This window comes from Pan troglodytes, chromosome 5, assembly GCF_028858775.2.
Source record: "Pan troglodytes isolate AG18354 chromosome 5, NHGRI_mPanTro3-v2.0_pri, whole genome shotgun sequence".
Lineage (NCBI taxonomy): Eukaryota > Metazoa > Chordata > Mammalia > Primates > Hominidae > Pan > Pan troglodytes.
The window spans coordinates 34,186,903-34,257,222 of NC_072403.2; the positions used below are offsets into that span (position 1 = coordinate 34,186,903).

Genomic DNA, 70,320 nt, shown 5'->3' on the forward strand with positions numbered 1-70,320 from the left:
AAGAGGGACACAGATGACGTCTTAGCACTTGGTCGGCCCAAGATAACTAAAAGGTAAGAAACAAGATGGTAAGTGTTACAGAATGTGTTCAAAATTCATAATAATCATTTTGATCTAACTCAATAAGTTGATTTTTATTTACCTGAATGTGAAAGATTCCCCCTAAAGAGTAGCAAAATTAATGTGAACTAACATAATTAACATTGACCAAACAGTGGAGTTCTATGGATGGAGCAATCTCACAATGTCTTAATGATAAAGAAGCTGTTTAAGGCATTCTTCTCATCTCTACTATCATGGTAGAGAAATATGGATTCCCTCACCCCAATTCTGAAAACAGTATGTACGTGGCAACAAATACACTAGATTGGCCCAGAATCTAGAACCTCAGAGAATAATACATAAATTCAAATGGCATAAGTTAGAAATTTCTCAGAAATATAAACAACATCAAATTTTTGGTACAAAGGCCATTTTACTGGTACATTTAATAAATGTTTATTAGCACCTATCATACAAGGCACAAAGAAGAGTAAAAGACCTCATGGATCTGACCAATTTGTGAAAGATTCATTAGAGGCAAAATGAATGGTCAGAGCAGCAGCCCCCCACATCAGAGCCATCCAACCAGATGTCCTAAAGTGCTGGCTGAGGGCAATTAACAAGTCCAGAAGGCCATTTAAATACACTGGGTGAGAACAAACTATTTTAGGTCCTATAACTTCCAGACCACTCTCCCATGGCCTCCTATCAAATGACTTCTTCCAATCACTTTCTAGAATGTAGAAGATAACTCATCATCTCAGCCAGACTACATTTTCTAATACCCGATGATGTATAGTGGTAAATAAAGCCCTGGTCCACAATTTCTGTAACCATTAAGGGCTCCAGGGTGGCTTCAGTTCAGTGACAAATGAGCACCAATATTGGCATGAATACCATGGGTCACTGTGAAAGAGTTTTTTTCCCTACATGGCTTCTCTGATGTTGAACAAGGTATGAAGTTCGAGTGAAACCTTTTCCACATGTGTCACACTGATAGGGTTTCTCACCAGTGTGGATTTTTTGATGTTCAATAAGACTTCTATTCCGTGTGAAACTTCTCTCACACTCATTACATTTATAAGACACGGGAGCCTCAGTATTTTCCCACTGGCTTTCCGTCCTACCCTGACTTTCCCAGGACTCCCCGTGCTCAGGATTCTGAACATTTTTATCACCATGAATCCTCTGATGTCTCAGGAGATGTGAATTCCGCCTAAAGGCTTTGCCACACATATTGCACTGGTATGGCTTCTCCCCAGTATGAATTTTGTGATGTTCAAGGAGGCTGCAGCTCTGGCTGAAGGTCTTCCCACAGTCATCACACTCATAGGGCTTCTCCCCAGTGTGGGTTCTCTGGTGTTTGATAAGGTTTGAGCTGTGACTGAAGACCTTACCACATTCTTCACACTCATATGGCTTCTCACCAGTGTGGACTCTCTGATGAATGACAAGGGCAGAGCTCCCAATGAAGGTCTTTCCACAGTCTTCACATTCATAGGGTTTCTCACCAGTGTGGATTCTCCTGTGTTTAGTCAGGCCTGAACTTTGAGCAAAACTCTTTCCACATTCATGGCAATAATGTCGCCTACTCCCTATGGCATTTTTCTGCTTTCTTTGTAACCTGCCCTCCTGTTCACCAGCTTCTTCATGTGTAGGAATCTGGGCAATGTCTTCCCTCAGGTGGCATGATATCTTCCCATGCTCCTTTTCTGGAAGCTTCTTGACTGGAGGCAAGTCCCTGCTCTTAGTCTGTATTTCACCACCTGAAACAACAAATGGCCGGCAACTGTGGGTTATGCCCTGCCATGGGAGGAAAGCTCTGTGATGAGTACTAGGGAGGCAAGAATTACAGAAGTCTATATATGCCCAGGATGAGGATTTAAGTGCTAGAATAAGAATGGGAATAAAAGGGGAGAACAGGGGTGCTGGGGAGGAAGAAGGCCTGAGAATGAGAATGGGGCCATTGGAAGGGTACAAACTGGGAGTGGAGGGAAAATGGTGAGGACCCAGGACTATGCAGGGGACATATGTGGTGGTTCTAAGCTCTAAGAATAGTAAGCAGGGCCATGCACCTAGGATTAGATTTTGAAAGGGGTGAGTAGAGGGTGACAGTAACAGGGCAAGTGGAAGGATTTCTGAAGCACCTGCAAGAAATGGCAAAAGCAAAGAAATTGGTGATGGATCAATGACATGGACCGTCATCTCTAACTGTGCCCAGGCAGAGGCAAAGTTCTCAAACAGAACTGGCATTGGCGCTAGGAGTTCTGAGGTAGAGCCCCCACTGTGCCACAAATAAGCTATGAGATTTCAAACAAGTGAGGTAATCTACGCCTCTGCACCCTCACCCCTAAGGTCAGGGTCTGTAGTTGATGTCTAAGGTTGCTTCTGGCTCTCACGTTCTGAATCCATGGCCCATTTCCTGAAGAGGCCCCCCCCCCCCCGCCACCCGCAGCTTTCCTCTTCAGTCAGGGATAGGAACAAGAGGACATCAACATTTACTGAGCATCTCCTATAAGCCAGACCTGTACAAGGAGTTGTGTCAATTTCACCCCACTTATCCTAACTAGAACACTGGCATGACAGAGGAGAAAGCAAGGTCAGAAGGAGTAAGGAGCTAGTAGTCAGTAACAGGCTTTCAGGAATGGTGATTCTGAATCCAAACATAATGGGGGCTTAACAGCTTCTAACAGCCCAATAGGTTCTAATACGCAAAGAATGCCAAGAAATCTTAAGACAAATTAGTGTCTCAGTCTTACCAAGGGAGACCAGGCTGCTATGGCTCTCCTGCTTTTCATCTCTGTAGAGGTTCACCTGAGATGAATCCAGCTGTGTCCACCCAGGAGTGAGGGTCAGGGCCACATCTTCCATTTTCAGCAACCCCTAAAACAATAGGTAGTCCTAACTAGCTCCTCTTGCCCAAAATTACCCCCAAAGCAAAGAATGAACATCCCCTTTAAAGAGGCTCTTTAAAAAGGAGCAAGTGTGGCACACCTACACCAATTTAGCTTTATCTCTAATAACATCTTAATCAAGAAAACCTGCCAAATGAAAGAAATATTACACACATTTTAGGATAAGTACTTTCATATAAATATCTAAACAGTCCAGAAAGTAAAAAGGTTTAGAAGACAAGGGTCAATGCAGCAAAAGGAATGGAACTATGTCCAAAATTTTCAAAAGATTTGCAGTATGCTTTGGCAAAGTGAGCGTAGGGGTTCATTTACATTAATAGCTTCAAAAATACAATGAAATCTAGAACTGAAGTGAGAAAAATTAGGGGAAAAAAAGGATACTACACAGCCTCAAACACTGAGATCTTCAAGCAGGACAGGAAAGGCTGAGTAGTAAATTGAAATCTAGGTTGAGAAAAGATTGTTCATATTGTAATATAAATAACTTCAAGATAACTATGCCTTATCTGACCTTTCAAGTATAAGTTCTTTGAGGGCAAGGGCCAGGCCTGTATATCCCTCACCAACAGCACAGCTTATTGTATCTTAAAAAGCAAAACAGAATGACCATCCCAACAAAACCTTCAGTTTGCTTTTGCGGAACTGCCCTTGTTGAAGGAGAAAAATCACATTGAGGAAGAGGCTGACCGAAGAAATGTAGGAGGAAAGATCTGAGAAGTACAAAGAAAACTCCAAGGTTGTTGTGAAACAGGAAAGTCCTCTTAGGTGGGCACCAAAATGAAGGTGGACAATTATATGCAACTTTGGGATAGATGAGAAAACTCAAATTCATGTAGATCTAGGATAGGGGTGGGGTAGGACTGGGGAGGGAGGAACTTAATGTGGAGCCCAACAGTAGTGAAAGGTATGGGGTGCTGGGGAGGGAGAGGAGCTCCAGCTCACCTGGGACCCTGGAGTGAGCCTGGAAGCTACCATTGCATCTTCTCTGCAGCACCCTCCCTGGGCAAGCCCAGGAACCTGGAGAACTAAGAAAGAAAGAAGCTCTGGATGAGAACTACCCTAGTATTCAGCCTCCCCACCTTGCAAAATCCAAGTTCAAAAACTGGGGCAGTAAGTTCTTGCCAATAAATTTATACAGAATGTGTTCCTTTCAAAAATGCCTGATTCCCACCAGCTCCAGCCCTAGGGCCGAAAGAAGTCCGGTGCACTCTGCAGATATACAAAAACCACGTGCAGAATCGTTGGTAGGAGTGGTGAAATGAATGCAACATAACAAAGCTTTCCATTTGAAGACCTTTGGGTTTTGAATTTTGCTAGGAGATGGGGAGTAAAAAGGGTTTTTTGTTTTTGTTTTGTTTTGGTTAAAATGTCTTTAGTAGATATTAGGATGCTTTCCACTTCAGGTATGAAAAACTAGGAGGAGGCCAGGCACAGTGGCTCATCCCTGTAATCGCAGCACTTTGGAAGGCTGAGACAGGTGGGTTGCCTGAGTTCCGGAATTCGAGACCATCCTGGGCAACCTGGAGAAACCTGTCTGAACCAAAATTACAAAAAATTAGCAGGTGTAGTGGCATGGGCCTGTGGTCCCAGCTACTCAGGAGGCTGAGGTGGGAGGATTGCTTGAGCCTGGGAGACAGGTTGCAGTGAGACAAGGTCTCACCACTGCACTCCAGCCTGGATAACAGAGTGAGACCCCCATCTCAAAAAAAAAAAAAAAGAAAAAGAAAAGAAAAAAGAAAAAGAAAAACTAGGAGGAGTCAAATAAGGCTGGGTCCAGAAAGGAGGCAATGGAAGATGGAAGACTGCTTAAATAGAACTTGCTCAGACTCAGAAGCAGAAGAAACCTTAGGTTTCCCTACAATAAGTCAATTTGCAAGGGGCAGAAAATAAGTTGGTTTAGGCCAGAAACTCTGCTGAGAAATAAAGATTGCATGTTGGATGGCACGTCCAAGTGTTGTATGTCTTAGGAATCGGCCCAGATGTTCACAGCAGATGAGGAACAGCATGGAACACACAGCTGCTTCCTATTAAGTGATTTTCACTCTTCCAGTCACAGGCTTTACAGGGTTTAGATTTACACTCTTCTATTTGCAGCAGTCCTACTATCCCTGGAATGTTCTGGCTGGCTTTACAAATTCTGCCTTATTTTCTTCATAGCACTTAACAATATCTAAAATTATATTATTAATTTATTTGCTATCCTCCCTGCTAGAATGTAAGCTCCATCAAAGCAAGAATTCTATCTTATTGGTGGCTCTCTCCCCAGTGCCTACAACACTGGCTACCATAGATGAAGGCTCCCTAAATATATCTAATGAATGGAGATCACCATGTTGTTTAAAAAACCGATTCTTTCTAGACATCAATTTTAATAAAATCAGATTTACTATGTCCTAGTTTGGTTAGGAAAGTTTTTCACCATTGTTTGAAATTTCTCTTAGTCTCAGTCTTAAAATACAGTCTCTCTGTGATGAGTATATAAAGTAACTGTAAATGGATCTTTTAGGTGATCCTTAAATGAAATTGGATGAAGTCTATAGAATTCATACAACCCAGAAGAGAATACTCACCTCTGTCTTGTAAGGGCTGGGATCCCAGAGATTCATGCTTGAACAGAGCCTTCATTGGCTGGCACTGGCTACTTTGAGACCCTTGAGTTTGTGTCAATAGTGCCATCTTGCAACAGAGCAGTTCTTGCCCCTGGTCACCAACGGGAACCTAGAAGTCACGATTTTTAGTTATCTACCCAACATTTCTATGTTTTCCATGTGCAAGTGATTTCTATTTTCTAGGCACTGTTTCTACAAGCCTTATATTAACACAATTAATATAGATAACAACCCTATGAGCTATTATTTTGGATTTTTATGATAAGTTGCTGAAAACGGAGATGTGGCCCTGATCCTCTCTCCTGAGTGGACAGCATTTTTGTTGTTGTTGTTGGTTTTTTTGTTTTTTTTTTTTTGAGATGGAATTTCACTCTTGTTGCCCAGGCTGGAATGCAATGGCATGATCTCACCTCACCGCAACTTCCGCCTCCGGGGTTCAAGCAATTCTCCTGCCTCAGCCTCCCTAATAGCTGGGATTACAGCCATGTGCCACCACGCCCGGCTAATGTTTTGTACTTTTAGTAGAGACTGGGTTTCTCCATGTTGGTCAGGCTGGTCTTGAACTCCCGACCTCAGGTGATCCGCCCGCCTCAGCCTCCCAAAGTGCTGGAATGCAATGGCATGATCTCACCTCCCCGCAACTTCCGCCTCCGGGGTTCAAGCAATTCTCCTGCCTCAGCCTCCCTAGTAGCTGGGATTACAGCCATGTGCCACCACGCCCGGCTAATGTTTTGTACTTTTAGTAGAGACTGGGTTTCTCCATGTTGGTCAGGCTGGTCTCGAACTCCCGACCTCAGGTGATCCGCCCGCCTCAGCCTCCCAAAGTGCTGGGATTACAGGCGTGAGCCACTGCACCCAGCCAAGGGTGGACAGTGTTTAAGCAGTTTGCCCATGTCACCCAGCTAATAAGTGGCAATGCTAGAATGGGAGCTCAGACAGAATGACTCCAGATCCCGTGTTCTTACCATTACTCTAGGCTCCCTCATTATATACATCTGTGTGTTTACGAAAACCCTTTGGACACTGGTGCTAAATTCTCAAAGAATACTAATATATTTTCTAATCTGAAAAATGAGGATAATAATTTCTACTTTATGAGGTTTTGGAGACCAGTAAATAAGATCACAGTATGTGACATCACCTAACACAGGGCCTGGCACATAGTTATGTCCTCATTAAAAGCAGGTTTCCTTCCAGACATTGATAGTTAAATTACAGTTTTCAAGTTACTGTCTCACGTGCAGCTCAGAATTTCCCACATATTTTATGAAGAATGAAGCTAAGAGATTTGCAATGACTTCCCACTGCTACAGGGCTTGCGTGCAATAGACCTAAGTCAAGAACCTTGGTATCCAGCTCACCAGTTAGAAGATTTGGCCACACAGGTCCTCTGAAGTTGTGTGCACAGGGACACAGGACGATGCAAAGAGGAAACAGTCCCTCATAAAACAGGGAAGAACATGGAGGTAAAAATAGGCCCACTTTCTACCAGAGGTTCATAACCAGTGGTCCATGGACTTTCTCCCAAGTGGTCCATGAACTTAGAAAGGACAAAAACTAATCTTATTTTTACTGGTCTTTAAGAGAGAGTTAACATTTCCTTCAATTATGAATGGAAGCAACAAATCAAGGTAGCATAAGCAGTACCCAGGACTTTGTCACCAACAAAACCTGCACGTTTTCACACCACATTACAACCAGGCAAATAGATGCTTATCACCATTTTGAAATTGCCAATTATAAGCCCTGTCCCTAGGTCTTATTATTTAGTGCAGTAATAAAAATCCACATATATGACTTTAATACAAATTTAATTCTTTGCTAACTGTATGTCAATATAGTTGTGTTCTTTTGTAATCCTTTATAGTTTCTTTATATATTTAAAAATATAATTCTGAGAAGGAGTCCAGGGACTTCACCTTACTGCCAAGGAGGTTCACAGTACAAAAAGAGATGAAGAACTCCTGGATGTTAAAGGAATGCCCCTCACTCCGATCTGGGATTTCAGGAGGAAACAGACCACAGCGCTCAGATACAAAACCTGTTCTTTCTACCTGCGGCGCCGGCTCATCCAGCTGCCTCTCCAAATACTCCAATAGCACCACCACCTCCTCCCCGCTCTCTGGATGCTGCTCCCGCACCCAGCTCTGCAGATTCCCCGGCAGGATGGTCAGGAACTGCTCCAGCACCAACAGCTCCAGGATCTGCTCCTTGCTGTGCATCTCAGGCTGCAGCCATTGTCCGCAGAGTTCTCGGAGCCGGCTCAACGCCTCGCGGGGGCCCGCAGCCTCCGGGTAGCGGAAGCCTCGGAAGCGCTGGCGGGAGCGTTCGGGGCCCCGAGCAGGGCTGCAGGGTGCGCTCACCTCCGCCGTCAAGGCGGAGGCTTCCTCCTTCTCCACCTTCACGGTCAGGAGCCCCGTCTGGTCTTCTGCAGACTGGGCGTCCAGGGCTGCGTTTTTTCTCGGTTCTCTAGCCATTCTGACCCAAGGCAGTACTCGGGTCTCACTCTAGTTGCGACCTGTATATCTTCAGAGGATTCTGGAAAGGTGGTAAATTTTCCAGTAGAACTGCAAGTGGTCCCCCTCCTGTCATGCCCAGGGGCCCAGGACACCCCCTGAGGCGCAGCTGCACAGATCTCTCTTATAGTCCGTGCCTTTGCAGGGTCGTCCTCTGCACCCCACTCTGAATCCCACAGTAAGTATCACCAAAGGATGTCTTTGGGAGTGAAAGTGATCACTCTCCAGACGTAGGAGGGAAGTTGAGGCTGGGGCACAGGAAGCCTCGATGGGAACTAAGGCCACTTCCTGGGCTCTCTAGGAAGCTTCTCTCGGTGGTTGTCTCCGAATTAACCCATTAGCTACCCTGTCCTTACCTCCACGCAAGGGAAGGCAGTTAAGGGATAGAGAAGGAAAGGATGACAGACCTTGGATCATAAGAAATAGGACTGAGCCTTTAAATCCTGGAAGGATGCCGCTGTGGCTCATATTTCTTTCCTATGTAAAGCTTGCTTAAGCAGCTGGCATAAAATTGACACTAAAATTGAGCTGGAAAGCAGGGGTTCCCCAGAGCCCCAAGAACCCTGGCAGGGGGACCTTTAGTCTCTCTCAGAAACATCAAAGCAGCAGAACACATCACCAGGCACTTGCCTGGAGCGAGCAGTGGCTGCCCTTGGTCCTTCCCCACTCACCCCCTTAATCTGTCACTTTTTTTCCTCCTCCTTAAGGCCAGACTACTCCTCCCCACCCTGACTGTAGCCCTCACCTCCCACTAATCCTCAACACACTGTCCCACTCCCCCACACACCACTTTGCACATTCCATGGCTGCTTCTCTGGCAATCAGGCTTATGCTGCTCTCCACCTCCAGAAACTCTCTAGTCTCTGGCTTCAGGGACCCCATTCTCTTCTGCTTTCTTCCTTCCTGTTTCTTCCCAGCCCCCAATCACAGTCAAGCACAGTGGCTAGATACGCAGGTAGCCAGGTTACCTGTGTAATCCTGGCTTACCCTCCCTGTGCCCGACTTTTCCAATCTGTAAATAGGGAAAGTAATAGTAGATATGTAGGCATTACTAGGGATTAGATAATGTTGCGAGCACTCTTGTGTAAAGTGCTTAGAACAGTGCCTGGCATGTGACAAACTAGGCCTATCCTATAATAGAAGAAAGCCCTGAGAATTCTTTGAACTAGATGGGACTCGATTTTAAGCCATAATTGACTGTAAGTTATTTGACTGGACACTTCGGTAAGCCCCTTTCTGCCCAGTGGAATGGAGAAGCTACAAAATGCAAGTTCAGTAGTTTATGAGGGGAAAAAATATCATGTCAGTACTTTCCTGAGTTTTTCTTTCTTTGCCTATGCCTCTACATTCCAAGGATTAAGAAATAACATAACTTAAGAAAATGAGAAGTCCCAAAGACTGTTGCAAATGAAAAATACTACAAAATATCTTTCTCTTGATGAGCTACCACAGAAGGTAGAGGGCACTGCCCATGAAGTATCCTTATAAGTGAACTTGAATCTAAGTACTTTTCTAGATCCAAATATTTACAGAAATAAGTTAGCAGTTTTCACACTCTGTGTCACACAGAATCACTGGGGAGCTTTTAAAACATCCTGATACCTAGGCTGCAACCAAGATCAATTAAATCAGAATGTCACAGGATGGGACTCAGGCATTAATAACATTTTTTGGTTGTTTTTGTTTGTTTTGCGACAGAGTCTTGCTGTGTCACCCAGGGCTGGAGTGCAGTGGCGCAATCTTGGCTCACTGAAACCTCCACTTCCTGGGTTCAAGTGACTCTAGTGCCTCAGCCACCCGAGTAGCTGGGATTACAGACATGCATCACCATGCTGGTCTCAAACTCCTGGCCTCAAGTGATCTGCCCACCTCAGCCTCCCAAAGTGCTGGGATTACAGGTGTGAGCCACCACGCCTGGCCAACTTTCCTAGGTGATTCCAACATGCAGGTGAGTTTGAGAGTTAAGGAATTAAATGACACTTTAAAAAATCAATCAGCCAAATCCAGCATGTGGGACATTCTATAGAACAGAATGATGCAGGACAAGTGAGCCCCAAAATTAGGGCTTAGCTCAAAAGGATGCTTTGCTTTGCCCAGGGATGAGTTCAAGGGCAAGCCAGTGGTATTAGGCAGCAACTTTTATTGAAGTGTCAGTGTACAGCAGCAGCAGAGGTACTGCTCCTTACAGAGCAGGGCTACCCCCTAGGCAGTGTGCTCAGACTAGCAGCTCAAAAGCAGTTCTGCAGTCACATTTATACCTACATTTAATTATATGCAAATTAAGCACCAGATTATGCAGAAATTTCTAGAAAAGGGGTATTAACTTCTGAGTCACTTGGTCATGGCCATGGAAAGGGGTGGCAACTTCCCTGTGTTGCCATGGCAATGGTAAACTGACATTGCACACTGGTGGGTATGTCTGGTGGAGAGGTGATACTGCCTCTTCCCTCTTTTAGCTAGTCCTCAATTTGGTCAGGTGTTGGAGCCCCACTTCTGGAGTTGAATTCTGCCTCCTACCTCATTCCTCCCTCAGAGATTAGATATGCCTTCTTAATTTTAAGCAGGCTGCAGAAGGGCAGTGGTCCATCTTCTGTAACTGCTTCCTGCTTAGTTTATGGGCATAGGCCCTGCCTAGCACTGGAAGAGTAAAAATCTCTGGATACCATATCTAAAGGCAGGATGCTTTTATTTTCTGGGTCAGTAGATGGGATGGGTTGGAAGCCCTGCGACAGCATTTTCTTTATCTGGAACTGTTGTAATTTAGAAGACACAGATTTTATAAAGACGTTAAACAAGCAAGGGCCAAAGATTAGTAATAACAAGATGGCTATTAAAGGTCCTAGGAGAGATAAAAACTAGGTGAGACTTTGTATGGCACTTCTGATAATTGACCAGATATAGTTGGGTTCAGTGCCCTGATTATAGATATGTAACCCGGTAGCTTGCTTATAGATCTTGTGAATGTTAAATTCAACCTGTTCAGAGTTGTTACTACATGTGCAGCAGGTTTTATTACTAATTGCACAGACTCCATCTTGTTTGGCTAGTAAATAACCTATACATTTGGGCTGGCAAGTCAGGGGCTCTTCTCTGGGCATTCCAGACACCCATCTTGTGACACTATTTCAGGATGGGTAACCCTCAGGGGTCAGGGGACTTAAAGCATTTGCTAATAATTGCACTTTTTGGCTATTGTTAAATCTCTTTTGCCCTGTCCCTATTGTTGTAAACTTTAAAGGCCATATTTAAATGGCTCATAGGGGTTTGAGGTCCTATTGCTGCTTTTTATAGCTTCCTCCTAGGATAAGGGGCAGATTGAGTAATAAAATGCATACCTAGGAGAGCTTGTCCTTTTTGGGAGTCTGAGTCTGCATTAGTATATTTCCTGAGTGTTTCACCAAAATGACCCTGAAATAGAGTGGGATTTTCTCATTTTCCCTGAGTTATTTCTATAACCTTGTCATAAATGACTGGCTTAACCACACAATTTTTCCTTACCTTTTTTCTTTTCATGGCACAGCAAGCAAATGACAATACTTGCAAGTCATGACAAGTTAAATTAAAGAATATGGTAAAATGTATAAGCCTTTTTTTTTGATTCTCTGAAAACTGGCCAAATTTTTCCTTGTATAAAGCCAAATTAGAGATAGACAATGCCCCATGTACTCTAAGTGTTCCTCCATTTCCATCAGCTACCTCCTGCAATGGACATAGGTTTGACTTTAGGGGCTTATATGGGGCCCTACTCCTGGTGGTCCTGGTTGGGCTTACTTTTTTGGGCCCTGGGGGGTAAAGGCTGGGGCTAGTTGGATAAGGGAAAGGGGTGCCTGATGACCTTGAGTTAGAATCCTTCATTAGAAAACTAATGGGACTACTCTCAGAATAGGATTAAGGAGACTTCAGACAGGGCATAGGATGATATTGTGATTATGAAGGAAAATGTCCTTTATATGCATTCATGACTGAAATAGTTAGAGGTGAAGCATCATAATGTCTGCAATTTTCTTTCAATTGAGTAAGAAACCAAATCGTAACAACTAGTGAATCTAGGTAAATGATATATGGGTGTTTGAACTTTTCTGTAGGTTTGAAAGTTTTTAAAATAAAAATTGGGAGCTGGGCATGGTGGCTTATGCCTGTAATGCTAGCACTTTCTGAGGCTGAGGTCAGAGGGTCACTTGAGCCCAGGAGTTCAAGACCAGCCTGGGCAACATCTGTCTAGAGACAGGGTCTAGTTCTACAAAAAATCAAAAATCAGTTGGGCATGGTGGCACACAGCTGTGGTCCCAGCTACTCAGGAGGCTCAAATGGAAGGATCACTTAAGCCCAGGAGGTCAAGGGTACACAGTGAGCCATGATAGTACCACTCCACTCTAGCATGGGCAACAGAGTAAGACCCTGTCTCAAAAAATAATAAAATAAAAACTAGAGGAAAGATTTATGAAAAACAATTTTGAGAAATTTTAAGAAAGGTAGTAAAAGGTTACCTGTGAGAACAATTCCATTTTAGCTGAGCATTCAACATCTGGTACTTTCCTTGATAATTAAAATGTATTGTTATTTCAAAAACTGTCCCTATTTTCTTAAAGTTCTTCAAATATATTTCTATGCTCTATGCAAATGAACATTTGCTCATCTATAAATAAAATTTAGAAAATAAAAGCCCATCCTCCCATTAAAAAGGTATGGTAGGCATTTATTTTTATCCCTATAAGCATACTTTTTGCACCACTGCTTTTTCTGCTAAGTCAGGGGTTAGCAAACTGCTGCCTACAGACCAAAATTGCACCATGCCCTGTTTTTTAATGGTCTGAGTGAGGAATTATCTTTATATTTTTTAATGGCTTGGGGAAAAATCAAAAGAATAATAAAATTTAGTAACGTGAAAATCATATGAAATTCACTTCAGTGTCTATAAATAAAATTTTGTTGGAACACAGCCATACTCATTCACTTACATATTGTCTATGGCTACTTTTGACCTACAAGGGCAGAACCCTAATTAAGCAAAATGTTATTCATCCAAAAAACAATTTCATTCTTCCCATTAGAAAACATGCATTGCAAAATTATACTCAATTATTATAGTTTGAATAATAATATAATTATATTGCATCAATGAAAATGTGCTTTTTCTTTTGTTATAAGTATGTAATATACACCATGGAATACTATACAGCCATAAGAAAGGAATGAGATCATGTTCTTTGCAGGGACATGGATGAAGCTAGAAGCCATTATCCTCAGCAAACTAACACAGGAAGAGAAAACCAAACACTGCATGTTCTCATAAGTGGGAGTTTAACAATGAGAACACATGGACACAGGGAGCGGAACAACACACACAAGGGCCTGTGGGGGGTGGAGGATGGGAGGGAGAGCAGCAGGACAAATAGCTAATGCATGTGGGGCTTAAAACCTAGATGATGGGTTGATAGGTGCAGCAAAGCACCATGGCGTGTGTATACCTATGTAACAAACCTGCATGTTCTACGCATGTATCCCAGAACTTATAATAAAAATTAAAAAAAACAGTTATCTCTTCCTTGGAATAATTGAACAAATTGTTGATTATGCTTTATCATTTAAAATAAATGTATATTTTGTCTTAAAAAAAGTATGTAATAATATCCTCAATTTTGCCTCTTGGCCCACAAAGCCTAAAATATTTACTATTGGCCTTTTGCAGAAAAGGATTGCCAGCCCCTAGTCTAGGTCATAACTTTTCTAAAGATCAAAAATATATTCTAAATTTCATTTTCCTGTGTCGCTACCTGAAAGAAGTATTTCATCAACCAGCTTCGTAATTCAAGTCTACATCAGATACTAAATGGCTTAAATTTACAATTATCCAAGTAAGACATATCCATTTCATTGGCCTATCAAGTAGTTTATAACTCCAAAAGAAAATTTTCTTTACTTACACAAACTCTATAGTACTCACCCTATCCATATATTTTCACTATACATGTGACCATTCACATATAATACTCCCTGATGTTTACCAGTTCCTAAATTCATATAATTTATGTATGGAACCAATTCTTATCCCCTTCAATCAAAGTACTAAAATTCTACTTAGAGCAAATGATATAATTTGGTCTTATTCATTTTAATTTCCCCCATTTTGTTGTTTAGAGTTCTAGCATCAGGAAGGCATCATTCTTAAGTTTTGACCTGGCTGTCAAACAACTGAGCAGATCAACTTAATTAGAGAGAACCAAGATGATGTTAATGCCTATTTACATTTTAAGATGAGAGATAAATGATCTTGCATAAAATGTTTATCATTTCTGAGAATGAGATCTAATGTGTATCGAGAAAGTGGTTTCCAAACTACAAAGTTTCTGAAGAAGTCTCCCTAGATAGAAAGACATCTGTCTACAAGATCGAGTGGGATGCTTCTGTGTGTTTCTAGAGTGGAAAAGTCTGTGAATTTAATAATTAAAATCATGACTCTGGGCCGGGCATGGTGGCTCACACCTGTAATTCCAGCACTTTGTAAGGCTGAGGTGGAAGGATCGCTTGAACCCAGGAGTTTGAGACCAGATTCAGAAACAAAGTGACAACGGTCTCTACAAATAATTATTAAAAAAATCAACCTGGCGTTGTGGTGGGCACCTGCAGTCCCAGCTCCTCGGGAGGATCTCTTGAACCTAGGAAGTCAAGTCGGCCCTGAGCCATGATCGTGCCACTGCACCCCAACCTGGGCGACAGAGTGAGATCCTGTCTCCAAAAAAAAAAAAATTACGACTCTGGCCTTCACCTAGCTTAGAGGGTGAGCTCAAACTGATTCCAAAAGAAGTTTTGGTTCTTGCTTCCAGTGGTAACAAGGGGGGTTGGGAAGTGATTAATTAAACATATTTCCTCCACGAAGAGGGTGGACAAGTTCCTTTTTTAGGAAGGAAAAAAGGAGGAGCGTTGGTAGTAGGGATCTTCCACAGAGGAGTAAAGTTAAGGAGGTGGAAATGAAAGGGAAGAACAAAGGGTGAGAAGCAAAATGGTAAAAGCGAAATCGAAAAAGAGAAGTGGGTGTTCCAACAGTAGAGGGGATCATTGACGCAAATTCGTCCTTTTATGTTCCCACACGGCTCAAGTTGGGGAATATAAGTCCTAAAAACAGGCGCACCCTAATCCTACCTACTTCCCACAAGAAGCCTTCACGCAGCCAAGGCCCGCCCCACATAGCACACGCGCGGATTCGTTCTCCGTTTGGTAACTGACAGGAAGCGGAAGCCGTGCGTGGGAGGCCGATTCTAGTGCGCCTGCGTGGCTGCGAATCACCAGCCATCCTCTGGGTCTGTAGTAACCGCCCAGCGTTGAGGCGCGGCTCATGCCCCCAGTATCCCGGTCCAGCTATTCCGAGGACATCGTGGGCTCTCGGAGAAGGCGACGCAGCTCCTCGGGGAGCCCACCATCCCCGCAGAGCAGATGTTCCTCTTGGGATGGCTGTTCCCGCTCTCACTCCCGCGGCCGTGAGGGCCTCAGGCCTCCTTGGAGTGAGTCGGACGTGGGCGCTCTTTACCTCTTCAGTCGCTCTGGGTCGCGAGGGCGGCTCCCAAGATTCCGCAACTACGCCTTCGCGTCCTCCTGGTCGACCTCGTATAGTGGATATCGCCACCATCGTCACTGCTATGCAGAAGAACGGCAGTCAGCAGAAGACTACGAGAAGGAAGAGAGCTATCGGCAGAGGAGGCTGAAGGAGAGAGAGAGGATTGGGGAGTTGGGAGCGCCTGAAGTGTGGGGGCCGTCTCCAAAGTTCCCTCAGCCAGATTCTGACGAATATACCCCAGTTGAGGATGAAGAAGAGGTAACGCATCAGAAAAGCAGCAGTTCAGATTCCAACTCGGAAGAACATAGGAAAAAGAAGACCAGTCGTTCAAGAAACAAGAAAAAAAGAAAGAATAAGTCGTCTAAAAGAAAGCATAGGAAATATTCTGATAGTGACAGTAACTCAGAGTCTGACACAAATTCTAACTCTGATGATGATAAAAAGAGAGTTAAAGCCAAGAAGAAAAAGAAACACAAAACAAAGAAAAAGAAGAATAAGAAGACCAAAAAAGAATCCAGTGACTCAAGCTGTAAAGACTCAGAAGAGGACTTGTCAGAAGCTACCTGGATGGAGCAGCCAAATGTGGCAGATACTATGGATTTAATAGGGCCAGAAGCACCTATAATACATACCTCTCAAGATGAAAAACCTTTGAAGTATGGCCATGCTTTGCTTCCCGGTGAAGGTGCAGCTATGGCTGAGTATGTAAAAGCTGGAAAGCGAATCCCACGAAGAGGTGAAATTGGGTTGACAAGTGAAGAGATCGGTTCTTTTGAATGCTCAGGTTATGTCATGAGTGGTAGCAGGCATCGCAGAATGGAGGCTGTACGACTGCGTAAGGAGAACCAGATCTACAGTGCTGATGAGAAGAGAGCTCTTGCATCCTTTAACCAAGAAGAGAGACGAAAGAGAGAAAATAAGATTTTAGCCAGTTTCCGAGAGATGGTGTACAAAAAGACAAAAGGGAAAGATGACAAGTAAGGACTTACTTGTTGCACAGCAGGACTTTTAACAACAAAAATTTTATGTGACCAAAAGTGTTAAAAGGCTTTACAGTGCTACTGTACTTACCATATTAGTAAGTCTCTCAGGAAAAAGCTTCTTTTGAGATATCTTTAGCAGCTTTTTTTTGTTATTTTAACTTTAAAAAGTAATATGTGCACATGCTTTTAAAAATATTCAACCATTATAGGAGGAGAGTTAGTAAAAAGTGAATCTTTCACTTTAGCCCCTGACACCTTTCCCCCAAAAATATATATTTTGGTGTCTTATATACAGAATATACATTCTGTGCATATACAAGAGTATATGTTGCAGCATAAAGATTAAAAGCTATTAAAGTTTTTTTTCGCTCGTTACTCTTTTGCCATTCATTTGCCCCGGGGGGACCAAAAGAAGCCCAGAAAGAACAAAGGATTCAATCAAGTGTATACTTCTACTTTCAGTTAATAGACTGGCTTAGAAAATAGAAAAGATTTAGTGGCTCTTACAAATGAAAAGTCTAGAAGAAGGATGGATTTTCTGCATGGCTTTAATTGGACATTGGCTTTCTTCTCCACTTTTTTTCCAAGGGTCATTTTCCTTGGGCTGGTTTCCCTTATATAACAAAAAGGCTGCCAAAGCTCCTGAGTTTGGTTATCTTTTTTCTGGTCCACCTCTGAAGAGAGAACATTTCTTAGTTGCTAATCCAAACAAGAATCCAGAGATTCACCATAATGGGATAAGCTTGGGTCACATGCCCACTCAAAACAAGTGTTGTTGCTTAGGAAATAGAATGGCTTATCTGTGGAGTCATAGACCAGTTATAGAGGAATGGATTCTTGAATGAAAATCAGGGTAATTTTGGGCAAGGGGGATAGACAACCATAGACGCATACTACAGTTTCGAATGCTTTTTTAAAAAACGTATAATGAAAGTACATGTGCTAAAAGTGAACATTTTCTTGAAGAAAAACTTGGCTTCGACTATTAGAAGTCAGATTCTAATTTAACAGGATATAGGGTTTATTCATAAAAAGAGATATAAAAGATGAAGATCAGAGCGCTTGAGTAGATTAGGGCCACCTAGACTAGCAAGAGAAAGAAAAAATGATAAGGTATAAAGAAGAAGGCCCAGGCATGATGGCTTGCCTGTAATCCCAGCACTTTCGGAGACTGAGATGGGAGAATTGCTTACGGCTAGGAGTTCAAGAGCAGCCTGAATAACAGCGAGACCTAGTCTCACACACACACACACACACACACACACACACACACGTTAGGTTGTGAAGGGAAGACAAGGGTTAAAGAAAGACATACACACAGAGGGCAGTTCAACAGGAAATGCAGGCTTTATGTCCAGCATAACACCTACAGAGGTGGGGAACCAGCCTAATGCCAGTGCCCACCACCGCTTACAGGCTGGGGTACTTATAGGCCTAGGTGGGAGGGGTCTGGGCAGTATGGCTTGCTGCTATGTACTGCTATGTGTTGGTAAGGTGTTCCCATGATGAGGCAGTTTGGCTCTTGTTCCCACAGAATGTGATGTTCCTTGCACTTTTTCCCAGCAGAATATGATAAAAGGCAGGCTGTTTCTCACAGCCCGAACCCCCGTGGAATGATTCACTTTGATCAAGGTCTGAGAAATGGTGGGAGACTTACAAAATGATGCAGTTGGAACTAACAAGAGAGAAAGAACTAGAAGAAGAATAAGGTAGTTAGCAGAACTCATGAGGAGAAGACCAGATCAGGAGGGACCACAAGGACAGGAGAATTAGCAACAAGAGACTGGCTGGCACCAGTCTTGGGAAAACTTCCGAGTGAGCTCCATTCATGGTCTATTAAAAGGCCTTTGTTGTCATTCAGTGATATGTGCCTGGCCCCTGAGACTTTAATTCAACACTAGCCAAACTATCTCATTTGGATAACCCCCTTTTCAAAGTTCAAAAGACTGATTAGCCCCCAGAGAACTGAAGGTGAGGAAATGGGGTTCTAGAATCTGACAGGGCAGTGTGATGTGGAAGGGCACATTTACCCTTCCACAGGATGTGACATGGCTGATACTGGACCACACCACCTTGAGATTTTTGCCAAAGGGTGTTGTGGCATATTGGTGATAGACATGCTGTTACATGTGCGTATTTCCATTTTTAGAACAAACTATACCACATGATACACATGGATTGACACCTTGATCTTTTCAATTAATACATCCTGGAGATGTTTTATATCAATACATATGAATCTTTCTTTCTTTTAGATAACCTTGTAGTATTCCATTATATGAAAGCACCATATTTTGTTGGATGGTTAAGATGTTTTTCTGTATTTTACTATCACAGAGCACTATATTGAAAGCCTCTGTGGATATGTGACAGTATATCTGTAGCATATTCAACTAAAAATAGATGAATATTAGGTCAAAAAGAATCCTTTTGGTCATCTAGAAATGCTAACCTCAAAATAGAATTATTGAAACAAAGGGAAAATATCAGGTGCTTTCTATGTATTAGGCACTATGGCTGGTACTGAGGATAAACCAAGAAACAAGTTAGACTTGCTCCTTGCCATCATAGAATTTTACATTTTACTGGGGGAGACAGACTTATAAAAGCCAACAGGCAAAAATTACAAATTACAGTATGATGTGAAAAAAGTAACGGGCTAGAGACAGAATTGGGGGGAACTTTTTTGATATAGTGGTCAAGGAAAGACTAAGAATGCCAGATTTAAGCTCTGTGTGCTTTTAAATTTTAGTAGATATTGCAACACCACCTTCTATGTTTACACACTCACCAACATCATCACCAATATTGTATTTTCAAACGTTTTGATCTTTCCCAATCTAAGGTGAAAATGGCATTTTATTTGTATTTATTATTAAAAGTAAGATAGAGCATCCTTTCATAGATGTATTTATGAGTCTTTTGAAATTCTTTTGTGTGTATGTGAACTGCTCCTCTGATAACCTTTGTCCACTCTTCTATAGCGTTGTTGGTCTTTTTTCTTAACTGGTCATAAAAACTCTTTAATAAATTAGATCTTTATCAAATATCTTGCAAATATATCTCCGTGTTATTTACCTTTGACTTGTTTTTCTGAGAGACACTTGACTATAATGCCCGTTAAAGACTAAAAAGGTTTTCTAACAGTGGCCAAACAAATATCTTTATCTTTCTCGCTTGGAAGAAGATGCAGCTGAGAAACTGACTTCTAAGTAAGCCAAGGTAAGATCGGTGAGCTTCTTTCCCAGAAAGATAAAATACACACCATGCAACAAATAGTATGTCTAATGCCTACAGTGGAATACTCATGATAGCTTTTTTGCTGTAGTTATGCTTAACTTGCCATTTAATGTTGCTATTAGAGAGGGACTTGGCCAATAAATCTGCCTTAAAAGAGATTTCAAGAGTTGGAATTTGACTGCAGATCACTGTTGTCTCAGGGGAGCTAATAAAAAGGGTTACAACTTTTCCTTTGAAGTAGTTTTGCCCAGAGTATGTAGCTATGGATTGTGAAATAGAAGAAAAACAGTATAACGAAAATTTTGTATTACGTTTACATTTCAAGAAACCATCAGAATCACTTTATTATTTCACTCTGCTCAAGCAGGAAGTTGAACAGATCAAATAACTTGTCTTAGCCACTAGAGTTACACTGAGTTTTATTCAGTGCTGAGAAACAGCCTAAGAAAGCAAACTAGTGAGGCTGTGCTGATTTACAATTGATACATTTTATGAAATAGCATTAATGTTCTCACAGACCATCATTATATGACTTTGTGGAATTAACAAAAGTAGTGTTTCACAAAATATAAACATCTCCCACTGGCATAAGGGGTCTAATGTGTATTTCATGTTTGTTTGTTTTAAAGTTCTGTAGCACAAGGGAAGGTGTTTCTTAACCTTAGCCACCAGCAATTTAGGGAGTAAGAAAGCATACATTTAGCAAAATTGCTCTTTTTATTCTTAGCCTAACGAATTCAGCTAGACTTTAATCTGAATTTATGGGGGATATGTCTAAGATTTCACCATCAAATATAAGGGAGGTTTTTGGTATATTTGAGATGTATTTATTTTTGCCTTATAAAGGAATCATCCATCTATTTATTTTTTATTAGGAGTTTCTGCTTTTAGTCAGAAATATATGTTGAGTTTTATGAAATGATATTGTAGCATTTGTGAAGATTATATGATTTTTCTTTATCAGCCTAATATGGGTGACTTAAAGTTATAGGTTCCTAATATTAAGCTATAAATTTGTTAGATTCATTTGTAGGCTTTGATTGTTTAGAACAATCACTGGACAAATAACTTATTTTAAAACTCAAGAGTAATGAATGAGACCTTGCTGTATATGTATAAGAAGCAGAGAAAAGAGCAGGAAGCATCATTACCAGAAGATAAGAACTGTAAATCTTATGCTGGAGCATGGTGACATGACTCATAATGCAATAGCATCTCTACTGATATTATGGAAAAGAAAGTTCTTATCTTGAATATCGTATGAATGGACCTGGCAGAAACATGATCACTATAGTTTACAAAAATAAGGATAATCCTGGAAAATGAAAACCTCAAGTTTGAAAATTGATTTGTATTTTAGTATTTTGTCTCTCCTGGTGATAACAGTGTTTTGAGTTATTCTCACCTTATCTACCCCTACCCCTCCCAAAAGGTACAAACAGACTGTTTAAATGAAAAATGCACACCTTGAAAATTTAAAAAAACTCTTCTTTGTCTAGCTACTTTAAAGGTTTTGATTTTCATGGGATATCCAGTGCAATGGCAATAATCTCAGCCTTGACAATAAAAGTGACAGATTTAAGAAACTAGTCATAGTAGGGAATTTTAGAGGGGGAGTAAATAGGATATAGTATTTGCTTTCTATTTAAATTAAATTTTCTTTATGTTTATCCCTTATATAATTTTTGAAAAGGTCCTTTTCTAGATATTAAAAAATAAGATATATGAGTTTTCCTCTCAAGAAAGAATATTGACTTCTAATTAGTAACACATATTGACTAGATTTGTTGGCCTAATGAAAAGTTTTAAAGTAAACATATTTAATTTTTACTTTAAAAATATGCTTTCAAAGATACATTCAGACACTTAAGAAGAAAAGATAACTGCTTGTGATAATGAAACTGGTTGTTTTTTTTTCTGTTATGATAATTTCAATGCTTGAAACACTGAATAAATTACATGTCAGTACAATGTTTTGTATATTTAATGATATTTCAAAGCTTCTGTCAACTGATCAGTTAAACACAAAAGTTTGTTCAGATTTTTTAAAGGTTTTTTTTTTCTTTCTTCCAACTTTTGTTTTAGGTTCAGTGGGTACATGTGCAGGTATGTTACATGAATGAAGTGCATACTGCTGGGGTTTGGTGTACAAATGATTTTGTCACCAAAGTGGTAGCATAGTACCTTATAGGTAACTTTTCAATCTTCACCTTCCTCTCACCCTCCACCCTCAAGAAGTCCTTGTGTCTGTTGTTCCCATTTGTGTTCATGTTTACTGAATGTTTAGCACCCACTTATAAGTAAGAACATGCAGTATTTGGTTTTCTGTTCCTGTGTTAATTGGCTTAGGATAAATGGCCTCCAGCTGCATCCATGTTGCTGCAAAGGACATGATCTCATTCTTTTAGCTGCATGATATTCCATGGTGTTATGTACCACATTTTCTTTTTCCAGTCCACCATTGATGGGCATCTAGGTTGATTCCATGTTTCTGCTATTGTGAAAAGTGCTGTGATGAACATACACATGCATGGTCCTTATGGTAGAACAGTATATTCCTCTGGGTATATACCCAATAATGGAATTGCTGGGTCGAATGAGAGCTCTGTTTTAAGTTCTTTAAGAAATTTCCAAATTGCTTTCCACAGTGGCAGAACTAATTTACATTCCCACTAGCAATGTATAAGCATTCAAAGAGTTTATCTTATTCAAAAACTATAAAAACCCAGTTTGTGATGCTGTGGGCAAGAGAGACTATTTCTGTTCTCTGTTGTAGAATTTATTTTGATAAAGTGATATCTGTTCCTTTTATTCCCCCTGAAACTTACATTGATTGCAAAGTGTTGTTGATTTATTTTCTCTCACAGTAATAGCCCTAATTTCTTCTTACCTTAAACCTTTCAATCCAAACGTATGTCCATTGTTTAGTTTAATTTTCGAAATACTTTGACAATTATTTTTGCCATTGTGTTTGATGAATTTTTAAATTGCGAAAAATGGCGAAGTATGTGTGTTTTATTTATGTGAGCAAAGTGAAAATGTTGGCTGTTTGTGATAACACTCAACGGAGCTGGCCTGTTTTTACATGAATAAAATAAACATCCACTTTAAAATGAGAAAACAAAAACAAAAACAGAAACAAAAAAAAAAAAACAAAAAAAAAACCCCCCAACAATCTTAGCTCACAACGAAATGACCCTCCCAGCCGTCCTCAGCAGGCAGCACCCATGTTAGTCTCCTTCTGCGATGCCTAAGCGGCAGCACCATCGAGCCAAGGTCCTCCAGCGTTCCTAGAGCGGAGAAGAAAGCGCTCCGAAGAGCTAGAGCTGACACTCGGCGATGAGCTAAGACGGTGTTTCGGAGCGTTTGGGTCCTCTGAGGCCCCTTGGCCAGGTGAGCGGACCCTGGAGCTGGGCCCCGGGCTGGGGCGGAACTGCGGCCTAGGGGCCTAGGGAGCAGCTGCTTCCCGGCGGGTGCAGAGAATCTTCCCTCGACCGAGGGGGCGGGGTCCGTAGCGGAGGTGTCGGCCCTGGGGCCTATGAGAGTGATGAAGCTGTGGATCTGGTAAACAGAGTACAACCTTCTGCTGCATATTTTTCATCCATTCAGCGCAATTTTAAGTAGATATTAAAGGTAGGCGCCACCGAGAAGGTAATATTTGAGCAGAAATCTGAAGGAGGTGGGTGGAAAGACCTAAGTGGCTTTTGCGGTCAGGAACTTTCTAGGTAGAGGGAATAGCAAGTGCAAAGGTCTTAAAGCAGGAGCTTGCTTGGCATATTTGAGGAATAACGGGGAGACCAGAGCGGTTGGAGCAGTGAACAAAGGCGACATTTGTAGGGAATGATGTCAGAGAGAGTGGGGTATGGAGAGGAAGAGTGTAGAGGAAATGGGAACTGTATCGTGTAAGGAATTTTGTCTTTTTTTGGTGTGTGTTTTTGGAGGATTTTGAGCAGAAGAAAACATGATCTGACTTATGTTTTAAAGCTTCTTTACTTGGAGACTCATGATGATAATAGATTGTAGGTGGGCAAGAATGGAATCAAGAAAACTTAAAAGTTAAGAGTAATTTTTTAAAATTCCAAGTAATTCAGGTGGGAGATAAGGATATCTTGAGCCAGTGATCAGATTATGATCTGCTTTGAAAATAGAGACAATAATATTTGCTACTGGGTCAGATGTAGGGTGTGACAGTAAGAAGGCAAATATAAATCCAAGGTTTTGGGCCTGTGGGTGCAAGAGATACTGGAGAAAAGATCTGAGGTTTAGCTTTGGTACCTCGTGTAAGTTCTTCAACTCTCCCCGTCTCAATTTCCTTCTCTGCACGAAGAAATTAGGAATAGTGTCTTCTTTATAGGGTTGTGTGAGGGTTAAATAATTAATATATGTGAAACATGTAGTATAGTTGTCCTGGCTCATTGTTTTATTATGCTGAGACATGAAGTGTGAGTGGGCATTAACAAGAAGAAAATTGGAGGGTTGGAGGGTGGTCCAAGCAGAAGGAATAAGCTGTGGAAGGGCCAAGGAGCAAGAAGGAGTATTGCAAATTTGATGAAATAAAGTACTTTATTAGATCAAAAAACAATTTAAACCATATTAAATGTTTTGAACTTGATCCTAAGGGTAATAATCAGCCATTATATGTAACAGGCATAGCAGGGACATAATAATATTTCATATCCTCCTTAGAATGATCACTGTTTGCGTGTGGAAAATAGATTGGTGTCTCAGACCAGTCTGTTTGTCACAGTGGTCTGGGTAGGAGAAGACAATGGCAAAGGGGATGAGAAGTGGATTGATTTGAGAGATATTTAAGCAATAGAATCAATAGAACTTGATTGATCAGATACATGAGATATTAAAGGAGGAAGGAATGGTCAGTTTTCTGGCTCAAATAGCTGGGTAGATGGAGCTTCTCCCAAAACAGTTTATCAAATTATTTATTATATATTGTGTTTGATATATTTAATCACATTATAGAATGAACTCACCACTAATTCAGCCTCATACCCAGCCAGGCACGGTGGCTCATGCCTGTAATCCCAGCACTTTGAGAGGCTGAGGACGGTGGATCACTTGAGGTCAGGAATTCGAGACCAGCTTGGCCAACATGGTGAAACACTGTCTCTGCTAAAATTACAAAAATTAGCTGGGTGTCATGGCAGGCATTTGTAATCCCAGCTATTCGGGAGGCTGAGGGAGGAGAATCACTTGAACCCGGGAGGCGGAGGTTGCAGTAAGCCAAGATTGCGCTGCTGTACTCCAGCCTGGGCAACAGAGGCAGACTCCATTTCAAAGAAAAAAAAAAACACATCATACCCTATATATACATATCAACATCATACCACATGTTTATTTATATACCAATACTGATATAGATACCAGTATATATATATGTATGTGGCATAGATATATACTGATATGGGTATAGATATCTCTATAGATATAATAATACGAATACAGGTATATATAAAAAATACGAATACAGGTATATATACCTAAACAATAATACGAATTATGTATATATATACATATGCCTGTATTTGTGTCATTATTTGTATAACTAGGGTATCTATATCGGTAAAGATAGGTAGAGATCTAGAAAGAGATTTACTATAGGGAATTAGCATAGGTCATTATGGAGGCTGGCAAGTCTCAGTATCTTCAGAGTGAGTTTTCAGGCTGGAGACCCAGGAGAGCAAATGGTTTAGTTCCAGCTCAGGCCCAAAGGCCTGAGAACCAGGAGAGCTGATGGTGTAGTTCCTGTCTGAAGGCCATAGGCTTGAGATTCAGTAAGAGCTGTTTTAGTTCCAAGTCTGATGGCAAGAAAAAAGCTGATGATTCAGTTTGAAGCATTTTAGACAGGAAGAATTCTCTTACTCAGGGATGAGTCAGCCTTTTTGTTCTAGTCAGACTTTTAACTGCTTGGATGAGGCCCACCAACATTATGGAGGGCAGTCTGTTTTAGTCAACAGTCTACCAATTTAAATGTTAATCTCATTCCAAAAACACCCTCACAGAAACATCCAGAATAATGTTTGACCAAATATCTGAGCACCCTGTGGCCAGTTAAGTTGACACATAAAATTAACCATTACAATACCAATCTTTTATTTTCTGGCTAATAATCATCACTTTTTTTGAGACAGAGTCTCACTCTGTCGCCCAGGCTGGAGTGCAGTGGCATGATCTCAGCTCACTGCAACCTCCACCTCCTGGGTTCAAGTGATTCTCCTGCCTTAGCCTCCCGAGTAGCTAGGACTACAGGCGTGTGCCACCACACCTGGCTCATTTTTTGTATTTTTAGTAGACACGGGGTTTCACTGATAATCATCACTTTCTTGGACTTTTTTCCTTATATTAAGAATACTAGGAATTGGCTTTTTAAAGTTTAAGTTCATTTTGACTAAGAAAAATAATTATCAGCTGGGAAATGTTAACTATATACACATTCAGGAATACATAACAGCAAACTGTTGGGAGGCTAAGCCACTGATTAAGTGAGCCTTCTCCCGTTCTCCCACTTACCGCATGCACATTGATTCAAAGGCATGTGTCAGCAGCTGACAGATGGTGTTTCACTGATCTATAGGGATACTCAAGCATAGTCAAAATCAAGAATGCTAAATCCCCACATACCAGGGCCTGCCCCAAAGGATGGTAGGGAATTGTCTGAGTTCATTTTTGACATGTTGGATTTGAGAGGCTTCTGTAGGGTATCCTGGTCCCAAATAGGCAGAAGGAAATTCAAGTCTGACACTTGAGATATCTGACCTGAAGAATAAGGAAATCATCAGCATAAGGACAGTGATTGAAGTCACAAAAATACTTATACTCTACATTAGCCCTTTCTAGTTTCTGCCCTATTTTTCTTGTTCCATTCAATGTATTACTTTTTTGAAATTTGTCATTTATGCTCACTCTCCATTTTCTCATTTCCTATGGCAGGCTAGCTATTCTCACTACCAAAATTACCTTCACAGAGGTCGCTAATGACATCTTTGTTTTTGAATCAAGTGTCTATGCCAGATCTTAGATTAATTCACCATCTTATAGCATTTCACACTCTTGAACACTGTGCTCATATCATTTCCCTTATAAATCAGTGAATTCCTTCTGTTCTTTAGAATTATCTCATTTACCTCAAAACTTCTGTGAATTAGGTATTATCTTCATTTTACAAATGAGTAAACTAAGTCCAAAAGGATAAGTAACTTGCCCCAGGTCACAACATGTAAGTGACAGGGCTGGATTGGAACCCAGGCCTGTCTAAGGCCCAGGGTCTTTCCACCCTTCCACATTTACAGAAATAGACCTCCTTGACCTTCTGGATACTATTGTCTTTTTTCTCCTCCTACCTTTCCAGTTCCATCTCACTTCTGTTTCTTACATGTAGATGTTTCCCAGGATTCCGGCTCCATATAACGTTTTCCCAGCCATAACTAACTACTACACTGAACATCCAACAGCTTTATGGTGTCTTTTTTGTCTGAAAAAACTTTCTCTATTTCCTTGTCTTTCACTTGTCTTTTTTCTTTTCTTTTTCTTTCTTTCTTTCATTCTTTTTCTCTCTTTTCTTCCTTTTTTGATATAGGTCTTGCTCTGGTTGCCCAGGCTGAACTCAGACTCCTGGGCTCAAGCAGTTCTCCCTCCTCAGCCTCCCGAGTAGCTTGGATTACAGGCGTGTGCCACCATGCCTGGTGTCACTATGTTGCCCAGGCTGGACTCAAACTCCTGGGCTTAAGCAGTCTTCCCACCTCAGCCTCCCAAAGTGCTGAGATGACAAGTGTAAGCCACAGTGCCTAGCCTCAGTTATTTTGAGGGCTACAAAATGGTGATTTTTCAAATCTATTATTCCTTCTACATTAGATGGTATTCTGTAAGATAGTTTTTTCCTTCTATATGTATGTTTAGAAATGGTTGTTTCAGAGCGAAAAAATGGATAATAGGAAATGTATAAACCCAAGAAAATGTTACTGTTCTTGTTAGCAGTACTATTACTGTTTCTGTCACTCTTGTTACTATAATTTTAGGAGTGTCTCTGAAGATACAGTCCAAAGAAAGTTCTCCAAAACAAGGAGAGCAGTCTGAAGCTGGGGATGGCAACAGCATTGGTGAGTGCCCATTCCCTGGCTCCCCTGAATCTGAAGAAGGAGGGGCTTCGGGTAGTGAGGGAGGATCACTACTCTACTTGGGAACAGGGATTCAAGCTGCAAGGAAACAGTAAAGGCCTTGGACAGGAGCCATTGTGCAAACAATTCAGGCAGTTGCATTATGAAGAGACCACAGGACCTCGAGAAGCACTAAGTCGGCTCCGGGAGCTCTGTCAACAGTGGCTACAGCCCGAGACCCATACCAAGGAGCAGATCCTGGAGCTGCTGGTGCTGGAGCAGTTTCTGATCATCCTGCCTAAGGAGCTCCAGGCCCGGGTGCAGGAGCATCACCCAGAGAGCAGGGAGGACGTGGTTGTTGTTCTGGAGGATTTGCAGCTGGATCTTGGAGAAACAGGACAACAGGTGGTAAGGGTCAGATGTGCTCTTTTTCAGGAATGCAGGAATTGAGATCTCTGGCCAGACAGGTGGACATGGGCTCATCAGCGGAAGGAGAATTACTAAGCTTTGATTCAGTTTTGTTCCAGTCTAGCTGTTAATTTCCTTAGGTCTTACCTCAACCTTACCTGGCCCTTGCTGGGAGAAAACTGAATGTGCACCAGATTCCCCATCTTCTTTTCTTTGCCCCTCTGGGGTTTCTCTTTTTTAACACCTAGGTGTTTTACTGAACAGCAGTTTCCTAAACCCACATATATCTAATTATGCCTCCATATACCTAATTGTCCTTAGGACCCAGACCAGCCAAAGAAACAAAAAATGCTTGTGGAGGAGATGGCCCCTCTGAAAGGAGTACAGGAACAGCAGGTTCGGCATGAGTGTGAAGTTACAAAGCCTGAGAAAGAGAAGGGTAAGAATTGGATTGCATCTTCTGTGTGTGAGACGTGGTGGACTGTGCCTTTCCCTCTGAGGTTGTGCTTAGCACCCTTGTATTTTGTTTTTTGCTTTTGTTTTGAGTCAGGTTTACTGAAGCATAATTTACATGTAGTAAAATTCACTCTTTTTAGATGTACAGGTCAATGAGTTTTCACAAATGCGAAATAATTGTGGTCTAATCAGGACCACTATCAAGAGATAAGAGATGTCTATCACCCCAAATATTTTAGCTGAACAAAATAGCAAGAAAAGGGTACAAAGGGAACCTGGACCTTCACCTTGCTCTTCTTCCTCTTACTGTAGGGGTGAATAAAAAAAGCAGTGCCAGGCCAGCTACTTGGGAAGCTAAGGGAGAAGGATCACTTGAGCCCAGTTCAAGGCTGCAGTGAGCAATGATTGTGCCAGTGCACTTCAGTCTGGGCAACATCTCTTAAAAAAGCAAATAGTGGCCAGGCATGGTGGCTCATGCCTGTAAACCCAACACTTTGGGAGGCCAAGGCGGGTAGGTATACGAGGTCAGGAGTTCAAGACCAGCCTGGCCAAGATGGTGAAACACTGTCTCTACTAAAAATACAAAAATTAGCCAGGTTTGGTGGCGGGTGCCTGTAATCCCAGCTACTCGGGAGGCTGAGGCAGAGAACTGCTTGAATCCAGGAGGCTGAGATTGCAGTGAGCCGAGATCACGCCACTACACTTCAGCCTGGGCGACACAGCAAGACTCTGTCTCAAAAAACAAACAAACAAACAAAAAAAAACAAGTACTGCTAGTTTCTTAATCAAGGCAAAGAAAGCCACATGCTTCATTACTCATTTTTTTAAATTTCCTTCAAATTATTGTAAATGGCCACTATCTTTCATTTCTAAATGTCACCTGGATTTTTTTTTTTTTTTTTGGTTCTATACTTTCTTTTTTGTTGTTGTTTTTCTATTGAGACAGGGTCTTGCTCTGTCTTCAGGCTGGAATACAATGGTGCAGTCATAGCTCACTACAGCCTTGACCTTCCAGGCTCAAGTGATCCTCCCACCTCAGCCTCCCAAGTATCTGGGACTACCGGTGTGTGTGCCACCACACCTGGCTTTTTATTATTATTATTTGTAGAGACAGGGTCTCCCTCTGTTGCCCTGGCTGGTCTCGAACTCCTGGTCTTAAGCATTTCTCCCATTTGGGCCTCTCACAGTGCTGGCATTATAGGTGCAAGCCACCTCGCCCAGCCTCCTTTATTTTCTTTGTCACTGAAATTCTTCTTCCTAATTTTTGCTCCTTACATTTTTTCATTTCTTCTTTTTTTTTCTGTCATAGAACTAATTACATTATATTGCAGTTTCTAGTTTGCTTCTCTTTTTCTCTTGCCAGACTAAAAGGGAAGGGGTTTTGTTTTGTTTTCTGAGTCAGCTACAGTCCCTGGCCTAGTGTAGACCCTCAATAAATGTCTGTTTGATGAATGACTGGTTTTATATGTAAAATCATGCTTTACATGCTACCTATTCCTCTGTTCAATTTCCAAGTCAGCTTCAAAGTTACCTTTCTTCTGGGAGCATCCTGAATAAAGTAGCTGAAAGAAAGGGGCCTACCTTTTCTCAATAGCCTTGCAGAAATGAATTAGCCTGCAGAAATGATTACCATGTAATCAGTGATGGGTGTATAGTTTAAATACAAAAAGTAAATGTGGCTGCTGTAATCCCACTACTTTGGGAAGCCAAAGTGGGAGGATTGCTTGAAGCCAGATGTTTGAGACCAGCCTGGGCAACATAGTGAAACCCTGTCCTCTACAAAAAATAAATAAATAGCTAGGCATGGTGGCATGCAGCTGTAGTTCTAGCCACTTGGGAGGCTGAGGCAAGAGGATTGCTTGAGCCCAGGAGTTCAAGACTGCAGTGAGCTATGCGATTGCACCACTGTACTCCAGCGTTGGCAACAGAGCAAGACCATGTCTCAAAAAAAGTGAATGTAATGTCAGTAGACTCTTGAAAATGTCCCTTACCCTCTGGATCTGTTAAAAATGTTATTTTATATTCAAAGTTCAGGTTGTTTTTTGGTTTCATCCTCTCTTGCTTTTTTAAAGTTGTATATGTGATTATGTCATTACTGGAAGAGTCTTATTCCTTTCCCTTAATCTCTCACTCTTGCCCCCTGCCCCTGTGTAGGACTGAATACTTCATTCTGTTGTAGCGGGTCTTTGTACACAGTACATTATTACATTATTTAATTTCTTCACTCCCCACCTGTGACCTTCCTTTCTCTGATGTCTCCTTACTAATTCCTTCACTTTCACTTTTCCTTTCAGCTGTCATCCACTCTTTCCTTTTTACTTATCTGCTGAATTAACTTGCTCACACTGATTAACCCTCTTTTGTTTGTTATTAGTGCTGCTTAGAGTCTTTCTTCTATTTTCTCCATCCAGCTTTCCTTTTACTCTCTCATTCTGACTTTGCATCCCCAGTCATGCTCCTAGCCTTTAAAGAGTTATCCTTAGCTACAAGAAAAACTGGTAAATAAAAATATAAAATGAAACAAAACAAAAACTTCACATTCTTCTCACCCGTCTGCTTGTGTATCTGAGCTTAAGTTTTCTCTATTTTCATTTAATTTCACCCTTAGGACACAGGCCATTTATTTAGTAAACGTTTGTTTAATGTCTGTTATGTACCAGGCTCTGTGCTAGAGAAAACAAAGTCTGCTCTGCATGTGCTTACAGTCTCTTGGGGCATTGTGCATCAGGGGTGCAGGGAGCGACAGACGTGAATAAATTATCATAGCGTTGAGATAAAAGCTCTGTTGAACCACACAGGAGAACAGTTACTGCTGTCCAAGGAGATTAGGAAAGGCGAAGGCATTTTTGTGAACTTCATGTTATTGTCAAGGTCTTATAGTACATTATTCTTTCTTTATGGATGAGGACACAGAGCCCAGATGATTTACCTTACTTTTTTAAGATTACACAGTTAGTGATAAAATTGGGCACCACATCTACATTTCTTCATTTTCAGTTAAAATATCGTCCCTTTCTTATGGGCCCTGGGGGCCTCAATTAACCTAGCTTTTTTTATTTTCCATGTGACAAGTTATCTTCAAGACTGTACAGCCATGCCCTTTAAGACAGTTTATTTGCTTGCTTGCTAGCTTCTCTGTGTGTGGTATCCCATGATAAAATTTAAACTATTTAAGTCACCTCCCACCAGAATTCCCCATCTTTCCCCAAAGACAGTCACAGTTAACAATGTCTTGTGTACCATTCTGTAACTATTTTACGCAATCACAAGCATCCACAATGTTTTTACTTTGCACACATGGCTTCATTAAATTTTTTTTCCTTTTAGTTGCAGATTCCTTTCCCCAAGCATCAAAAGACAAGTAATTGGTGGTATATATTTAATATTGCAGGTGAGGAGACAAGGATTGAGAATGGGAAGCTTATTGTAGTAACAGACTCTTGTGGAAGAGTAGAGTCATCTGGGAAAATATCTGAACCCATGGAGGCTCATAATGAGGGCTCTAACTTGGAAAGGCATCAGGCCAAGCCCAAAGAGAAGACTGAGTATAAATGCTCAGAATGTGAGCAGAGATTCATCCAGCACTTGGACCTGATTGAACATGCGAGTACACACACGGGAAAGAAACTCTGCGAGTCTGATGTGTGTCAGAGTTCCAGTCTGACAGGACATAAGAAAGTCCTCTCTAGAGAGAAAGGTCATCAGTGTCATGAGTGTGGGAAAGCCTTTCAGAGGAGTTCACACCTCGTCAGACATCAGAAAATCCATCTTGGTGAGAAGCCTTATCAGTGCAATGAGTGTGGCAAAGTCTTTAGCCAGAATGCAGGCCTTTTGGAACATCTCAGAATTCATACTGGAGAGAAACCTTATCTATGTATCCATTGTGGAAAAAATTTTAGGCGCAGCTCTCACCTTAATCGACATCAGAGAATTCACAGTCAGGAGGAGCCCTGTGAGTGCAAGGAGTGTGGAAAAACCTTTAGTCAGGCCTTACTCCTCACCCACCATCAGAGAATCCATAGTCACTCCAAAAGCCATCAATGTAACGAGTGTGGAAAAGCTTTCAGTTTGACCTCAGACCTTATTCGACACCACAGAATTCATACTGGAGAAAAACCTTTCAAGTGTAACATATGCCAGAAAGCCTTCCGACTAAACTCACACCTTGCTCAGCATGTAAGAATCCACAATGAAGAAAAACCCTATCAGTGTAGTGAATGTGGAGAAGCCTTCAGGCAAAGGTCAGGTCTTTTTCAACATCAGAGATACCACCACAAAGACAAACTGGCTTGATGAGGTGTTCTCTCCTTGTAGAACATCAGAGAAGGCACATTGACTAGCAAACAGCACTTTAGGAAAAGTCACCGTAGCCCACTGTGGCATCAGAAAATTCTTGGGGGCTGAGTTGGAGGCTCCCTGCCTCTATTCTCTCTCCTTTGCTTTCCTTGAAGTCAGCTTTGGACCACAATAATTTCACTGTAGATGATATGCTAGGATCAAAGTTAAACAGCATTCTTCACTGCAGGACATCTCAGAGCGTGTAACATAACTGCATGGTTATATACTCTAAGCAATAGAGAGCTTCATGACTGAGTAAGAGTTTTGAAGTCAGCAGTGAATCAAGTGCCCACAGATTTGCAGGCTTAAGCAGAACAAGGGAAGATTGATATTTTTGGATATGCTATAGCAACTTTCTCCTATGAAAGAAAACTGATGATGTTTGGAAGTATACTACTCTCAAAGGTGTCTTTAAAGTACAGATTAATGGTGAACATTTTCCCCCAGTGGCTTCACCTCATTCCTCCCACTGGCCTTACCCCTTCCTTCCCCAGTGGAAGCATTTTCAAAAGCAAAGATAATTTTCGCTGGTGAACTTCAGAACTTGCCTTCAGGGTTAGCTTCATGTAATTTTACCATTTCCCATCCCCATTCCCCACCACATTATGTCAAGATTCAAGTTATAAATCAACGTTTTACTTAGACTTTGAAAGAGATTTCATGAGTAATTTGAATGAACCTTGCTGAATTAATCTGAATAGCAACTGTCTGACTTGATAACTCCAGTACCAGTATAGTGGCTGCTGCATAGACACTATTCAGTAAATGTCTGATGAAAGAAATTGGACTTTTTCCCTTTAATATTGATGATGCAATTTTGAAATGTTGCTTGTTCTGGAATACTTCGGAAGTTAAACAATAAAGTCAGCTTGGAGAGGAGATCATGATCTTTATATTGTGAATACCAGAATGTCACAGATGAAGAATATTAAAATTAGGGGCGTCCACTCCAAAACATATCACCAGAGTGACAAATACCACTTACTAATCGTTAGTAGCTGCAGAGGATATTCCTGTCCAGAGAAGACTTCTCGGTCTTCCAATGTGAAAAGATCAGTGAACCCTCATGTAGTGGTTGGGACTAGATTCAGCTGCATATAATTTAAAAACAAAAAGCATGAGCGACTTCATACAAGTTTATTTTTCTCTCTAATAGAAAAGGACTGGAGATAATTAGTCCATCCTTGATGGCTGCTGAAGCTCCAGTTATCACATGCAAAATGTGGACAAAAGGCAGAGGAACAAAAAGAGGCTTATCCCAGTTCAGTCACCTCCTTTTGAGCAACCTCTCCAAAAAAGAGGCTTATCCCAGTTCAGTCACCTCCTTTTGAGCAACCTCTCCAAAAATCACTTAGTAAGTATGTCATAGGCAAAACCTAGGCAAAGAAGGCTGGAAAGTGTGTCTTATTCTGGACTGCAGAGTGCCCAGCTGAAAATTAGGCTTCCATTACTAAGGATAAAGGGGAGAGTTAAGCTGATCAAAAGCAACAATCAGTACAATTTCTTGGAGGGAAAACAAATCTGTCATAGAAGCAGCTGTAGCTTTTTTTTTTTTTTTTTCATGCGGAGTTTTGCTCTTGTTGTCCAGGCTGGAGTGCAATAATGCAATCTTGGCTCACTGCAACCTTCCCCTCCTGGGTTCAAGCAATTCTCCTGCCTCAGCCTCCCAAGTAGCTGAGATTACAGGCATGTGCCACCATGCCCAGCTAATTTTGTATTTTTAGTAGAGATGGGGTTTCACCATGTTGGTCAGGCTGTTCTTGAACACCTGACCTCAGGTGATCCACCCACCTCAGCCTCCCAAAGTGCTGGGATTACACGCGTGAGCCACAGCGCCCGGCCTTCAGCTATAAATTTTTGAGACACTAAAAGATTTCATGTAAAATCAGTTGTAGTGTGTTGCTTAGGAAGCCAGAAAGCTATGTATATTTTATTCTGCCTTTATGAGTAAAATTAAGTTGATGTCCGGAATTTTCCCCCAAGTATTTTGAGGACTATGTTAAGATCGGTATCTAAACATTTAGCACCATCTCATAGTTTAAATCTATTTGATTCTGTTCAGTTTAAGAAAGTACATGGAATATATTACTATTATGAAAATGAAAAGATTCAAAGTGTGAAGTACTTTCCCTCACAATTATCTGGAAGACGTATATTGGCTTTCTCCATGATGATTTTATAGAACAGGTGTAAACATTCTTAATGTATTGACACCTTAAACAACTTACTTCTTCCTTATGGATCCAAAGGAAATGGTGTTCTCGTTATTTCCCTTGGGTCAGACCCATATCCACCTGGGCATAAATGTCAACTAGAGGTATATTTAATTAATAATGTCTTCTTACTACTTAATTCTTAAAAGTTATAGAAACATTTAACAAAGGGCAAATGTCATAACAAATCTCAAGGTTTTGCTTGCAGTGCAAGACACCCTGAAAGGTAAATTAAAAATCCCTATTCAGAGGACAGGAACCCAGGAGGGATATATTGCAGCAATATTTTCTACTGATCAGGCATTTCTGTTTGAGTAGTATCCTGTAATATCCAAATATACAGTGAAGTGGGAAGTCGCTGTTTCTCCATTTCCCATTCACTCACTGTTTAAAAAACTGATAAAGTTACTAAGTAGTTTGCCATTAAAAGTAGTATGGGAAAATAGGAAAGGGGAAAAATAACCCTAATAGTTTGTATTAATATCTTCATAAATTCTTATTAAATTAATTTATGCCTGATAGAAGTTCATATCCATTGTTTAAAAAACTTGAAAAATGTGAAGAAAACAAATCATCTTGTTCATGGTACAGATATAACCTGTTAATGTAGATTTGTAGATAACTGGTCTTTTTCACACATGAACAATTGACTTTTCTCATTGGACTTTGTCATGAACAATTTTTATTTGTAACAGACAGGATAGTCAGTTTACCTATCCTCACACCCTGTTCTAATCCACTCCTGCCATAATTCTGAGTGTGCAGCCTGCCATGTGACCTGTCCCCCACCACTGATGATTGGATCAGGAAGGGACCCTCAAGCCAGGCTTTAGATGCCCATAGGAATTTGACATTGGATCACAGATTTTGATTGGTGTTTATTAGGCATTTGAACCCAAAAGTAATACAGAGTTGGAGGCCAGGTGCAGTAGCTCATTCCTGTAATCCCAACACATTGGGAGGCCAAGATGGGAGGGTCACTTGAACCCAGGAGTTTGAGACCAGCCTGGGCAACATGACGAAACCCCATCTCTACAAAAAATAAAAAAAATTAGCTAGGTTGGTGGCACACACCTGTAGTCCCAGCTACTTGGGAGGCAGAGATGGGAGGCTTATTCAAGTCCAGGAGATCAAGGCTGTGGTGAACCATGATTGCACCACTACAGTCTAGCCTGGGCAACAGAACAGGACCCTGTCTAAAATATACATAGAAAAAGAGAGGACACAAGTGCACACTGGAACAATTTTTGTGGCCACATGAAAACCAAATAGAGACAAACTGAGAAACAAAAAAATGAAGCGGACTCCTGAAGTGGGAATCCCATGAGGGCTCCGAGAGAATCAGGTGTGGCAACTTCAGCCCTCAGCCTCTGCAATCCATATATATCCTGGTCTTGGGAGTCCATAGAATACTGTTTCCTTCTAATAAAGGTTTCAAACAAATCCCTGCAGATTTATTTAAAGTGTTTGTGGAAGATAATTTTCCATATAAGCTGTGCAGTATTCTATGGTATATGTCCCCATTGTTCATCATTTACGTCATTTACAGTTTGATCACCATAAACAATTTTTCAGTGAACATCCTTGTATATACAACTTTGCCTACTTACAGAATTTTTTTCTTTGTTCAGTTCCCATAATGAGAATCAATGAGGCAGAAGGTAGGCATATTTTCTAAGGCTTTTGATGCATTTTCCAGAATGCCCTCCAGAAAAGTTACACTAATTTGTACACCCTGTTAACAGCCTATGATAATGCCCAATTTTCTATACCCACGTAAACTGGGAATTATTCTTTTGAATATTTGACAATCTGATGTGTACAAAATGGATTGCTTTTTTTAATAAACCATTTTTTAGAGCAGTTTTAAGTTCTCAGCAAAATTGAGAGGAAGATACAAAGATTTCTCATATACCCACTGCTCCCATTCATGTATAGCCTCCCCTATTATCAACATCCCCTCCCAGGGTGACATTTGTTACAATTGATGAACCTACATTGACATATTATCACCCAAAGACCATAGTTTACATTAGGGTTCACTCTTGGTATTGTTCATTTTATGGGTCTGGACAAATACATAATATCGTGTCCACCATTATAGTTTCACTGCCCTAAAAATCCTCTGTGCCTTACCTATTATTCATCCCTCCCTTTTTCCAGCCCCTAGCAACCACTGACCTTTCTACAGTCTTTATAGTTTTGCCTTTTCCAGGATGTCATGTATACAGGTTGAGTACAGCTAATCTGAAAACCCAAAATCCAAAATGCATAACTTGTGATAAAATGTGAAACTTCAGCACCAACATGATGCTACAAGTGAAAGATTTCATACCTGACCTCGTGAGAGGTCATAGACAAAATCCAGTCAAGACTTTGTTTCGGCTGGGTGCAGTGGCTCAAGCCTGTAATCCCAGCACTTTGGGAGGCCAAGGTGGGTGGATCACCTGAGGTCAGGCGTTTGAGACCAGCCTGGCCAACATGGCGAAACCCCGTCTTTGCTAAAAATATAAAAATTAGCCGGGTGTGGTAGCATGCACCTGTAGTTCCAGCTACTTGGGAGGCTGAGGCACGAGAATCGCTTGAACCCAGGAGGCGGAGGTTGTGGTGAGCCAACATTGTGCCACTGCACTCTAGTCTGGGCAACAGAGCAAGACTCAATCTCAAAAAAAAAGACTATGTTTCATGCACAAAATTATTTAAGCTGTATAAAATTAGCTCTATGTGAGTAAGGTATATATGAAACAAATGAATTTCATGTTTAGACTTGGGCCTCATCCCTAAGATATTTCATAGTGTATGTATATATTCCAAAATCTGAAATTGGAAACACTTCTGGCCCCGAGCATTTCAGATAAGGGATACTCAACTTGTAGTTGAAATCATACAGTATGTAGCTTTTCAGACAGGATTCTTTCACTTTGTAATATGCTTTTAAATTTTCTCAATGTCTTTTCATGCCTTGATAGCTCATTTCTTTTTTTTTTTCTTTTTTTTTTTTGACATAAGGTCTCACTCTGTTGCCCAGGCTGGAGTGCTGTGGTACGATCTTGGCTCACTACAACCTTTGCTTCCTGGGTTTAAACAATTCTCCAGCCTCAGCCTTCTGAGTAGCTGGGACCACAGGCGCACACCACCACGGCCGGCTAATTTTTTGTATTTTTAGTAGAGATGGGGTTTCACTGTGTTGCCCAGGCTAGTCTCCAGCTCCTGAGCTCAAAGCGATCCACCTGCTTCAGCCTCCCAAAGTGCTGGGATCACAGGCTTGAGCCACCGTGTCTGGCCAGCTTATTTCTTTTTAGCACTGAATAATATTCCATTGTCTGCATATACCACAGCAAAAGAAATATCTGTTAAAGGACTGTTATCCAAAATACAGAAAGAACTCTTAAAACTCAGAAATAAGGAAACAACCCGATTCAAACATGAGCCAAAGACCTTGACAGACACCTCGTTAAAGAAGATACACAGATGGAAAATAAGCATATGAAAAGATGCTCCACACCATATCCCATCAGGGAAATTGCAAATTAAAACAACTGTGAGATGCCACTACACATCTATTAGAATGACCAAAATCCAGAACACTGACACATCAAATTCTGGTATGGATGTGGAACAACAGGAGCTCTCATTCATTGCTGGTGGGAATGCAAAATGATACAGCCACTTTGGATGACAGTTTGGTAGTTTCGCACAAAATTAAACATACTCTTACCATGTGATCCAACAATCGCCCTCCTTAGTGTTTACCCAAAGGAGCTGAAAACCAGTGTCTACACAGAAGTTTGCACACAGATGTTTATAGCGTCTTTATTCATAATTGCCAAAACTCAGTAGGTAAATGAATAAATAATGGGTCTGTTTTTTAAAGAGTTTTTTATATTTTTACTATTGAACATCTTTTCACATGTTAATTTGTCACTTATCTTGTGTGTAGTAATGTTCATATCCTTTACTAATTTTTCTACTAAAGTCTCCTTTTACTCTTAAACAGAAGTGCCCTTAAAAATCAAATAGGGAACTTGCATATCAGCATTTTAAATGCACGTGTCCTTTGGCTGATCAGTTCTAATATGTGGCATTTATCCTAGAAATATATTCTTAAAAGAATGTAAAGGTATTGAATGGTGTTCCCTCTAGCATTGCTTTTAAAGAAAAAATATAACCTAAGTATGCATCAATAGGATAGTTAAGTAAATTATGGAACACCCATACAGTATTACTTGGCTGTTAAAGAATAAGCTGCTCTGTGAAGATCTCCAAGTTGTCTTAACCGAAAAGAGCTAAGGTGCAAAATTACATTATGATACCATAAGTGTTTTAAAATGTATAAATACTTATTCACTAAACAAAATGTTCATTAAGTGCTACTGTGTGGCAGGTAGTGTCCTAGATAAATATGAACAAAATACAATGGTTAACTCTAAAGAGGGGACACTTTTCGTTTTATGGTCCTTTTGCAACTTGACTTTTTTATTGTGCATATATTATGTATACTTAAAGAAAATAATTTGTACAGCTTACTATAATGGTCTTTTTATTGATCTGTCTCTCCTACCAGCCAGTGATGACCCCGAAGACAGACATTTACCACTGTGTTGGTTTTCAATCGAAATGATGTACATAAATTTGGGGCGTGCTTGCACCGTCCGAATGGGCCTGGGGTCCGGCGGCGGAGAGTGACCTGGGCGGGGCGGGAGGTGGCAGCGGGGGTCCTCCCGGCTCACCAGAGAGACGAGCGGCCGTGCTCCTAGAGAGGCAGGGAACCCGCCAGAATCCGCCACTCCGCTGCGGGCGCGGCGCAGGGAGAAGCTTTTGTACCCGCCCAGCTGCTGGAGGCGCCGGCAGAGCCCGCCAGACCCGCCAGCCCAGCGGCCCGGGCTCTGGGGAAACCGGCGCTCCCGACAGGGGAGCACCGGGCCTCTAAGCTCCCTCGGGAGCCTTTCACGAGGTCAGCTACGTCTTTGTTGTGCGCGTTCCTGAACTTCTGGTCCATTAACCAACAATTAGACACGCCGGTATTCAGTGCCTGGCGCGGTGCTAGATGCTGGGTGTAGTCTCAGAAAAATACATTCAGGGGCGCGCCTGAGGGTGCTGGCTGCTGGCATCTCAGGTGCTTTACGTGCATTCGTGAAGAAGCCCATCAGTATTTGTTGAATACCAGGTACGTGCCGGGCATGTAGAGTCTATGCAGAGATAAACTCCTGTCCTCAAGAACCCGGGTGGGGATGGGGTTGGTGATCTGTAATACGAGATGGAGATGAGGGTTGGGTGCAGTTTTCTATGGGAATACCCCATCTCAACCTGTGTGGCTTACTTTTCCTGTCTATATGTTAGGGTTAGGGGTTGCCAGGGAAGGTTTTACAATAGAACATTTACGCTGGGCCTTGGGAATTTACCCTTAGAAGGGCGGTCCTGACTGTATAGAGTGGGTGGAAAAAAATTGAGTACTTAGCATGGCAGTGACATAAGAAATTTGGGAAGACCATGGCTTTCTTGAAAGCAGGAACCAAGTCTTTTATTCCAGAGTTAACTTTATGCCTGGAAAATAATGAGATGCTCCACAAATGTTGATTGAGTGACAAACAAATCAGCAAAACCCAGTAAAGATTAGATCCTGGGGAGTTTGAATTTACTTCAACGAGTTTAATGAAAACTTTGTGTGTGTTTATGTGTGTGTGAGGTATGTTGAATATGGTCACAATTGTGCTTTAGGGAATATTAATCCAGTGACCATAGAAGCGGGGAGTTGGGCAGGAATACCGTAACAGAACATTATTGTAACAGTGAATGAAAATAATAGTAAAATTATAAGAAGGAAAGAATGGCTGCAAGAGGCGTTTTTAAGAATTGACTCACTGATTGTGTATAGAGGCTGTTTAAAAGACTGAATGCGTGGAAGATGATGGTGATGCCAGTAGAAATGGAGAAATACCGAGTGAATGCAGCTTTGAGGGACTCTGATTTCAGTTTGAGATCTGTTGAAATTATAGTGCAGTAGAGGCCCACAGCTGCTGGCATTTCAAGATGTGGGTTTGGAGTGCAAAAAGCAAGCTGGTGCCAAAGATTTGAGTCTTCTTGGAACAGAGATTTATTGAAAGTGTGACTAAGGAGATCACAAAGGAAAAAATGAAAAGAGGGAATAAAAGAACTTGATGCATGTCTACTGTTTTTCAGTTATGTATTGTTGCATCAAAAATAAAACTCTAAACTTAGTGGCTGAAAACAAGCTCAGCTTATTGTTCCTCAGGATTATGCGGGTTGACTAGGCGGTTCTACTGGTCTCACCTGGAGTTACTAATAGAGCTGCATTCAGCTGGTGAATTATTTGAGCACTAGGCCTGGCTGGGCTTTAACTTGGGCATTTTGGTTCTTATCCACATGACCTCTGTATAGCTAGCTTGGGCTTCCTTACAGCATGGCAGTCTTATGGCACTGAGCCAAGAGCTACAGCAGCACTCTCTCTTACAATGTCATTTCTGCTGTATTCCACTGGTCAAAGCAAGTCATAGGCCAGAACAGATTCAAGGGAAGGAAAAAGAGACTCCACCCCTTGAATGACAACAGTGGCAAAATCTCATCACAAAAGGTATTTGAGAATGGGAGACTTTGGAAACATTCTGTTACACCTACATTTAAAGTGGAATATTCAATGAGAGTTACACAGATATAGATGACCTTTGAGACTGTATTATTTGTCCATGAAGGCAGCCATCTGCCTCCTCAATGGGTAAATTATCCCTTCTCCCCAGCTGAAGTGCAAGCTACTCGAGCTTTCTTATTGCTAACACTTCTTCCCTTATGTCCTACATCCCTTACCTTTGGACTCAGGCCCTTTAGTACTAGTTCAAAATATACTTCTGATTCATTTCACTGATAATAGAAGCAAGCAGGCTCAGCTTTTGAGCATTACCTACAGTGGGGACAAAAATGTAAGTAGGTTACATACAGTTTTGAAGCTCTTATAATTTGCATGTTGCTGATAAATTCTTATGCCTCAGGTCTCTATTTCTGAATATAGACCCCAAGCTAAGTGAAGCTTTAGCCTCTAAGCTCAACATGTATGAAGCTTTGCCAGGCCCTGCTCCTGAAAATGAAGATGGCCTTGTGAAAGTGAAGGAGGAAGATCCCACCTGGGAGCAGGTGTGCAACTCACAGGAGGGCAGCTTCCACACTCAGGAGATTTGCCGCCTGCGCTTTCGGCACTTCTGCTACCAGGAGGCTCACGGACCCCAGGAAGCTCTGGCCCAACTCCGAGAACTTTGTCATCAATGGCTGAGACCGGAGATGCACACCAAGGAACAGATAATGGAACTGCTGGTGCTGGAGCAGTTCCTGACCATCCTGCCCAAGGAGCTCCAGCCCTGTGTGAAGACATATCCTCTGGAGAGCAGAGAGGAGGCAGTGACAGTGCTGGAGAATCTAGAGACAGGAAGTGGAGACACAGGACAACAGGTGGGAAGAGAATGTGTGTGGTGATGTGGGAGAAGAAAAGGGGGACATGTATCGGTTTATTTTTAACGTTTTATTTTGAAATAACTCCTAATTTATAGAAGTATTAGAAGAATAGAGAACTCCCGTAAAACTCTTCATCCAAATTTGCCAGTTGTTAACATTTGTTTGATGAAGTCCCATTGTTGTGTACACACTCGTACAAGGAAGTGCATTCCCCCCCCCAAGATGCATATGTATATGTATACACACACATACATACACATATGCAGTATTTTTTTTTCCTGAATCTATTTGAGAGTCAGTTGCAAACACTATATCCCTTTACCTCACTGTTGCCCAGGCTGGAGTGCAGTGGTACGATCATAGCATCATTGCAGCCTTGAACTGCAATGGTGGAAGGCTCAAGCAATCCTCCCACCTCAGGCTCCTGAGTAGATGGGACTACAGGTGCATGCCACCATGCCTGGCTAATTTATTTTTAATTTTTTGTAGCGGGGGTGGGGTCTCACTATATTGCCCAGGCTGATCTTGAACTCCTGGCCTCAAGTGATCATGCTGCCTTGGCCTCCCAAAGTGTTGGGATTACAGGCATGAGCCACTGCACCTGGCTATTCGGTGTGTATTTCTGAAGAGTGAGGATATTCTCTTGTATAACAAGAATACAAAAATCAAGTTTAGGGAAATTAAACTTATGATACTATCATATAACCTTAGTCCTTATTCATATTTTGCCATGTTATCCTAATAATGTTCTTTGTGATAATTTTCCTGTGATTCAGGATACAAGCCAGCATCACATATTGCACTTAGTTGCCATATCTCTAGTCTGTGAATCTGGAGTAGCTGCTGTCTTTGTCATGACATTGTTATTTTTGAAGAGTACAGCTAGTTTTTTTGGAGACTATCCCTCAATTTGAGTTTGTCCTATATTTTCTCATGATTCAGACTGCACGTTTTGGCTAGAATACCACAGAGGTAATGTTGTGTTCTCAGTGTGTTACTTCAGGAGGTGCGTAGTGATGATTTGTCCCATTACTGATGAGGTTATGGTGGTACCTGTCAAATTTCTCCACTAGAAAGTTACCATTTTCCCCTTTGTAATTACTAAGTAATCTGTGGGAGACATTTTGAGGTGGTGTACATATCCTGTTCCTCATTAAATTTTCACCAGCTAGTTTAAACATCCACTTGTTTGTTGTTTTTGTTTTTCTGGGCTGGGATCCTTTGCCTGTCTTTTCTGCCTTGTTTGCTGCTGTATCCCCAGCATGTAGAACAGTGCCAGGCTCTTAGCATGCAGTCCATATATGCATGCCCTTTCAAAATAAATCTTTTGTTTCCAGGCCTCTGTCTATATTCAGGGACAGGACATGCACCCAATGGTGGCAGAATATCAAGGAGTCTCTTTGGAGTGTCAGAGCCTCCAGCTCCTGCCTGGGATAACCACCCTGAAGTGTGAACCTCCACAGCGTCCTCAAGGGAACCCCCAAGAAGTGAGTGGTGAGTGCTAGAGTGAGTTTAGTGAGGACACTGGGAGCTGGCCACTGACACTTGCACAGCCTTCTTGACCTCAAGTTTGTATACATTGTGAAATGATTACTACAAGCTAACTTACATATCTTGCAGTTACCTTTTATGTGTCTGTGGTAAGAATTCCTAAGATCTACTCTCATGAAATTTCAAGTATACAATATATTATTACTAACTATAGTCAGCATTCTGTACGTAGGTCTTCAGAGCTTATTCATCTTATAACTGCAAGTTTATACCCTTTGACCAACGTCAAGTTTTATTTTTTTGTCTAACCCTGTATCTGAACAAACTTGTAAAGACCTGCTTTATTTTACACTGTGCATTTTAAGCTGGTTTATTTAGTATGTATGTGTTGTGGACAAGTACATATAATAGTAAAAGTGAATCGGGGCAAGGCTGTTTTTTTCCAGCAAACTTTATTCCTTCTAGAAATGCAACAACAGCAATAAAAACATTCCATAGTGATCCATTATGGAAGCAAAGAAAAGCAGAGCAAAGAAAAGTGATGTTCTGTTTTATATTTTTGGGTTAGAATTACCACATGTGCTCTTCATTTGATAATTTTGTACTCTGCCATCTGCCAACTGCCAACTGTGTGACCTAGGCAAGTCATTTAATAGGTTATTCAGTTAATCAACAATTATCTGTTTGATCTCTGTGTGTACTCTGCACTCAGCTGTGATTCTTCTGAATGTGCCTAGGATTTTGGAGGCAATAATTTGGACCTTCTTGATTATTTTGAGGATTGGAAATAATCTTTTAAAGTAACAGCACAGTGGCTGGCCTTGTGCAGTCATCATCACCATTTTGATTATTGTTGGTTCTTTGGGATCAGTACCTCCTAACAGTTTTTCTAGTTCATGGCTAACATCTCTTCTCTATTTTTTTAAATATCTTCATTTTCCTGTCTCTCTCTCCATCTTCCTTTCTTCTGCTTTCCTGTTTCCCCTCAGTCTCATCTCTCTACTCTCTACATCCTTTCTTTTGCCTCTGTGTTCTCTCCTTGATCCTTCCTTTATCACCAGCTTCTTCCTCCCCTTTATTTTTGTCTATGATTTTTATTTTTTCTTTATGTGAAAGTGCATGACTGTAAAGCACCTTATGAGTTCATAAATCCCACTCCATTTTTTGGGTGAGAGACCCTAAAGTTGTAGAATTTTAGAATTTCTGACAGAATGAAAGCAGTTGTGATGCTCTTTCTCACACTGTAAAATCTACGTCTTAGTTCTTGAATGTTTAACAAACATAACATTTGGGGGAAAAGGCTGGGTCTCCAAAAAGGGTACCCTAAAGGCCATCATGTCTCATTTAGGACTCTTGCCCTCTCTCTCTGCAGGGCCTGTTCCCCACGGATCAGCTCATCTCCAGGAAAAAAACCCCAGAGACAAGGCTGTAGTGCCTGTGTTTAACCCTGTCAGGTCCCAGGTAAGTAGGATGCCCAAGCTTGTAGGAATATCAGTAGTGGTCTTTCTCCCTCATTCCATGTTCCTTGCCCTTCTCTTGGCTCACACTCATCATCCTGAGAGCCATTCAGGTGGCATAGTCCCTCTGCCTTCACCTTGTCACAGAATATCACAAAGTGTGTTGCATCATTCGAGGAGCTTGTATTGATTATATGCCATTGCCTCATTTCATTGTTCAGGAGGCACGTCCAAATCTCAAGGCATGGGAGTGAGGGGTGGAGTGAGGCTCCTGGTTTCAGAAAGTGCTCCACTCATTTGAAGTCTCTGGTTTATCTCCCCAGCTTTAGAATAAGGGCCCTTTCTCACACTACTTTATATTCAGCATGTATGCAATTAATGCTTGGTGATAATAATGGAAATTCTATATATCCAAGGTAATACTTAACATCTTCTTCACAAAATGGACTCTGGTTTTTTTTCTTATTAGTGGTTCATTCATTTTCCTAGTCATTTATTTACAAAAAAAAAAATAACTCTCTCATTTAAGTCCTCTTGCATACTGCTGCCACATCAGTTTCCTCGAGACACTTGCTCAGTCCTCTTCTATGGCTTCTAATTAATTTTTAATTCTATCAGACCCAGTGCCTCCTGTTATTAACAAATACTTCCTGATAAGAAGTATCTAGAAAATAAAACCTACTCATGCACATTCTGAAAATCAACATAATTCCCTTAAATGTAATTTAATGGTATAATGTAGAAACAAAAAAGTTATTTATTTTAAAAGTAGTGTTTCAAAATGCAAGTGCTTGATGTGATTATAACTAAGGAAATAACGTAGTCAGGTGTTTGCACTGAAATATAATTAGTAAGTTCAAATTAAGGAGGAATAAGAAGACCAGAAGCCCAAGAAAATCAAAGGGCAATGGTATAGGTGGACAGTGGAATGAAACTAGTATTGAGTCAGATAATACAAGACTAGACAGAGAAAGTGGGGCCCTTAATTGAAGTAAGGCTTAGATGTTGTAAATTGAATTATGTCCCTCCAAAAGATATATGAAAATCCTAACCCCACGTACCTGTGAATGTGACCTGATTTGGAAACAGGCTCTGTCTTAGTCCATTTTGTGTTGCTAATAGAATTCCTGAGACTGGGTAATTTATTTTAAAAAGAGGTTTATTTAGCTCAAAGTTCTACAACCTGGAAAGTCCAAGATCATCAGCCTATCTGGTTAGGATCTCATGCTGCTTTAGCTCATGGCAGAAAGTGGAATGATGGAGAATCAAGTGTGTGCAAGGAGACCACATATTAGAGGCAGCCATCCTTTAAACAGTCTGCTCTTGGAGCTGAGCAAGAGCAAGAATAGAAAGCTTATTCAAAGAAATAACAATAGGCCGGGTGCAGTGGCTCTCAACTGTAATCCCAGAACTTTGGGAGGCCATGGCAGGAGGATTGCTTGAGGCCAGGAGTTTGAGACCAGCCTGAACAACACAGCAAGACCCTGTATCTATTTAAAAAAAAGAATAGGCCAGGCGTGGTGGCTCATGCCTGTAATCCCACACTTTGGGAGGCTGAGGTGGGTGGATCACGAGGTCAGGAGTTCGAGACCAGCCTGGCCTACGTGGCAAAACCCTGTCTCTACTAAAAATACAAAAAAAAGGAGCCAGGTGTGGCAGGCACCTGCAATGCCAGCTACTCGGGAGGCTGAGGCAGGAGAATTGCTTGAACCTGGGAGATGGAGGTTGCAGTGAGCCGAGATCATGCCATTACACTCCAGCCTGGGCAACAAGAGCAAGACTCCATCTCAAAAAAATTAAAATAAAATAAATTTAAAATAAATTTAAAAAATGGAGAAATAATAACAAAAATCTTCACAAAACTTGTGAAAGATATAAATGTCCAGGTACAGGAAGATCTGAGAACACTGAACAGAATCATCCCAAATAAGACTACTCCAAGGCTTATAATAATCAAACTCTCAACTGTCAAGGAAAAAGAGAGGATCTGAAAAGCAGCAAGAGACAAGAAACAAATAAGGAGCTCCAACTTGTCTGGCAATAGACTTCTCAATGGCAATCATACAGGCCAGGAGAAAGTGGAATGACATTTTCAAAGTACTCCAAGAAAAAAACTGACATTCAAGAATATTGTATCCAGCAGAATTATCTTTCATATATGAAGGAGAAAGTCTTTCCCAAACAAACAAGCTGAGAGAGTACACCACCACCAGACACATCTTACAAGAAATGCTAAAGAATTCTTCAGTCTAAAAGGAAAGAAGACTAATGTGCATAAAGAAAACTTTTGAAGGCATAAAAGTCACTGATAAAATTAAGTACATGGACAAACCCAGAATACTTTATTACTGTAATAGTGACATACAGTATACTCACAACTGTGAAGCCCCAAGACATACCTATCAAAAACAATAATAGGACTGGACACAGTGGCTCATGCCTGTAAACCCAGTTCTTTGGGAGGCTGAAGTGGGAGGATCACTTGAGACAAGGAGTTTGAGACCAGCCCAGGCAACATGGTAAGATCCTGACACTATACCTGGAGAAATGAGACAGAGTGAGACCATATCTTTAAAACAAAACAAGACAAACAATAATGGCTAGCAACCTGTTAAGAGATAGGTAATATAAAGATATAAATTGAGACAACAAAAAGTCAAAATCTAGAGGAATGGAATTAAAGCATATAATTTTTTTCTGTGTGTTTCTGCCTTTGTTTCTACTCTTGTATTTGGGATCTAAGATAAGTTGTTATCTCTTTAAAATAACTTATTGTATCTGAAGGTCTTCTTTGTAAGCCTCATGATAACCACAATGCAAAAACCTATAATAAATTCACTAAAAATAGCAACAAAGGAAGGCATACTATAAGAGAAAATCACTTAGCCACAGAGGTTTTTTGTTGTTGTTGTTTGAGATAGGGTCTCACTCTTTCAGTCTGGCTGGAGTGCAGTGGTATCATCTCAGCTCACTGCAACCTCTGCCTCCCGAGTTCAAGTGATCCTTCCACCTCAGCCTCCCAAGTAGCTGGGACCACAGGTGTGTGCCACCATGCCTGGGTAATTTTTTGTATTTTTTGTAGACCTGGGTTTTTGCCATGTTGCCCAGGCTGGCTTGAACTTCTGGCCTCAAGCAGTCTGCCCACCTTGACCTCCCAAAGTTCTGGGATTACAGGCGTGAGACACCATGCCCAGCTGTATATAACAATTATAAATACCTATGCATGCAACACCAGAGCTCCCAGGTATATAAGGAAAACGTTAATAGATCTAAAAGGAGAGTTAGACTGCAATACAATAATAGTAGGAGATTTTAACACCCCACTCTCAGTAATTGACACATCATCCAGACAGAAAGTCAACAGAGAAACGATGGAATTAAACTACATGCTAGATCTAATAAGCCTAACTGATATTTACTGAACATGTAACCCAACTGCTACAGAATGCACATTCTTTTCATCAGCACGTGGGACATAAGAATAGACCATATCTTAGGCCACAAACAAATCTGAACAAATTTTTAAAAAATATAAATCATATCAAGTATCTTTTCTAATCACAGTGGAATAAAACTAGAAAGCAATAACAAGAAAAACCTTGGAAACTACACAAACGTGTGGAAATTAAATAGCATGCTTCTGAACAACTAATTTGTCAGGGAAGAAATTAAGAAGGAAATGTAAAAATGTCTTGAAACTAATGAAAATAGAAAATGTGACATATCAAAATTTGTGGGATACTGCAAAAGCAGTACTAAGAAGGAAATTTATAGCAATAAACACCTATATCAGAAAAGTAAAAAGACATCAAATGCACAACCTAATGATACACCTCAAGGAACTAGAAAAGCAAGAACAAACCAAACCGAAATTAGTAGAAGGAAACAAATAAAGATTAGAACAGAAATAACTGAAATTGAGACCAAAAAAAAAAAAAAAAAAAACCCAGAAGAACAATGAAACAAGAAGTTGGATTTTTTTTAAAAGGTAAACAAAATCAAGTCTTTAGCTGGACAAACAAAAAAGGAGAAGACCCAAATGAATAAAATCAGAAATGAAAAAGACATAACAGCTGAGACCTCAGAAATACAAAGAAACCATTAGAGACTATTATGAACAACTATGACAATAAATTTGAAAACCTGGAAGAAATGGATAAATTCCTAGATGCATGCCAACTACCAAGATTGGACCATGAAAAAATAGAAAACTTCAGCAAACCAATAACAAGTAACGAGATAGAATCTGTAATAAAAAGTCTTCCATCAAAGAAAAGCCCAGGACCTGTTGGCTTCCCTGCTGAATTCTACCAAACATTTAAAAAGAACTGATACCAATCCTATTCAAACTCTTCAAAAAAAAAAAAAAAAATTGAAGAGGAGGGACTACTTCCAAATTCATTCTAGGAGGCCAGCATTGCCCTGATACCAAAACTAGACTAGGATACAAAATAAAAAGAAAACTACAGACCAATATCACTGATGAGCATAGGTGCAAAAATTCTCAATGAAACACTAGCAAACTGAATTCAACAACACATTAAAAAGATCATTCACCATGATCAAGTGGGATTCACTCCAGGGATGCAAGGATGGTTCAACATATGCAAATCAATAAATGTGATATATCACATTAATATAATCAGGAACAAACACCATATGATTATTTCAATAGATGCTGAAAAGCATTTGATAAAATCCATTGCTTTTTGATAAAAACCCTTGTCAAAATTGGTATGAAAGGAACATACCTCAAAATAAGGGCCATATATATGACAAACCTACAGCTAACATCAAAGTGAAGGCCTTTTCTCTAAGGACTGGAACAAGATAAGAATGCCCATCTCACCACTGTTGTTCAACATAATACCTGAAGTCCTGGCCAGAGCAATTATGCAAGAGAAGGAAATAAATGGCATCCAAACCAGGTAGCAAAAAGTCAGGTTACTCTGTTCGCAGATGATATAATCTTATACCTCGAAAAACCTGAAGACTACACCAAAAAAACTGTTAGTGCTGATAAACAAACTAAGTAAAGTTGCAGGATAAAAAATCAACACTCAAAAATTAGTAGCATTTATATACTTCAATAGTGAACAATCTGAGATAGAAATCAAGAAAATGATCGCATTTACAAAAGCTACAAAAAATATAAAATACTTAGGGAATTTAAATACTAAAAATTTAAACACCAAATTAAGTTAAATTTAGTGTTTAAATTCCCTAGGTATTTTATATTTTTTAGTATTTTATTTATAATTTATAATTTAGCATTTAAATACTAAAGAAGTGAAAGACCTGTATAAGGAAAACTAAAACTCTCATGGAACAAATTGAAGAGGACACAAAAACACTGGAAAGATATTCCGTTCTAATGGATTGGAAGAATTTATATTATTAAAATGACAATACTTCCCAAAACAATTTACAGATTCAGTGTAATCACTATCAAAATACCAATGACATTCTTCACAAAAATCAGAAAAAAAAAATTCATGTGGTGAGCCCTTAATCTAATGACTCATATTCTTATAAGAAGTCCATATTTGCAAATTGACCAAGGGGTTGAAAAAAAAGAAAGAAAAATGCCCAAGTGAAAACACACACAGGGAGAATGCCATGTGATCACTGAGGCAAAGATTTGTATAACACATCTGCAAGCTGAGGAACACCAAGAATTGCTGACAAACACTAAAAACTTGGAGAGAGGCAAGGAAAATTATCCCATGGAGCTTTTTTTCTTTTCTTTTCTTTTCTTTTTCTTTCTTTTTGAGACAGTCTTGCTCTGTTGCCAGGCTGGAGTGCAGTGGCGCGATCTCGGCTCACTGCAACCTCTGGCTCCCTGGTTCAAGTGATTCTCCTGCCTCAGCCTCCCGAGTAGCTGAGATTACAGGCAAGCGCCATCACGCCCAGCTAATTTTTGTATTTTTAGTAGAGATGGGGTTTCACCATGTTGGCCAGGATGGTCTCGATCTCCTGACCTAGTGATGCGCCCACCTTGGCCTCCCAAAGTGCTGGGATTACAGGCATGAGCCACCACGCCAGGCCTCCCATAGAGCTTTCAAAGATAACATGGCCCTACTGATATCTTGATTTTGGATTTCTAGCCTCCAGAGCCATGAGATAATACAATTCTGTTGTTTTCCACTATTGAGGTTGTGGTACTTTGTTACAAGAGCCATAGGAAAGCAATATAAGTTACAAAACAAATTATGGACTGATAAAAGGAGAAAATAAGGAGGTATGAGGTTACAGATACACTTCCTTCATTGTGTTTCACTTTATTGTGCTTTGCAGTATTGAAAGTTTGTGATGACCCTGTGTGGAACAAGTCTGTCAGCACCATTTTTCTACAGCATGTGCTCACTTTGTGTCTCTGTGTCACGTTTTGGTAATTCTTAAAATGTTTCAAACTTTATTGTTATATCTGTCATGGTGATCTGTGATCAGTTATTTTTGATGTTACTATTGAATTTGTTTTGGTGTGCCACAAACCATGCCCGTTTAAAATGTCAGACCTAATCAATAAACATTGTATGTGTCCTGACTCCTCCATTGACCAGCTGTTCCCTCATCTCTTTTCCTTTCCTTGGTCCTTGCTATGTCCTGAGACACAATAATATTGAAATGAAGCCATTTATAATACTACTACTACAGTGACCTCTATGTGTTCAAGTGAAAGGAAGAGTCACATGCCTCTCAGGTTCAATAAAAAGCTAGAAGTGATTAAGTATAGTAAGGAAGGCATGTTGAAAGCCGAGATAGGCCAAAAGCTAGGAGGCCTCTTGTGCCAAACAGGCAGGTTGTGAATGCAAAGGAAATGTTCTTGAAGGAAATGAAAAGTGCTACTCTGCTGAACATACGAATGATAAGAAAGCAAAAAGCTTTTTGCTGATATGGAGAAAGTTTGAGTGGTTTGGATAGAAGATCACACCAGCCACAGCATTGCCTTGAGCCAAAGGCTAATCCAGAGCACATCTCTTACTCTCTTCAATTCTGTGAAGGCTGAGAGAGGTGAGGAAGGTACAGAAGAATAATTGGAAGCTAGCAGAGGTTGGTTCGTGAGGTGTAAGGAAGAAGCCATCTCTATAAAATGCATCAACACCTCCCTCTCCATCTCCCTCTCCCTCTCCCCACGGTCTCCCTCTCTTTCCACGGTCTCCCTCTCATGCGGAGCCGAAGCTGGACTGTACTGCTGCCATCTCGGCTCACTGCAACCTCCCTGCCTGATTCTCCTGCCTCAGCCTGCCAAGTGCATGCGATTGCAGGCACGCGCCGCCACGCCTGACTGGTTTTGGTGGAGACGGGGTTTCGCTGTGTTGGCCGGGCCAGTCTCCAGCCCCTAACCGCGAGTGATCCGCCAGCCTCGGCCTCCCGAGGTGCCGGGATTGCAGACGGAGTCTCGTTCACTCAGTGCTCAATGGTGCCCAGGCTGGAGTGCAGTGGCGTGATCTCGGCTCGCTACAACCTCCACCTCCCAGCCGCCTGCCTTGGCCTCCCAAAGTGCCGAGATTGCAGCCTCTGCCCGGCCGCCACCCTGTCTGGGAAGTGAGGAGTGTCTCTGCCTGGCCGCCCATTGTCTGGGATGTGAGGAGCCCCTCTGCCCGGCTGCCCAGTCTGGAAAGTGAGGAGCATCTCCGCCCGGCCAACATCCCATCTAGGAAGTGAGGAGCGCCTCTTCCCGGCCGCCATCACATCTAGGAAGTGAGGAGCGTCTCTGCCCGGCCGCCCATCGTCTGAGATGTGGGGAGCGCCTCTGCCCCGCCGCCCCATCTGGGATGTGAGGAGCGCCTCTGCCCGGCCGCGACCCCGTCTGGGAGGTGAGGAGCGTCTCTGCCCGGCCGCCCTGTCTGAGAAGTGAGGAGACCCTCTGCCTGGCAACCACCCCGTCTGAGAAGTGAGGAGCCCCTCCGCCCGGCAGCCGCCCCGTCTGAGAAGTGAGGAGCCTCTCCGCCCGGCAGCCACCCCATCTGGGAAGTGAGGAGCATCTCTGCCCGGCAGCCACCCCGTCCGGGAGGGAGGTGGGGGGGTCAGCCCCCCGCCCAGCCAGCCGCCCCGTCCGGGAGGGAGGTGGGGGGGTCAGCCCCCCGCCCGGCCAGCCGCCCTGTCCGGGAGGTGAGGGGTGCCTCTGCCCGGCCGCCCCTACTAGGAAGTGAGGAGCCCCTCTGCCCGGCCAGTCACCCCGTCCGGGAGGGAGGTGGGGGGTCAGCCCCCCGCCCGGCCAGCCGCCCCGTCCGGGAAGGGGGTGGGGGGGTCAGCCCCCTGCCCGGCCAGCCGCCCCGTCCAGGAGGTGAGGGGCACCTCTGCCCGGCTGCCCCTACTGGGAAGTGAGAAGCCCCTCTTCCCAGCCAGTCGCCCCATCCGGGAGGGAGGTGGGGGGGTCAGCCCCCCGCCCGGCCAGCCGCCCCGTCTGGGAGGTGAGGGGCCCCTCTGCCCGGCCGCCCTTACTGGGAAGTGAGGAGCCCCTCTGCCCGGCCAGCTGCCCCATCCGGGAGGGAGGTGGGGGGGTCAGCCCTCTGCCCGGCCAGCCGCCCCATCTGGGAGGTGAGGGGCGCCTCTGCCCGGCCGCCCCTACTGGGAAGTGAGGAGCCCCTCTGCCCGGCCACCACCCCGTCTGGGAGGTGTGCCCAACAGCTCATTGAGAACGGGCCAGGATGACAATGGCGGCTTTGTGGAATAGAAAGGCGGGAAAGGTGGGGAAAACATTGAGAAATTGGATGGTTGCCGTGTCTGTGTAGAAAGAAGTAGACATGGGAGACTTTTCATTTTGTTCTGTACTAAGAAAAATTCTTCTGCCTTGGGATCCTGTTGATCTGTGACCTTACCCCCAACCCTGTGCTCTCTGAAACATGTGCTGTATCCACTCAGGGTTAAATGGATTAAGGGCGGTGCAAGATGTGCTTTGTTAAACAGATGCTTGAAGGCAGCATGCTCGTTAAGAGTCATCACCACTCCCTAATCTCAAGTACCCAGGGACACAAACACTGCGGAAGGCCGCAGGGTCCTCTGCCTAGGAAAACCAGAGACCTTTGTTCACTTGTTTATCTGCTGACCTTCCCTCCACTATTGTCCCATGACCCTGCCAAATCCCCCTCTGTGAGAAACACCCAAGAATTATCAATAAAAAATAATTAAAAATAAATAAATAAATAAATTAAATAAATAAATAAATAAATAAACTGTCATGGCATGAGCCACCATGCCCGGCCATGACCTGTATCTTAAAAAAATAAAAAGTAAAAAAATAAAATAAAATAAAATAAAATAAAATGCATCAGCAACAAGTGCTGATGCAGATGCTGCAGCAGGTTATCCAGATCTAGCTAAAATCACTAATGAAGGTGGCTACACTAAACAACAGATTTTCAATGAAGATGAAACCACCTTTTATTGAAATAAGATGCCATCTAGGACTTTGATTGCTAGAGAGGAGAAGTCAGTGCCTGGCTTCAAAGCTTCAAAGGACAGCCTGACTTGTTAGGGGCTTACGCAGTTGGTGACTTTAAAGTTGAAGCCAGTGCTCATTTATCATTCTGAAAATCCTAGGGTCCATAAGAATTATGCTAAACCTACTCTGCCTGTACTCTAGAAATGGAACAACAAATCCTGGATGATAGCACATCTGTTTACAGCATGGTTTACTGAATATTTTAAGCCTACTGTTGAGACATACTACTCAAAAAAAAAAAAAAAGATTTCTTTGAAAATATTACTGCTTATTCACAGAGCACCTAGTCACACAAGAGCTCTGAAGGAGAGGTACAAGGAAATTAATGTTTTCAAGCCTGCCAATACAATACACATTCTGTAGCCCATGGATCAAGGAGTAATTTTGACTTTCAAGTCTTATTATTTGAGAAATACATTTTGTAAGGCTATAGCTGCCATAGATAGTGATTCCATAGATAGTGATGGATCTGGGCAAAGTAAATTAAAAACCTTCTGGAAAGGATTCATCATTCTAGATGCCATTAACATTTGTGATTCAAGGGAGGAGGTGAAAATACCAACATTAACAGGAGTTTGGAAGAAATTGGTTCCAACACCCATCATTGTCTTTGAGAGGTTTAGGACTTCAGTGGATAGTGTAGCTGCAGATGTGGTGGAAAGGACTAGTATTAGAAGTGGAACCTGAAGATGTGACTGAATTGCTACAATCTCATGACAAAACTTGAACAGATAAGTTACTTCTTATGGGTGAGCAAAGAAAGTGGTTTGAGATTGAATCTACTCCTGGTGAAGCATTGTTGAAATGACAACAAAGGATTTAGAATATTACATAAACTTAGTTGATAAAGCAGCAGCAGGTTTGAGATGATTGACTACAATTTTGAAAGAAGTTCTACTCTGGGTAAAATGCTATCAAACAACGTTGCATGCTACACAGAAATCTTTTGTGAAAGGAAGAGTCAATCAAGGTGGCCAACATTACTGTTGTCTTATTTTAAGCAACTGCCACAGCCACCGAAACCTTCAGCAACCACCACATTGATTAGTCAGCATCGTTCAACATCGCAGGAAGCCCCTCTACCAGCAAAAAGATTACAACTCTCTGAAGGCTCAGAGGATTATTAGCATGTATTAGCAATAAAGTATTTTTAAATTAAGATATATACTTTTTTAGACATAATGCTTATGTACAATTAATAGACTACATAGTATAGTGTAAACATGACTTTCACATGCACTCAGAAGCCAAGAAATTTCTGTGACTTGCTTTATTGTGATATTTGCCTTATTGTGGTGGTCTGGAACTGAACCTGCAATATCTCTGAGGTAGGCCTATGTTTAAATGAGGTGGGCTTTGCCTTTTATTATCAAAATAATTATCTGTAGTTTGGAATAGGGTGATCATGAGTTAAAGAGAAAACATCTTCTGTCTTGAAACCCCCTCCTTGTCAAAACAGATATTCATTCTGTAAAAGACTGGCACTATGTCCTTTTTCAGGCAACAAGAAAGAGAAAGTAGATTGGAAAATGAGAGAAAATCAAGAGGCTAATGAAACCATGTGGTAGCCTTTTGGGACAGTGTCAGAGAGATAGAAAATCTCAGACAGTTCCCCAAATAAATAAATTCAGTGTATGATTTTTCCAGCCTACATATCATTACTAGCTTTGAAATGTTTTTAAACAATCTTTGTTCATGAAATTCAGTGAGATTTCTGCATTTACATTAGATTCCAAATCTGTTAAAAGGAGTCTCAAAACTCCATTAGGTATTTGTAGTCAGTTTAATTGCATTTGTTATAACTGCAATATTATATTGAAGTGCTGTTCAACCAAATACATAGAAAATGCTGTAAAATAGTGTGTAGAACAATCCAAGTGAGTCAACTTTTGTGACAATGTCTTTAATCGATGTAAGCTTCCTTCTCTAACTTTCTTGAATTACTGACTTTTTTTCAGTATCATCCTATAAAAACTCATCAGGTTTCCTATGTTTCAGTGTAGCTGATTTATACTGATTGTAGGTTTGGTTCAGGAGGACACTCAAAAGTCCTGCAGGATGTGGAAGAATTCTTTGTAGTGTGGGACTGTCCCACATATTGCAAGATGCCTAGCATCTGTGGCCTCACCCTCTGAATGGCATCGGCTTGAGGTGGTGGTGGACTTCATTGTTATAACCAGAAAGGTTCCCACAAGTTTACAAAATGCCCTGAGGGGCTGGAACTACCGGTCTACAGCGTGGTATTCAACACCCTTCACAACTGGATTCCTTACCATGTGAAAACAAAGAGGCTATTTTCTTTTTTTGTCTTTTTAGACATTGGTGAAGACTGAGGAAGAAACAGCCCAGGCCGTTGCTGCAGAGAAGTGGTCACATCTGAGTCTGACTCGGAGGAACCTCTGTGGGAACTCAGCTCAGGAGACAGTTATGAGCCTCAGTCCGATGAGTAAGGCCAGGCCTCTGACTGGACCCCTGTCTGGACTCTCATTTTCCTGTCACTCACCCTGGCTTGGCCCTTGGGAGGCCACGTTTCCTACAGACCCACACCCTTCCTTTCCCTTCTGGCCTCTGCCTCCAGACTTCTAGCCTTTATCACTTTGCATCCTTCCCAATCACATTTTCTTCTGTTACTAATCAGTTTACTGATTCTTGTGGTTATCTTCTCTGATCATCTCTTCCAGTTCCCTGATTCCTTCAGTGACTCCTTTGTATCCTTTTCCCCTTTTTTCTTCCCTGTCAAGGATTCCATATAACTTGTCTTTCAGATATCCCTTCATACTTGGAAGCCCCATGAACACCTCTGTCTGACCTTGTCTTTACCTCAGAGGAGGTCATCTTCACTCTCTAAGAACACGACAGTTCATGTTTATTTTATTTTTTTTAGTTTTTTTAAAGATGGGGTCTCGCTTTGTTGCCCATGCTGGAGCATAGTGGCACGATGATAGTTCACTGCAGCCTCAAACTCCTGGGCTCAACTGATCCTCCCACCTCAGCCTTCTAAAAAGCTGGGGCTACACCCAGGTAATTTTTTGTAGACACGGAGTCTCGCTATGTTGCCCAGGCTGGTCTTGAACTCCTGGCCTGAAGCAGTCCTTCCACCTTGGCCTCACAAAGCACCCAGCCTAATTTTCTTGAAATGTGCTCTGCCCTGTTGGGCCCTCTCTGCAGCTGGGCTTTGGTGCCTTAATTAACCTTTCTTATCATTTTCCCATATCATGCCACATTTTGTAGGATTGCTGAAACTGTGCACCCTTGAAACACCAATATGATTTGTTTTTTGTTTCATTTGGAACATCTATTCCCTACCCTGGAAGTTGTTTTTTTTTTTTTTTTTTTTTTCAAAATTCACATAACAGATGACATTTAAATCATTAATGTTATATTTTAGCTGAAGAAATTGTAACTAAAGATAGATTGTTTAAAGCAAAGCAAGAAACTTCTGAAGAAATGGAACAAAGTGGAGAAGCCTCAGGAAAGCCCAACAGGTGAGTGTCCATGGTCCTCAGTGAATCAAATCCTGCAGATATAAGAAATTGGAATGGAATCAGAGAAACCAATTGGTCAAAGGCCTGCTTCTCTGGAATAAGATATGATGACTGCCACTCACTTCTGTGATCATAGGAGGTCCATGCCAAGAAAGTGACCTATTCAAAATTTTCAATATGCAATAAATATACCAAACCTTCAGTTGATACTCAGTTTCCTCCAAGAAGCCTATCCTGATCCAGTCTGTCCTGCTTGATTACCCTTCCCTGGGCTCCCTTACATTTTTATGGAGCTGTGGAGAAGCTAGAAGGCAGATAATTTAACAAGAGTGAGGGCTACAGATGAAGCTGCCATGACAGTTAAGAAAGAAATGTCAGAGCGGAAGAGGACAAGCAGGGTACAGGTTGAGCATTCCAAATCTGAAATGTTCCAAAATCTGAGCTGTTTGAGCACCAGCATGATGCTCAAAGGAAATGCTCATTGGAGCGTTTTGGATTTTGGATCTTTGGTTAGGGATGCCAAACTGGTATAATGCAAATATTCCAAAATCTGAAAAAAATCCAAAATTCAAAAATCTTCTGACCCCAAGCATTTCAGATAAGGGAAAATTAACCTGTATTTTCAACCGCCATTGGGAGACCTGAACGAGGTATAGGTCAAAAGGAAAGTTAGCTGATGAAGTAGAAATGAATGACAGTGGTGGGTGCTTCATAAGTGCTGGTTGTGGGAATGAATGAACTTGTAACAGATACTCCTATGCAAAGCAAGAAACTTCTGAAGAAATGGAACAAGGTGGAGAAGGCTCGGGAATGCCCAACATTCCGAGGCTTCTCAGGATTGCAGAAAGAGAGGGAACAAATCACAAGCAGAGGGTTGGCTTCTGGTGAGGCCATTTGGTCCTCAGAGACTTGAGAAAAGAGAGAGTAAGCAAGGTGGGCTACTTGGCTAAAGAGCTGAGAAGGGGGTGTGAATTTTCCTTATTGACATTTGTTTAACTTAGAGAAACTGGGAGCTAAATCTCAGCTAAAGTAGAAATGTCTTAAAGCTCAAGAGGAGAAGTGAAATTTTGCATTAAGATTAGTGAAGACTGAGCCAGGCTCCACTAAAGGAAGAGATATGATGTTCAATAACTTAGAGCAGAGTTATGCAACTGGAGAATAGGAATCTGCTATTGTGCCTGTAGGTACATTTAGTATCAGGCAACTAACAGGTAATTCATAGTGCCTATAATAAAGATATTCATATAACAAAAAGTGTGAAGGTAGGCTATTTCAGGTTAGGTGCAATAGCTTAACCATGGTATCAAAGGTCTAGCCCCCTGCCCTCCTTCTAGTCCCCCTCCCTCACCCCCACCCCACTTTCTTAGCTTACTCTTTTTTCCCATTTCTCACTCCCATTTCCTTCCTTCACAATATTGGGCTTAATGCACTGTGGTTCTTAGAGTTTAGATGTCAACAGTAGAAAGACTCAGTGTGATCAAGGAATGTCACTGAAGTTATGGATGTCAGGGAACTTTAAGATGGATGTGTTGAATACATGCAGACATTGAAGACACCCTGGATGATAAACACTTTACATAAAGAAATGTATGTAGTGTAAATTATATTAAAATATACTCTTCATGCTTCTTAAATGTCTTTGAAAACTTGACTAGTTTACCAACAGAACACTAATAAATTAAATGCACATATCTAAAAATTAAAAACTTTGTGTAAAATAATACTTTTCAGTTGGGTGCAGTGGCTCATGCTTGTAATCCCAGCACTTTGGGAGGCCGAGGTGAGTGGATCACGAGGTCAGGAGTTTGAGACCAGCCTGGCCAACACAGTGAAACCCTGTCTCTACTAAAAATACAAAAGTTAGTTGGGCATGGTAGCACGTGCCTGTAGTCCCAGCTACTCGGGAGGCTGAGGCAGGAGAATTGCTTGAACCTGGGAGGCAGAGGTGGCAGTGAGCTGAAATCATGCCACTGCACTCCAGCCTGGGTGACAGAGCTAGACTCTGTCCCCAAAAAAAAAAAAACTTTTCATCTTTGTAACTTTAGCTTACTTCCTTGTAAACCCCATAAAAATCAGTCCAAGTGCAATGAGTTGAGTTTCATTTGTTTTTCCCCAGAGTAGTATGTCCATCAGATGAATGTAGAACTAGCAGGGGCTAAGTCCTTCCATGTTCAGAAATTCTGTGAGAGATGTCAGAAGACCTGGTAAATAATAACCTTTTTTTCTTGTTCAGATTCAGAACCAATTGACAGGGATGCAGGAGTAAAATAGATGGTTCTGGAAACCTCAGTTTCTTACTGACAGAAGTTAGACTGGATAAAAACGGCTTAAAGGCAGAGCTAAATAGGCTTGTACTGGCAGAGGAGGTGTGTAGCAGATGTCCCTCTGCATAGGTCTTCTCAATGCAACTTGGGGCACCAAGGAGCATGGGATGTCTGCATCCTGCTCCTAAAGAGGACAGAGGGAGGAGTGTACCAAGGATACTCAGTTATTTCTCCCAGGCTCAACAGTTAGTTCCATCCTGAGGAGTGAGTGAGAGGTGGAGTGTGGCTAGAAATGTTTAATCTAGCCAAAGTCCTCCCCATGGAAACTTAAGAGAAATAAGTAAGTATCCCCCCACACCCACCCCAAGCCCCAAAAGATTTAAGCTTCAGCAGATTTATCATGTGTGAGAGAATATGATTGAGGATTTTTATAACATGTTCTTTTTTTCTTTCCCAGAGAGTGTGCACCCCAGATTCCTTGTAGTACTCCTATTGCTACTGAAAGGACAGTTGCACATTTGAACACTCTGAAGGACCGTCACCCAGGTGATTTGTGGGCCCGCATGCACATCTCATCCTTGGAATATGCTGCAGGAGACATTACCCGAAAAGGGAGAAAAAAAGACAAAGCTCGAGTGAGTGAACTGCTCCAAGGCCTCTCATTCTCTGGTGACTCAGATGTGGAAAAAGATAATGAGCCTGAGATCCAGCCTGCTCAAAAGAAGTTAAAGGTATCATGTTTCCCAGAAAAGAGTTGGACCAAAAGAGACATTAAACCCAATTTTCCAAGCTGGTCAGCACTGGATTCTGGACTTTTGAATCTCAAGAGCGAAAAGTTGAACCCAGTAGAGCTTTTTGAATTATTTTTTGATGATGAAACATTCAACTTAATTGTCAATGAAACCAATAATTATGCTTCTCAGAAAAATGTCAGCTTGGAAGTCACAGTTCAGGAAATGAGGTGTGTGTTTGGTGTCTTACTTTTGAGTGGATTTTTGAGGCATCCTAGAAGGGAAATGTATTGGGAAATCTCTGACACCGCTCAGAACCTGGTTAGAGATGCAATCAGAAGGGACAGATTTGAATTGATTTTCTCAAACCTGCACTTTGCAGATAATGGCCACCTAGATCAAAAAGATAAGTTTACGAAGTTGAGACCTCTCATAAAACAAATGAATAAAAATTTCCTCTTGTATGCTCCCCTGGAAGAATACTATTGCTTTGATAAGTCAATGTGTGAATGCTTTGATAGTGACCAATTCCTGAATGGAAAGCCTATTAGAATTGGCTATAAAATTTGGTGTGGTACAACCACACAGGGTTATCTGGTTTGGTTTGAACCCTATCAAGAAGAATCAACTACGAAGGTAGATGAGGATCCTGATCTTGGATTAGGTGGAAATCTAGTGATGAACTTCGCTGATGTTCTTTTAGAGAGAGGTCAGTATCCCTATCACCTGTGTTTTGATAGCTTCTTTACAAGTGTCAAATTGTTGTCAGCCTTGAAGAAGAAGGGGGTGAGGGCAACAGGAACAATTCGTGAGAACAGGACCGAAAAATGTCCCCTTATGAATGTAGAACATATGAAAAAAATGAAGAGAGGGTATTTTGATTTCCGAGTAGAAGAAAACAATGAGATAATTTTGTGTCGTTGGTATGGGGATGGCATTATCAGTCTGTGCTCCAATGCTGTGGGCATAGAACCAGTCAATGAGGTAAGCTGTTGTGATGCTGATAACGAAGAAATCCCTCAGATAAGTCAACCATCCATAGTAAAAGTGTATGATGAATGCAAGGAAGGTGTAGCTAAAATGGATCAAATTATTTCGAAATACAGGGTGAGGATAAGAAGCCAGAAATGGTACTCAATTTTGGTGAGCTACATGATTGATGTAGCCATGAACAATGCATGGCAACTACACAGAGCCTGTAACCCAGGTGCTTCTCTAGACCCCTTGGATTTTCGGAGATTTGTTGCACATTTCTACTTGGAACACAATGCTGATCTGTCAGATTAGGGTACATAAAATGGACATAGTGCAGACATTAATAAGATAGAAAAATAATAATTATACATGCTGTTGTACCCTCCCAAAGTAAATCTGATATATGTAATGAAGTTATTAAATAATACTTTTAAAAATCAGACATTTATATAGAGTTTCAAAGACTATTGTAACAAGTAATGTTAAAAATTGTCTGTGAAAATGTTGAACTGTAGTACCTTTCTCTATGTCAAATTTTGTGTCAGACATGGGAAATCATGTATTTGTTCAATTGACTATTTTGTGCACTTATTTATTTATTTTTTGAGACACAGTCTCGCTCTGTGGCCAAGCTGGAGTGCAGTGGCACAATCTTGGCTCACTGCAACCTCTGACACCCTAGTTCAAGCGATTCTCCTGCCTCAGCCTCCCAAGTAGCTGGGATTACAGGCACGCGCTGCCATGCCCAGCTAATTTTTGTATTTTTAGTAGAGACAGGGTTTCACCATGTTGGCCAGGATGGTCTCGATCTGACCTCATGATCTGCCTGCCTCGGCCTCCCAAAGTGCTGGGATTACAGGCGTGAGCCACCATGCCCAGCTATTTTGTGCATTTAAAGAAGGAAATCCTACCTCTTAAAAAAAATTCTCTGGAGAATGCCATTTTTAAGATGCAAGCAATGTTACAGAAACCATAGAATGGTGCTGACTCAATAGTTCAAACTAGTGACACAGCCTATGAAGTAAGAATGATCTAAACAAAACATAGGTGGTAAGAGACTAAAAACCTTAGCATTGGTGTAAAACTGGATCGGATTGTGTGTAAGTGAGAAGGGTCAGGCATGGATATTGAAGGAGAGTGCTATAAAGGAAAAACCAGAGGTGAAGCAGTGCCTTTGAATATTGAAATGATAGGTGTATCCTACGGTGACTGTGTGAGTTGGCAGCAGAAGTCAGAAGAGTAAAGAAAACCAAGGAAACAGGCAAATCAGGGTAACAAGTAACCAGGAGAGTGAAGGAAAAGATAGGCATAAAGTCAACATAAAGGCCAAGTTGAAATCACCTGAGGAGATGTCTAGGCTTAAGGCCATCAGTGATAGGTAACTGAAGGAGAAACACTTGGAAAAGTGAATGATACGGACTGTGACTCCTTAGTGTTGAAGTCTAGTATTGGTGGATTAGTCTGGAGGGTAGAGAAGACAGGCTCCACCTCATTTCTGTGGGTTGTAGCCACAACAGCTCTTTGCCTTTCTTTCGTACCCTAATATTTACAGTCCCTTTCCTGGCTGGAAGGCAGGTGGTCAGGTTTGAATTCTTTCAACGGGTATGTTTCTTATGTGGATGACTGGTGAAAGTGTAAGCTGCGTGTAATGTAGTCACAGATTCACCTATTCCATGCAAGATGTTCAAAGAAAATTTTCCCATCAAATTGCAATGTATTCTAAGTATGCTGAGTAATATAGCAAATTTCAGGTCTTGCATCCTCATAGCTTAGCTCCCACTTATTAGTGAGAACACACGTTGTTTGGTTTTCCATTCCTGAGTTACTTCACTTAGAATAGTGGTCTCCAATTCCATCCAGGTTGCTGCAAATGCCATTATCTTCTTCCTTTTTAATGGCTGAGTAGTATTCTATGTTGTATATATACCACAATTTCTTTATCCACTGTTGATTGATGGGCATTTGGGCTGGTTTCATATTTTTACAATTGTGTATTATGCTGCTATAAACATAAGTGTGTAAGTATCTTTTTCATATAATGATTTATTTTCTTCTGGGTACATACCCAGTATTGGGATTGCTGGATCAAATGGTAATTCTACTTTTAGTTCTTTAAGGAATCTCCACACTGTTTTCCATAGTGGTTGTACTAGTTTACATTCATCCACCAGCAGTGTAAAAGTGTTCCTTCTTCACCACATCCATGCCAACATCTATTATTTTGTTATTATGGCCATTCTTGCAGGAGTAAGTTATTGCATTGTGGTTTTGATTTGCATTTCCCTGATAATGAGTGATGTTGAGCATTTTTTTATGTGTTTGTTGGCCATTTGTATATCTTCTTTTGAGAATTGCCTATTGATGTCCTTAGCCCACTTTTTGATGGGATTGTTTTTTTTCTTGCTGATTTGTTTGAGTTCCTTGTAGATTCTGGACATTAGTCCTTTGTCAGATGTATAGATTGTGAAGATTTTCTCCCATGCTTTGGGTTGTTTGTTTACTCTGCTGATTGTTTCTTTTGCTTTGCAGAAGCTTTTTGGTTTAGGTCCCATCTATTTATCTTTGTTTCTGCTGCATTTGCTTTGGGGTTCTTGGTCATGAACTCTTTGCCTAAGCCAATGTCTAGAAGGGCTTTTTAAATATAGAGTTTTTATGGTTTCAGGTCTTAGGTTTAAGTCCTTGATCCGTCTTGAGATGATTTTTGTATAAGGTTAGAGATGAGGATCCAATTTTGTTCTTCTACATGTGCCTTGCCAATTATCCCGGCACCATTTTTTGAATAAGATGTCCTTTCCCCACTTTATGTTTTTGTTTGCTCTGTTGTAGATCAATTGGCTGTAAGTATTTGGCTTTATTTCTGCATTCTCTATTTTGTTCCATTGCTCTATGTGCCTATTTTTATACCAGTACCATGCTGTTTCTGTGACTATGGCCTTATAATTTGAAGTCAGGTAATGTGATGCCTCCAGATTTGTTCTTTTTACTTAGTCTTGCATTGGCTATATGAGCTCTTTTTTGGTTTCATATGAATTTTAGGATTTTTTTCTAGCTCTCTGAAGAATGATGGTGATATTTGCATAAGAATTGCATTAAATTTGTATATTGCTTTTGGCAGTATGGTCATTTTCACAATATTGATTCTACCCATCCACGAGCATGGGATGTCTTTCCATTTGTTGGTGTTGTGTATGATTTCTTTATTCAGTGTTTTGTAGTTTTCCTTGTACGGGTCTTTCACCTTGGCTAGATATATTCCTAAGTATTTTATTTTATTTTGCAGCTATTGTAAAGGGAGTTGAGTTCTTGATTTGATTCTCAGCTTGGTGGCTGTTGGTGTATAGCAGAGCTACTGATTTGTGTACATTAATTTTATATCCTGAAACTTTGGTGAATTCATTTATCAGTTCTAGGAGCTTTTTGGAGGAGGCTTTAGGGTTTTCTAGGTATATGATCATATTATCAGCAAACAGCAACAGTTTGACTTCCTCTTTATCAATTTGGATGCCCTTTATTTCTTTATCTTGTCCAATTGCTCTGGCTAGGACTTTCAGTACTATATTGAATAGAAGTGGTGAGAGTGGACACCATTGTCTTGTTCCATTTCTCAGGGGGAATGCTTTCAACTTTTCCCCATTCAGTATTATGTTGGCTGTGGGTTTGTCATAGATGGCTTTTCTTACATTAAGGTATGTCCCTTCTATGCTGATTTTGCTGAGAGGTTTAATCATAAAGGGATGCTGGATTTTGTCAAATGCTTTTTCTGTGTCTATTGAGATGATCATGTGATTTTTGCTTTAATTCCCATTTATTGACTTGCATATGTTAAACCATCCCTGCATCCCTGGTATGAAACCCACTTGATCATGGTGGATTATCTTTTTGATATGCTGTTGGATTTACTTAGCTAGTATTTTGTTAGGGATTTTTGCATCTATATTCATCAGGGTCTATAGTTTCCTTTTTTGTTATGTCCTTTTTTAGTTTTGGTATCAGGGTGATATTGGCTTCATAGATTAATTTAGGGAGAATTCCCTCTTTCTCTGTCTTGTGGAATAGTGTTAATAGGATTGGTACCAATTTTTTGAATGTCTGATAGAATTCAGCTGTGAATCCATCTAGTCCTGGACTTTTTTAAAATTACCGTTTCAGTCTTGCTGCTTGTTAACAGTCTGTTCAGAGTTTCTATTTCTTCCTGGTTTAATCTAGGAGGGTTGTATATTTCCAAGAATTTATCCATCTCCTCTAGATTTTCTAGTTTATGCATGTAAAGGTGTTCATAGTAGCCTTGAGTAGTCTTTTGTACTTCTATGGTATCAGTTGTAATATCTCCCGTTTGGTTTCTAATTGAGCTTATTTAGATCTTCTCTCTTCTCTTCTTGGTTAATCTTGCTAATGGTCTATCAATTTTATTTATCTTTTCAAAGAACCAGCTTTTTGTTTCACTTATCTTTTGTATTGTTTTTCGTTGTTTCAATTTCATTTGGTTCTGCTCTAATCTTTGTTATTTCTTTTCTTCTGCTGGGTTTGGGTTTGGTTTGTTCTTATTTCTCTAGTTCCTTGAGGTGTGACCTTAGATTGTCTATTTGTGCTCTTTCAGACTTTTTGATATAGATATTTAAGGCTATGAACTTTCCTCTTAGGACCACCTTTCCTGTAACCCCAAGGTTTTGATAGGTTGTGTCACTATTATCATTCAGTTCAAAGAATTTTTAAATTTCCATCTTGATTTCATTGTTGACCCAATGATCATTCAAGAGCAGGTTATTTGATTTCCTGTCTTTGCATGGTTTTGAGAGTTCCTTTTGGGGTTGATTTCCAATTTTATTCCACTGTGGTCTAAGAGTACTTGATATAGATTTAGAAAAAAAGGTCTTGCTCCTCTCTCCTCTCCCCTCTCCCCTCTCCCCTCTCTCCTCTCCCCTCTCCCCTCTTTCCACGGTCTCCCTCTGATGCCGAGCCGAAGCTGGACGGTACTGCTGCCATCTCAGCTCACTGCAACCTCCCTGCCTGATTCTCCTGCCTCAGCCTGCCGAGTGCATGCGATTGCAGGCGCGCGCCGCCACGCCTGACTGGTTTTCGTATTTTTTTGGTGGAGACGGGGTTTCGATGTGTCGGCCGGGCTGGTCTCCAGCTCCTAACCGCGAGTGATCTGCCAGCCTCGGCCTCCCGAGGTGCCGGGATTGCAGACGGAGTCTCGTTAACTCAGTGCTCAATGGCGCCCAGGCTGGAGTGCAGTGGCGTGAACTCGGCTCGCTACAACCACCTCCCAGCCGCCTGCCTTGGCCTCCCTAAGTGCCGAGATTGCAGCCTCTGCCTGGCAGCCACCCCGTCTGGGAAGTGAGGAGCGTCTCCGCCTGACCGCCCATCGTCTGGGATGTGAGGAGCCCCTCTGCCTGGCTGCCCAGTCTGGAAAGTGAGGAGCATCTCTGCCCGGCCGCCATCCCATCTAGGAAGTGAGGAGTGCCTCTTCCCGGCCGCCATCACATCTGGGAAGTGAGGAGCGTCTCTGCCCGGCCGCCCATCGTCTGAGATGTGGGGAGCACCTCTGCCCTGCCGCCCCGTCCGGGATGTGAGGAGCGTCTCTGCCCGGCCGCCCCGTCTGAGAAGTGAGGAGACCCTCTGCCTGGCAACCGCCCCGTCTGAGAAGTGAGGAGCCCCTCCGCCTGGCAGCCACCCCGTCTGAGAAGTGAGGAGCGTCCTCCCTCCTCGTCTGGGAGGGAGGTGGGGGGGTCAGCCCCCCGCACGGCCAGCCGCCCTGTCCGGGAGGTGAGGGGCGCCTCTGCCCGGCCGCCCCTACTGGGAAGTGAGGAGCCCCTCTGCCCGGCCAGCCGCTCCGTCCGGGAGGGAGGTGGGGGGGTCAGCCCCCCGCCCGGCCAGCCGCCCCGTCCGGGAGGTGAGGGGCGCCTCTGCCCGGCCGCCCCTACCGGGAAGTGAGGAGCCCCTCTGCCCGGCCAGCCGCCCCGTCTGGGAGGGAGGTGGGGGGGTCAGCCCCCCGCCTGGCCAGCCGCCCCGTCCGGGAGGTGAGGGGTGCCTCTGCCCGGCTGCCCCTACTGGGAAGTGAGGAGCCCCTCTGCCCGGCCAGCCGCCCCGTCCGGGAGGGAGGTGGGGGGGTCAGCCCCCCGCCCGGCCAGCCGCCCCATCCGGGAGGGAGGTCGGGGGATCAGCCCCCTGCCCAGCCAGCCGCCCTGTCCGGGAGGTGGGGGGGGGCGCCTCTGCCCAGCCGCCCCTACTGGGAAGTGAGGAGCCCCTCTGCCCGGCCAGCCGCTCTGTCTGGGAGGGAGGTGGGGGGGTCAGCCCCCCACCCGGCCAGCCGCCCCGTCCAGGAGGGAGGTGGGGGGGTTAGCCCCCCGCCTGGCCAGCCGCCCCGTCCGGGAGGTGAGGGGCGCCTCTGCCCGGCCGCCCCTACTGGGAAGTGAGGAGCCCCTCTGCCCGGCCAGCCGCCCCGTCCGGGAGGGAGTTGGGGGGGTCAGCCCCCCACCCGGCCAGCCGCCCCATCCGGGAGGGAGGTGGGGGTATCAGCCCCCCGCCTGGCCAGCCGCCCTGTCCGGGAGGTGAGGGGCGCCTCTGCCCGGCCGCCCCTACTGGGAAGTGAGGAGCTCCTCTGCCCGGCCACCACCCCATCTGGGAGGTGTACTCAACAGCTCATTGAGAACGGGCCATGAAGACAATGGCGGTTTTGTGGAATAGAAAGGGGGGAAAGGTGGGGAAAAGATTGAGAAATCAGATGGTTGCCGTGTCTGTAGAAAGAGGTAGACATGGGAGACTTTTCATTTTGTTCTGTACTAAGAAAAATTCTTCTGCCTTGGGATCCTGTTGATCTGTGACCTTACCCCCAACCCTGTGCTCTCTGAAACATGTGCTGTATCCACTCAGGGTTGAATGGATTAAGGGCGGTGCAAGATGTGCTTTGTTAAACAGATGCTTGAAGGCAGCATGTTCGTTAAGAGTCATCACCACTCCCTAATCTCAAGTACCCAGGGACACAAACACTGCGGAAGGCCGCAGGGTCCTCTGCCTAGGAAAACCAGAGAACTTTGTTCACTTGTTTATCTGCTGACCTTCCCTCCACTATTGTCCTATGACCCTGCCAAATCCCCCTCTGTGAGAAACACCCAAGAATGATCAATAAAAAATAAAAAAATAATAAAAAATAAAAAGTAAAAAAAAAAAAAAAAGAGTACTTGATATAATTTCAATTTTCTTAAATTTATTGAGACTTGCTTTGTGGCCTATCATATGGTCTGTCTTGGAGAATGTTCCATGTGCTGATGAATAGAATGTATTTTCTGCAGTTGTTGGAAAGAATGTTCTCTAAGTATCTGTTAAGTCTGTTTGTTCTAGGGTATAGTTTAAATCCATCATTTCTTTGTTGACTTTCTGTCTTGATGACCTGTCTAATGCTGTCAATGGAGTATTGGAGTCCTTCACTATTATTGTGTTGCCGTCTATCTCATTTCTTAGTTCTAATAGTAATTGTTTTATACGTTTGGGAGCTCCAGTGTTAGATGCATATGTATTTAGGATTGTGATATTTTCCTGTTGGGCAAGTCCTTTTATCATTATATAATGTCCTTCTTTTTCTTTTTTAACGCTGTTGCTTTAAAGTTTGTTTTGTCTGATACAGGGAT

The 70,320-nt window shown here is 41.9% G+C and overlaps 4 protein-coding genes across 16 annotated transcripts; 3 read left to right on the forward strand and 1 right to left on the reverse strand.

Annotated features, from left to right (window-relative positions):
- Positions 1–455: 455 nt before the first annotated feature.
- ZKSCAN4 (zinc finger with KRAB and SCAN domains 4) lies at positions 456–15,340 on the reverse strand. 4 transcript variants are annotated; one of them, XM_063812812.1, is made up of 5 exons: positions 15,223–15,340; positions 5,528–5,675; positions 3,900–3,982; positions 2,802–2,925; positions 456–1,808 (listed from the first exon to the last, which is right to left on the reverse strand). In XM_063812812.1, exons 2-5 carry the CDS (start codon positions 5,631–5,633, stop codon positions 946–948), a joined length of 1,176 nt encoding a protein of 391 aa, XP_063668882.1. In that variant the 5' UTR covers positions 5,634–5,675; positions 15,223–15,340; the 3' UTR covers positions 456–945. The 4 variants fall into 4 exon arrangements, with proteins under 4 accessions (XP_063668882.1, XP_527296.1, XP_054541633.1 ...); XM_527296.9 differs by lacking the exon at positions 15,223–15,340 and adding an exon at positions 7,621–8,989; XM_054685658.2 differs by lacking the exon at positions 15,223–15,340 and adding an exon at positions 7,708–8,365.
- A 75-nt stretch (positions 15,341–15,415) lies between these two features.
- Positions 15,416–16,992, forward strand: NKAPL (NFKB activating protein like). Its single transcript, XM_518308.7, has one exon. It carries the CDS (start codon positions 15,416–15,418, stop codon positions 16,613–16,615), a length of 1,200 nt encoding a protein of 399 aa, XP_518308.2. The 3' UTR covers positions 16,616–16,992.
- Positions 16,993–18,653: 1,661 nt separating this feature from the next.
- ZSCAN26 (zinc finger and SCAN domain containing 26) lies at positions 18,654–34,046 on the forward strand. Of its 9 annotated transcripts, XM_009450721.5 has the most exons (8): positions 18,654–18,746; positions 19,802–19,839; positions 21,943–21,963; positions 23,063–23,250; positions 27,888–27,968; positions 28,056–28,373; positions 28,695–28,812; positions 32,221–34,046. In XM_009450721.5, exons 5-8 carry the CDS (start codon positions 27,954–27,956, stop codon positions 33,120–33,122), a joined length of 1,353 nt encoding a protein of 450 aa, XP_009448996.1. In that variant the 5' UTR covers positions 18,654–18,746; positions 19,802–19,839; positions 21,943–21,963; positions 23,063–23,250; positions 27,888–27,953; the 3' UTR covers positions 33,123–34,046. The 9 variants fall into 9 exon arrangements, with proteins under 9 accessions (XP_009448996.1, XP_003950816.1, XP_063668884.1 ...); XM_003950767.6 differs by having other exon boundaries at positions 27,888–28,373; XM_063812815.1 differs by lacking the exons at positions 18,654–18,746; positions 19,802–19,839; positions 21,943–21,963 and having other exon boundaries at positions 23,196–23,490.
- Positions 34,047–40,136: 6,090 nt separating this feature from the next.
- On the forward strand, positions 40,137–63,290 carry PGBD1 (piggyBac transposable element derived 1). 2 transcript variants are annotated; one of them, XM_009450688.5, is made up of 7 exons: positions 40,137–40,547; positions 42,385–42,838; positions 44,179–44,335; positions 45,705–45,793; positions 57,554–57,683; positions 58,626–58,722; positions 61,444–63,268. In XM_009450688.5, exons 2-7 carry the CDS (start codon positions 42,443–42,445, stop codon positions 63,002–63,004), a joined length of 2,430 nt encoding a protein of 809 aa, XP_009448963.4. In that variant the 5' UTR covers positions 40,137–40,547; positions 42,385–42,442; the 3' UTR covers positions 63,005–63,268.
- The last annotated feature ends 7,030 nt before the right edge of the window (positions 63,291–70,320 follow it).

What these genes read in the sequence shown, in the direction of transcription:
- ZKSCAN4 (XM_016955091.4), bottom strand. Translation starts at nt 8,043, where the DNA reads ATGGCTAGAGAACCGAGAAAAAACGCAGCCCTGGACGCCCAGTCTGCA. An exon ending in CCAGCCCTTACAAGACAGAG is followed by an intron (nt 3,983 to 5,527) that starts GTGAGTATTCTC and finishes TTTCTTTCTTAG; the next exon opens with TTCTCCAGGTTCCTGGGCTT. An exon ending in TAGCAGCCTGGTCTCCCTTG is followed by an intron (nt 1,809 to 2,801) that starts GTAAGACTGAGA and finishes TTGTTGTTTCAG; the next exon opens with GTGGTGAAATACAGACTAAG.
- NKAPL (XM_518308.7), top strand. Translation starts at nt 15,416, where the DNA reads ATGCCCCCAGTATCCCGGTCCAGCTATTCCGAGGACATCGTGGGCTCT.
- ZSCAN26 (XM_003950767.6), top strand. Translation starts at nt 27,954, where the DNA reads ATGGCAACAGCATTGGTGAGTGCCCATTCCCTGGCTCCCCTGAATCTG. An exon ending in GAGAAACAGGACAACAGGTG is followed by an intron (nt 28,374 to 28,694) that starts GTAAGGGTCAGA and finishes AATTGTCCTTAG; the next exon opens with GACCCAGACCAGCCAAAGAA. An exon ending in AAAGCCTGAGAAAGAGAAGG is followed by an intron (nt 28,813 to 32,220) that starts GTAAGAATTGGA and finishes TTAATATTGCAG; the next exon opens with GTGAGGAGACAAGGATTGAG.
- PGBD1 (XM_009450688.5), top strand. Translation starts at nt 42,443, where the DNA reads ATGTATGAAGCTTTGCCAGGCCCTGCTCCTGAAAATGAAGATGGCCTT. An exon ending in GTGGAGACACAGGACAACAG is followed by an intron (nt 42,839 to 44,178) that starts GTGGGAAGAGAA and finishes TTTTGTTTCCAG; the next exon opens with GCCTCTGTCTATATTCAGGG. An exon ending in TATGAGCCTCAGTCCGATGA is followed by an intron (nt 57,684 to 58,625) that starts GTAAGGCCAGGC and finishes GTTATATTTTAG; the next exon opens with CTGAAGAAATTGTAACTAAA.